The sequence below is a fragment of the Oryza brachyantha genome, chromosome 12 (assembly GCF_000231095.2).
Source record: "Oryza brachyantha chromosome 12, ObraRS2, whole genome shotgun sequence".
Classification (NCBI taxonomy): Eukaryota; Viridiplantae; Streptophyta; class Magnoliopsida; order Poales; family Poaceae; genus Oryza; species Oryza brachyantha.
This window is the reverse complement of record NC_023174.2, coordinates 1,768,503-1,837,825: the sequence shown is the minus strand read 5'-3', so window position 1 is coordinate 1,837,825 and position 69,323 is coordinate 1,768,503. Positions and strand designations below refer to the sequence as shown.

General features: G+C 40.1%; 8 protein-coding genes across 10 annotated transcripts; 3 read left to right on the top strand and 5 right to left on the bottom strand.

The window, feature by feature from the left end:
* Positions 1 to 13,042: 13,042 nt before the first annotated feature.
* Positions 13,043 to 15,927, bottom strand: LOC102703259 (DEAD-box ATP-dependent RNA helicase 52B). Its single transcript, XM_040529193.1, has 6 exons — positions 15,190 to 15,927; positions 15,010 to 15,098; positions 14,806 to 14,905; positions 14,343 to 14,600; positions 13,797 to 13,966; positions 13,043 to 13,566 (listed from the first exon to the last, which is right to left on the bottom strand). Exons 1-6 carry the CDS (start codon positions 15,874 to 15,876, stop codon positions 13,296 to 13,298), a joined length of 1,575 nt encoding a protein of 524 aa, XP_040385127.1. The 5' UTR covers positions 15,877 to 15,927; the 3' UTR covers positions 13,043 to 13,295.
* A 2,468-nt stretch (positions 15,928 to 18,395) lies between these two features.
* On the bottom strand, positions 18,396 to 21,361 carry LOC102700391 (AT-hook motif nuclear-localized protein 7). Its single transcript, XM_040529688.1, has 5 exons — positions 20,872 to 21,361; positions 20,324 to 20,391; positions 20,068 to 20,199; positions 19,369 to 19,527; positions 18,396 to 19,162 (listed from the first exon to the last, which is right to left on the bottom strand). Exons 1-5 carry the CDS (start codon positions 21,287 to 21,289, stop codon positions 18,797 to 18,799), a joined length of 1,143 nt encoding a protein of 380 aa, XP_040385622.1. The 5' UTR covers positions 21,290 to 21,361; the 3' UTR covers positions 18,396 to 18,796.
* A 7,561-nt stretch (positions 21,362 to 28,922) lies between these two features.
* Positions 28,923 to 30,774, top strand: LOC102700107. Its single transcript, XM_006664274.3, has one exon. The coding sequence runs from the start codon at positions 28,923 to 28,925 to the stop codon at positions 30,606 to 30,608; it is 1,686 nt and encodes a 561-aa protein (XP_006664337.3). The 3' UTR covers positions 30,609 to 30,774.
* Positions 30,775 to 41,855: 11,081 nt separating this feature from the next.
* On the top strand, positions 41,856 to 49,064 carry LOC102699830 (leucine-rich repeat receptor-like protein kinase PXC1). Of its 3 annotated transcripts, XM_040529197.1 has the most exons (6): positions 41,856 to 42,148; positions 42,366 to 42,514; positions 43,681 to 43,787; positions 44,457 to 44,708; positions 46,030 to 48,009; positions 48,116 to 49,064. In XM_040529197.1, exons 5-6 carry the CDS (start codon positions 46,338 to 46,340, stop codon positions 48,817 to 48,819), a joined length of 2,376 nt encoding a protein of 791 aa, XP_040385131.1. In that variant the 5' UTR covers positions 41,856 to 42,148; positions 42,366 to 42,514; positions 43,681 to 43,787; positions 44,457 to 44,708; positions 46,030 to 46,337; the 3' UTR covers positions 48,820 to 49,064. The 3 variants fall into 3 exon arrangements, with proteins under 3 accessions (XP_040385131.1, XP_040385132.1, XP_040385133.1); XM_040529198.1 differs by lacking the exons at positions 41,856 to 42,148; positions 42,366 to 42,514; positions 43,681 to 43,787 and having other exon boundaries at positions 44,364 to 44,708; XM_040529199.1 differs by lacking the exons at positions 41,856 to 42,148; positions 42,366 to 42,514; positions 43,681 to 43,787; positions 44,457 to 44,708 and adding an exon at positions 45,915 to 45,949.
* A 1,521-nt stretch (positions 49,065 to 50,585) lies between these two features.
* On the top strand, positions 50,586 to 54,731 carry LOC102702985 (pyruvate kinase 1, cytosolic). The gene is made up of 16 exons (XM_006663753.3): positions 50,586 to 50,774; positions 50,878 to 50,974; positions 51,072 to 51,169; positions 51,259 to 51,414; positions 51,560 to 51,637; positions 51,735 to 51,866; positions 52,028 to 52,108; positions 52,306 to 52,377; positions 52,457 to 52,546; positions 52,774 to 52,918; positions 52,993 to 53,081; positions 53,198 to 53,293; positions 53,434 to 53,501; positions 53,584 to 53,683; positions 53,821 to 53,880; positions 54,286 to 54,731. Exons 1-16 carry the CDS (start codon positions 50,706 to 50,708, stop codon positions 54,436 to 54,438), a joined length of 1,584 nt encoding a protein of 527 aa, XP_006663816.2. The 5' UTR covers positions 50,586 to 50,705; the 3' UTR covers positions 54,439 to 54,731.
* A 440-nt stretch (positions 54,732 to 55,171) lies between these two features.
* On the bottom strand, positions 55,172 to 59,705 carry LOC102702703. The gene is made up of 7 exons (XM_015842956.2): positions 58,868 to 59,705; positions 57,810 to 58,079; positions 57,605 to 57,733; positions 57,047 to 57,208; positions 56,377 to 56,587; positions 55,959 to 56,291; positions 55,172 to 55,858 (listed from the first exon to the last, which is right to left on the bottom strand). The coding sequence occupies exons 1-7, from the start codon at positions 59,570 to 59,572 to the stop codon at positions 55,743 to 55,745; spliced, it is 1,926 nt and encodes a 641-aa protein (XP_015698442.2). The 5' UTR covers positions 59,573 to 59,705; the 3' UTR covers positions 55,172 to 55,742.
* A 1,128-nt stretch (positions 59,706 to 60,833) lies between these two features.
* On the bottom strand, positions 60,834 to 64,232 carry LOC102699553 (peptidyl-prolyl cis-trans isomerase FKBP42). The gene is made up of 7 exons (XM_006664272.3): positions 63,986 to 64,232; positions 62,972 to 63,151; positions 62,762 to 62,851; positions 62,247 to 62,431; positions 61,994 to 62,116; positions 61,764 to 61,916; positions 60,834 to 61,403 (listed from the first exon to the last, which is right to left on the bottom strand). The coding sequence occupies exons 1-7, from the start codon at positions 64,050 to 64,052 to the stop codon at positions 61,077 to 61,079; spliced, it is 1,125 nt and encodes a 374-aa protein (XP_006664335.1). The 5' UTR covers positions 64,053 to 64,232; the 3' UTR covers positions 60,834 to 61,076.
* Positions 64,233 to 64,432: 200 nt separating this feature from the next.
* On the bottom strand, positions 64,433 to 68,311 carry LOC102699272 (protein trichome birefringence-like 11). The gene is made up of 4 exons (XM_015842727.2): positions 67,832 to 68,311; positions 65,785 to 66,180; positions 65,526 to 65,684; positions 64,433 to 65,217 (listed from the first exon to the last, which is right to left on the bottom strand). Exons 1-4 carry the CDS (start codon positions 68,263 to 68,265, stop codon positions 64,839 to 64,841), a joined length of 1,368 nt encoding a protein of 455 aa, XP_015698213.2. The 5' UTR covers positions 68,266 to 68,311; the 3' UTR covers positions 64,433 to 64,838.
* Between the last annotated feature and the right edge of the window lie 1,012 nt (positions 68,312 to 69,323).

Below are 69,323 nucleotides of genomic sequence, written 5' to 3'. Positions count from 1 at the left end.
AGACACTAGATACTAAAGACATTACACATTCATATAGTGTAGTGAAAAATATATGAATGGTTTAAATACCTAGGGTTTTGGTTAGTTAGGCTAGGATAATTTGATATTAGGCCATGACGTACATTTAAACTTGCGGGTATTTATTATCCACGGGTAAACGGGTATGGGGATCATAAGAACGTTTTTATACCCGCGTACCCATCAGGTAAAGATATTTATTCGATTACTTATCCACGTGTAATATATTTAGTTCATACTCGTACTCTGATAAAGTAAATATCTATTAGGTCTCGAGTCACGGCTCCCTGTTGCTGTCTCTAAGCATAAGCAGCAGGTTCAGATAGATGAGATGCAGAAGCTGATGGCGTTGCTGCATCTGTGGAGAGGACATGGAAGCCTGCCTGCCTGCCTGCCTGGGTAGTGCATGGGTGGGGCCCAAGCAGCACCACTGAGTGGGGTCCCACTGCCCACATGCTGTACATCACATACACACATGTGACACGTGTGACGAGGAAGTTGCCAGGTCGTCGCCTCTTCTGCGTTGCATGCGTTAGTGCATTGGGCATTGGCCAAGTCCACTACACTACTACGATCTCTTCTGTAGTGCATGAGCTTCCTCTGCTTCTGTTCTGCCTGTGCCTGCCTGCATCATCCCCACTTAAATCCCTGCATCCTATCATTGGCGCCACCACTAATCTGGGCTCGTATGAGTAGCGGTGACGATGAGTATAACCTTTTTGCCAATAAAATCTTAACATTTAGATTTAAAATACGGTAAAGCTAAAATTATATATATATATATATATATAGTTTTAAGGTAAAACTTTTTAATAAGAATTAAATACAATCGTCGAAAAACCTATGAGACTCTGACCCTTGGCCCGTTACCAGACCTAATTGCAAGTGGTGGTCTCGCTCGTGGAAATCTTTGCATGCATGTGTACGAAGCAGGGGAAACTCTTTTAAATTCTTAAGGGGCCATCCTCTCCTATATTACATGTCACTCAAATAGTAATAAAAAATTCAAAAAAAATTATGAAGATAGATTAATATGTGATATATCACTACACAAACTCGCATGTTTGTGTAGTGATATATCACATAGATTAATCTATCTTCATAAATTTTTTCATATTTTTTTAAAGACTTTCTAGATAGTCTGCAATAGACGAAAAGCCGCTAAAGGGGACGGCCCCTCGAATCCACGTTCGTACAAGTAGTAGTATACGTTGCGTTGCGTGCATGATGGCAACAACGACGGACGGACGATACGGTTGCATATTTGCATGTGAGAGGCTGCCTTGTGCCGATCCGTGGGTGTCGTTGTCGCGCGCTAGAGTGGGTGGGTGCGTGATTGAATGAATGAACGAACGAATGGAGGAGGACTAAAAATTAATGGGCTAGCCAGTGATGATCAATCTCCCGGCCTGGCTGTTCCTCTCGATGGATCGATATGATCGTACCGGTCAACGGCTCCTGCAGCTATAGCAAACTATAAGTAGAGTACTACAGTAGCAGAGTAGCTTATAGCTGTTGCTGCTGTGCTTGAACCGGCATGTGATCGATATACACTGTGTAGCTTTCAGCTCGATCAGTTGCTGCACAGCTAGGCAGCTAGCACGCGCAGGGATGATCGAGCTGAGACGACGTCGACGGCGGCGGCCATGGGTGGTACTATACGTGAGAGATCGAGACGTCTGTATCGCGGCACGCACCCTGAGCTGGCGAGAGAGATCAGTGCAGTGCGGAATTGGAACGAGATATATAGATAGCGGCGGCGCCACCATGCACGCCGACGACGACGGCAACGGCAGGGTCGCCGGGCGCATGCACGGATGATGGCGTATCTTGACCAATCCCTGCAGGCCCAGATCGAGTACTAGTCACAGGCTCACAGTACACACGTCATGACGGATGACATGATCGATTTATCCATAACAAAACTCCTTTAAATACTCAACAGAGCATTCCATTCATTTCTTTCGTGCCATTCACGGAAAAAAAATTGGGTGCGCCCCTAGCGCACGCCCACGCCAGTGCGCCCCTCCGCGGGATGCGTTGGATTTCCAATCATACGGTGACGGCAAAACTCCCTCCCGTGGCTATTTATCTTATTCAAAAAATTACATAATTATTAATTATTTTATATTATTTTATTTATTGTTAAATATATTTTTATGCATATATATAGCTTTACATATTTTTAAATTTTTTTAATAAGAAGAATAGTCAAATATGTATTAAAAAAAGTTAACAACGTTAAATATTCTGGGACAGGGAGAGCATGTTCTTTTGTCTCCATAAATATTAGTATAAAATTGTATTTGTTTTCGATTAACGAATATTATTTTTTTATTTTTCTTAATATGTCCAAAGCCACAATATTAATTGATACAGACCAACACAACGTTTAGGCTACTATAAGCATCCTTGCAGCCGCTACGAGCGGTGGCGTACGAGCCGGACAGGAAGTACGTGCAGCCAAGCCACGTAAATCAGCCGAGGCAAGAAGCCGTACCATACGAAATCCAACGCATCCCGTGGAGGGGCGCACCCAATTTTTTTCCCATTCACGGTGCGGGGATATGGTAAGTCGCTGATTAAGACACGGGAGAGGAGGCATCAGAGGGTCGTCACCTATTAGTGTTGGACGAGAATGATCAAAATATACAATAATTTCTGGATTATTAGGTCCAATGTATAAAAAATTTGGACTTTCCAATAAAATGAAAACATGTAAGCACTAAAATAAAAAAAATATTGAGGGATGATATGAAAAATAAAAGATTCATATGAAAGACACTTGTATATATTGTGGGATAAATTCCTTTTGGACATAGGCCCTTGCCTATATGGCATTTGAGACCACTCGATTGAAGCCACTTTGAATTGTTTTTGCCCTAATGTACTTTTCTTCTGCAATCAAGAGAGAAAACTCCCTAATGTACTTTTCTAGAAAACTCCCTTTTTTAGAAAAATCTATCAAAAGATTTCTCTTAAAAATATATATTTATCAATTCTCAAGTTTGCAATAACTAATACTTAATTTATCATTTTACTATTGAGATACCTCGTTTTATGTGACTTTCTAATTCTTATCTCCTTGTTATTAAATTCACCCTAAATAGTTAGAGAATATAATAAGATATATTACTGAGTGATATATTGTGAAACAAATATTTACGATCATATTTGTTTTGTATAAGATGTAAAAAGAAATATGGCTGTGAATATGTGCTTAGTACTTGGAGCTTAATTTATTATATTAGTTAAAAACTTATATTGTTCAAAATGATTAATAAGACAATTAAGTAGTATTATAATTAGTATTAGAAATAATTATATTTTAAAACAAACCAGTACTCACGCGCATGTCGGCTGGACGGCAACGTACTCCCTCCATATTTTTATATATGACGCCGTTGACTTTTAGGTCCACGTTTGACCATTCGTCTTATTCAAAATTTATATCCAAATATGTAAAATTATAAGGCATACATAAAGTTTATATAATAATAAATCATATTATAACAAAATAAGTAATGATTATATAATTATTTTAAATAAGACGAATGGTCAAACGTAAAGCTAGAAATCAACTGCGTGATATAAAAAAAAATAGGAGGGAGTACGTGATACGACCGACCTTGTTGTTGTTGGTTCATCATCCGCACGTGTGTCGTCACCGGCCAGCTACGTACGCACGTATCTACTGGCGTGCGAGCATCCGCCGTTTTTCCTTATCCAAGTGGGCGCGCGTGCGTGCAAAATACGACTGCCAATAATATTGCAGTGTCTCTGATAGTTAAATCACAATATATCTATCTATACATATATTAATTAGACATTATTTTAGAGGAGCTCCCAACCTATGCTAATTAGACACTTTTTAGAAGATTAGATCTCACGTTAATCAGATAGATCTGGCTGTTGATTAGTTAGATGGTATAATCGTGATCGACCATAGATTAGCTAGACCCAAATTACGTACTAAAATTAAGATTAGAAAGAGTGCTTTATTAGATTGAGTCTTTTATAACACGACTAATCTAATATTAAATATATTTTGTATCCATTGTCTAGCAATTGGCACACGTACGTAAATCCTAATTGATGCATAAGTTTGGTTAATTACTATCATTTCCCTCAATCTTCTCTGTGCAGCTAGTTTTCCCAGATCGACGACTTCCATTGTTGCTATTGCGTTTCTTTGGTAGCTAACCATATCGCTCGGCTCTAGCAGAGGCAGCACCATGCAGTCGACCGATGGTCCCAGAAACGATATGTTGATATACTTCAAACAGATTGGAAAGTAGTGCATATATAATGGATCGATATACTATGGTGCAATTGAATGTCAGCTAAACCATAATGCATAATTATTTTTTATCCTTTGGATCTTACACAAATTCTCAATGAATATACCCGGCTACAATAGCCCTAATTGTGGCTAATTATATATGATCTGATGTTTACCGCACAAGTTGAGGTCATATTCTCACCTATAAAAAAATTACCAATTAAGCAAGTAAATCAGGTCCAGTATCTTCTTTATTCTATAAGGTTAATATTAATCCTCTACGTGTGCAAGATTATAAAATTCACGCATTAGAGTAAGCTCATTCCTTATTTCTATTTTCTAAGCGCATACATATATTTCCCCATTTCTATATCACCCGTTAAACAGTTTTACAAATATATGTACAAATAACATTTTATTTTTACGTTGCTTATATTCACTTCCCCAAACATTCCATGAATTGAAAATGTTATAAATTACTGTGTATGCACTGGTTGCTCAGCTAGTTCTATGGGAAACTGTTTTAAACTAGCCACCCGTGTGCTTGCATGTCATTTCGTGTATTTTTTAAGCACGGCATAACACACATACAATCTTGCTTTGACCAATGAAAAATGTTTTACAACAAAACATACTTTTACTATTTTCAATATCCTAATGCAATGCATGCATAGGCATCTAGCTAGTTATAACAGATGGATAGATATATAAGTGGGTTACAACATATTAAATGTTTTATGATGAATTGATCGATCCATCGTCGACGCTAATATATATTTTTATATCATTTCGTTTATTGTTAAGTATACTTTTATGCGTATATATAGCTTTACATATTTTTTAGAAAAAAATTGAATAAAACGAATGGTCAAACGTATATAAAAAAATCAACGGCGTTAAACATTTAGGGATGGAGGGATATATATATATATATATATATATATATATATATATATATATATATATATATAGAGTTTAGCTACGGTGAGTTGTAACTCACGGGCTACTTCGTGAGTCGGGGTCAAAAACATATCAAATCACCTCTAAAATTTGATTTATATGGCTCATTAGATTCTTCATATTAAAATCTGGTAGCACGCAAAAAATTTTCATTTTTTGAAGTTTTTTAAGCATTTTTTGAGATTTTTAAAAGTGATACATAACACATTGATTATTTTATTAATATAGTACAGTCACTTTTAAAAATCTCAAAAAAAATACTTAAAAAACTCCAAAAATAAAATCTTTTTGCGTGTTTGATATGAAGAATCTAGTGAGCCATATAAATCGAAATTTAGAGGTAATTTGATATGTTTTTGGACCCCGACTCACGGAGAAGCCCGTGAGTTGTAACTCACCGTAGCTAGACTATATATATATATACATACTCCCTCCGTCCCTAAATGTTTAACGCCGTTGACTTTTTTATATACGTTTGACCATTCGTTTTATTCATTTTTTCTAAAAAATATGTAAAGTTATATATACGCATAAAAGTATACTTAACAATAAACGAAATGATATAAAAATAATTAATAATTTTGAAATTTTTTTAATAAGACGAATGATCAAACTTATATAAAAAAGTCAACGGCGTCAAACATTTAGGGACAGAGGTAGGGGTAGTATATTATTTCGATCATTCGTTCATTCTAACTACTAGTTCAGTGGGTATCGGAGGATATACCAGCTTCACTAGCTACGTTGCTAATTGCTGGCGCAAGTGCCAAGCTTGACCCATCATTTTCAGCTAGTGGAGCAAAGGCATAATTGTTCCGGTTATCACGTTCTAATTAAGCACACATGATGCAACTAATTCATTAATTAGATCGAGCACAAAAAGCAGCTACTTATACACACACTATGGCTGCTTGCGATTGATCAGAGATGGCATGCATATATAATCATGGTGACCGAGCTAGCATGACGTGCGCAGTGTACGATCGAGTTAAAAAGGGTTTAATAATTAATTAGTTTTAGCAAGGATATTTGTTTCGCAAGTCACAAGATCACACCATCCTTTTGGCATATAATCGGATGATCCTCTTTGTTCATTCACACGAGGTGTGTGTGTATGGCCACAAATACACCCATTGGCCGACGCACTATAGCTGTATTAATTCCGTTATGTTAATTATGTGGAGGTCACCTTACAGGAAATGTGCATCTTCTATTGAACACTAGGAATAATGCAGACACACACATCAGGATGTTTGTGGAGTGAGATCCCATATTAATACATCCATCGTGTTAAACATTTTAACTTTTTGATATTATTAATGTTACATGTAAAAAACAAGTGCAGGTCCCATCAAGAGATGAAAACACTTTCTTATGCCTCGTCTTTTCGCTTCCACTTATTCTTAACTAAATATTTAAATTTTTAACGTTATTTTTTGATTTTTTATTATAGTTTATTTTTTACATTCACTTTTCGATCGCTAACGTCATGCATATAATAGTTTTATTTATAAATTATTTCCGTTCGCGAATATGTCTAACATCTTTTAGTTTTATGTACTCATCATGCCGATCTCATTGTTCACACGACAATTTTCCTTGTTCACATGCATACTTGGGTTCGTTATATTATTGGTGAATACCAGGTATTTAAGTTGTTTAGCATAGATTGTGTTGTTCTTCAATACGTGAGGAACGGATGGTGGCGCCAGGGTAGGATGGAAAAAAAATGAATTAGTTGATAAAGAATAATTTGGATAGCGCTAAAAATACTTATAACTCATTCAAGGGATTTTCAAGGAATACTATTGAAAGAAAACTTTTCCACCACATATTTTCACTTCTGTTTATAGTTATAAGCCAAAATTTAAATTTCTAAATTGATTTTTATTTTTTATCATAGTTTTTTTTAACATTGGCTTTTAGATCGCTAAGAAGACGATATAAATTTTTATTCACAAATTATTTTTAATTTATAAATATGTTATTTGACTTGTTCTATAAAAAAAAAACCCAAACCATCACCCCCTCCTTTCTCGGATGACTCAAATGGTCATAGGATAAATGAAGGAATATTCCCTTTACGACTGCTTCCATACGAAAATCGAGGAAAAAATAATGTGCTCAAACCTAATGGAAAAGTTCCTGTACACCAAGAAGGAGACCAAGCTTGAACCTATTTCTTTGGTCACTAGCGCTGTGACCCCACCAGTACGAAGTAGTGTTGGAAATATTAGCAATTTATCATAATAAATATACAGCATAAACCGTGATGATGATATAAAACAATAGAAAATAAATTACTCTGAACGGAAGAGATAAAACCAAATAGACAAGCACCACAGAAGAATAGATGAAGCGATGATGTCTATCTCATTTGTGCATAAAAGCAAACTAATCGAAATTTTAAGTGAGAAAACTAAGAAGACATAGGGTGCAGCCACAATACAAATAGAACGGGAACAACCACTATTGCCATTGACATTCTCGTTTCTAAAGCTGCTACTATTTACTTATCTTTTGGCTTCTGTTTATACTTATAAGCCAAATTTAAATTTTTAACCTTAAATTTATATTAGATTTTTGGGTTTTCTCATCATAGTTTATATTTCGGCCTTCATTTTAGATCACTAAGAACACGTATATAAAATTTTTATTTACAAATATACCGTTTGGCCTTTCCCAAATATGCCAAACAATCACCCCATTGTTGTAGTTGCCACACCCATTGTTGTTGTCATGTTATTGTTATCCTCCGCAGCCATGGTGATGAGGATATAGTCAAAGTAGTCGTTGACATGAATTGGTGAGTAGTCACACGATATGCTCCCCTAAAATCTGATTTGTCATGTCCTATCGGTGCAAATCACGAAAGCGGAGGTTTCGAAGACCTGTTCTTGCAGCATGTGTGCACAAAGTCACTGTGATGAGCATGCCAAGTAACCACTAAAGTCGAATGTGTGTTTATTTGTATTCCCTCTCGCACATGAGAGATCAAGTCTTTTTATAGGAGAAAATGAAAAATTGATAGGAAGGGAGTGATAGAATGTACATTATTTATATAATTTAGCTAGAAACTAGTCTTTGGTCACAACTTTTACAAGTACATGACAATTGTTTAAGCATGCATATTATATTCTTTCTTCAATTAGAAGGCTCCTAGGTACCACACGAATATGATACTACATACATACGTATTTGAGTTGGCTTAATCTACTCTCTAGTGTACATTAATCAGCCAAGCTCATCCATGAAAAGTAGGTGTACATCTAGCATGCTTCCAAATACTTGCCAATAGTTTCAAGTATACTATTGCACAATAATATCTATCACGCGGCGACTTCGTGCTTAGTTACTTAAACTAATTAAATCAGTGAGAACTCGTGCGTGCAACTTTCTAGTAAAATTATACTACAAGAAAGGCAATGGGGGGTAATTAAAATGCTTATTCTAGCTCGCGTGCAATCGTGCAGGACTAATTTAAGAGAGACAACCACTTAACCTCCATCATGCTCATATATAGTGGAACTGGGTGTGACGAAAGGTTTAGGGTGTGTTTGGTTCGTGGACTAGGTGAGATGGGTTGATTCTATCCTTGGTTTTTCAGAATGTGTTGGTTCTATTTTTCAGTTTGGTTGGTGGGATGGGTTAGACCATGTTTTTTGTTTGGTTTAAGGGATGGAGGCGGGCTCCTAACCTGCAAACAAATAGTAGGAAAATTCCAAATTTAGAGAAACATATATGTAGTGCATATTGATATTTGGTTATGTGCAAGAAGAAGCACATATGTATTTATATGAAGCATATAACCCACAGCCACGAGACAGACAAAAAAATTACAGCAGGAGGAAGAGACGACGAGCTCTCCCCCGGCGCGGCAGCGAGATCCCCCCATCCCTGGCTGTGGCGGCGAGCCCCCTCCCCCCCCCCCCCCTCCCTGCCGGCGGCTGTGGCGAGCTCCACCCCCTCCCCCAGCGGCTGTGACGAGCTCCCCCCCCCCCCACCCCGGCGGCCAAAGCGAGCTCCCCCCCCCCTCACTCCCTAGCGCGATCCCAGCCCATCCTAGGTTCCCCGTCCCACCCCGTCCGGCCATTTTGGTGGACCCATCCCACCCAACATATTAAGGGAATATTTTCTACTAGGTCCAACCCAACCCACATGGTTCATAAAGCAAACACTACCTAGAATGAAATGGTTCCTTACAACCAAACACACCTTTAGTTCCTCCCTCCTTTATGAATGAGGATATCAAAACATTTCTTTGGAATAATAAATATATCAGGACATGTGCTGGAAGGATAACATAACACGCCGGTTGTATGCAACGAACTGTTTTATCAAAATATTCCCTGTCTGTAAATATTTTACATAGTATAAGATAAAATATGCCCAAACTATTTTAAGATAAAACCATCAGTTCTATTGCTTTAAGCTAAAATATTTAAAAGTAATTTATGGTTGAAATTTTCGAATATTAATTAAACTCGGTTGTAAACATCAAATATTTGTGAGTCAATCGAGCCCGAGAGAGTAAAGCCACACAACAACTCATGTAGTTTCGATCTTTGGAAAAACAATGAACTATTTTTCTTGAGCAATTAATTAAGAGCAAATTTACGGTCGTTGAGAAGATACCATGAGGTACCAAAATTTCAGTGACGACTATAAAATTACTCATTAATTAATTATTCAGCACTATTGTCCTTGCTTGACATATTATATAGTGTAAGCAATTCCCCACGCCTCACACGACTAAAGTTGTAATGGCGATCGATCGATCTCCAAATTGCAGGAAAAGGAGTGGACAGAAATATTTCCATCAGAAACCAAAACAATCGCACACCAATCAATCTAAAGCAATTGATCATGGATAGTTCGTGCAGATTCTCCATGCTTGCTCTTATATTTATTCCCAGTATAGGTTAGTGACACTGATGATAATTAAGCTTGGATGGATTTGGCAGGCTAGCAATGACATATTTTTCTTTCAACAAATGGAATATAACTTACTGTCTTTACACTATTTATAGACATACCAATATTTAAATCTTGGTAAATTGGGTCATACACCACGACTCAACCATCCCATCAATAATATACTAACAGAAGATGTGAGAAATCAATTCTACTTTGTACTTAATACTACTAATCAGATTTAATGTATGGATCTATCTTATATGAAATCACCTTTTCAGAGGGGTATCTCATTAAGCTCGATATATAGGGTTTGTCTGGGAGAGTTTTAGATTCTGAGAAGCAGCTGCTTGGAAGCCAGCTTCTGAGAATCTGAAAAAACTCCTAAACCCAGCTTCTAGATTCTTAGTTTATTTTTCAGAATTTGTAACTATAAATTCTCAGAAGCCATGAACCGTTTGAGGCAGCTTCTGGTAGAAGTAGATTTTTCTAAAAGCTGCAGCCAAAAGAAGCTCCCCAAATAGGCCATAGAGAGGTTGCTGCAAAATTAGAAGGGTGAGGATGTCGTCAGAGATTCAGAGATCGATCGATGCTTCGCCTCTACAGGCTTCAGCTTCAGCCCTTCATGCATGTTCAGATATCCGTTCGTAATTCGTCGTTAACCACGTTGGATCCGATCCACCATTGACTGCACGTATATATGCGATGGAGTGATGTTGTTGCAACTCTGGAGGAATCATCCGAGGAACCAAGATGCAAGCGAAAAAAGAGTGGACAGGGTTCCCTGCAAAAGAAAAATAAAAGCTAAGAGTCTCGTCAGATTACGCTGATATGTCGAGTTCCTTGCTTCTGTGCAGCATGGACATGACAATTGCTGCTCATGCATGGTCCCAACTCACCAACAACCAATAAAACTAATTATAAAACTATAATTAAACTATTTCATATCAGATATTTAAACTATTTCAGCAACTAACTATAAAACTAATTATATATGGTATTAGAAAACCACAAGACGAATTTTTAAGGCAAATTAATCCATCATTAGCACATATGTGTTATATAGTAGTTATGGCTAGTCAGGGACTAATTAGATTTAAAAGATTCATCTCGTAAATTTCTTCCAAACTATGTAATTATTTATTTATTTAACTATATTTAATACTCTATATATACGTGCCTAAAAATTTTTGGGAGCCTAAGATGTTCTTCCTGTGATTGATCAGCATCTAGTCATATATCGATCGAGCTTGCTTCGGTTCAAAAGGAGGCTTCCTTCCTAGTGTGAGTACTAGGACCATGAATGGAGCATTGGACCAATGTATCATCAAGAAAGATGCTCAACAAAAAGCTCCTTTCCTTGTTGGCCACCAACTCAGCAGCATAAGAATCCATTGAGCTGTGAGACATATGCATGCATAGGGTGGGAGAATGAGAGCTACTCCATCCTTTTGTAAACACACTTATCAGCCTTGACTCAGCTCTATTTCAACACTGACGACCATCAAGATGATTTGTTTTTTTAATTGTTCGATTGTGATGAGCATAAGATTTATGGTTATATTTCGCGTGCAGCATAATTTATAATATGGTACGTTTTTAATATTCGTAACTTTCTTAAACCCTTTTGAAATGCAGGACTGATAAAATGCAGTAATAAGAAAAATTCAAAATTTTCACAAGAACATATGAGCAAAACAAAGGATTGATAACACATGAAAGATACATGAACGACCGTTTAAATAGCCTCAAAAGAAAAGTTAGCATGAGGACACCCCGTCTTTTCGCTTTTCTTATGCTTATATGTTAAAATTTAAAATATTAGCCTTAAATTTAAAGTTGATTTTAAGATTTTTTTCATTAAAATTAATTTTTCAGCATTAATTTTTAGATCACTGTAGAATACGTATATAAAACTTATATTAACAAATTATTTTCCGTTTGTAAATATGTCATTCGGTTTTTTCATGAAAAGCTAAACAACCTCATTCTATCTTTTCTATGGAACTCGTATGGAACAAGACATCTTATAGAAATTTCATGTGATTTAATAGAATCTAATTTTCTGTTTCAATCGGTCATATAGGGAAAAAATCATATGGGATTAGAATCCTACAAATTTTCTCTGTTTTTTCTTTAAATCAAAGGGGCCTTACGGAAATAGAAGTAATCAAAGTTTAGGTGTAAACAGTAGCCATGATAAGCAGTGTGAAACAGAGGCACTAAATTGATGAGAGAATGCAAAAGGAGGTGCATTGAAAGAAGTTAGTTCTTTGACATATTGATGCACTTTGAAGGATCTGAGATCTATCACTGCCTGTTCTTTTGCTCCCACTGAAAAGAGAAGAGCAGAGCGGTGCCTGACAGGTTGATAGCTGATTCAGCCTTTACAGTGAATTTTTTTAGAATTAACATTATTTTAATGGAAAATCGTAAAATTAGAGGGCATCCGTGAAAAATCGCAAATTTAGGGTCCTGTCAAACTACCGTAGTTCAATAGAACCCCTATCGAATCACCAGTTATCGACTGAGGAGGAGATCAGACTAGAACACCAGCATTGCAGTTCGACAGGGCCTGTCGAACTATCCCTATTTGACAGGGGCCTGTCTAACTTCCAAAGTTGGACCCCCCCTATCAAACTGCCAAATTTAAACAGGCCCACTTGTCGAGCTGCGACAGGCCCGGCTAGCTTAGCAGTCGACCGGCTGGTGGGTCCTGTCAAACTCCCTCCATTCGATAGGTCCCCCACCATTCGATAGATCTCCTAAATTTACGATTTCCCCAGATACTCTCTACTTTTGCAATTTTTCATTAAAATAATATTAATTCTAAAAAATTCTTTTACAGTAGTATAAAAACCAGTAACTTCAGTGGTCTGCACTTGATTATTGTGGCATGTAATGTTAATGAATGCAAAGGCAATTTGTTTCACAGGCAAGTACTTGCTTGCATCAACAAAATATGATGTTACAAAGCTACATCAAGGCCGAAATGTCCTCATTATACTGCGAGAATTACATGGAAAGGAACAATAAACTGACAAAACTGTTTATAGTGACTTCGAGGACCATGAATACAATTGTGTATACTACGATGATAGTCATGAGAAAAACAATCCTGCTATGAGGATGCCAGTTTTCTGAGAAATTCAGGCACCACCTGACCACAGCTTGTGAGAACCTGTGACAAGGGTTTTGCAAGAGGAGCATCGGCGCTAGAAAAGATGCAATGCACCTCTCCCACAACCACATGACGGCTTGCACCAGTAAGGACATCAGTGTATTCGTCAACTGAAGGAGGCAAGTCCGCAACCAACACAGTGTCAAAGTCCTCAAAATTTGTCGCTGTCATGCTCTCCCAGTCTTTCACAAGGACATTAATCAACCCGACGCTGCAGAAAATCCACAAAAAATGCAAGTTGACAAAGTGAAACAAAAACAGGCAATCCAAGTTGAACGATAATGGCGTGACTAAAATCCCCTGTCAAGTAAACCCAAAGTCTTATTGATCAGCTTTCAGATTAAAGAGTTTAATAAATGGTAGGTACATTGCATGACTCATGGTTTGTCTCCGTATATTCAAAGTTCAGACAAAAGAGCACACTGTAGATGTTTTCTATACCTGCTGCATATGGTAAAAGAGTTGTCATGCGAGTCATCAGTCACGGTACAATTTTGCAATTTCAGGGACGATGATAGATGTTGTGCTTCGTGATTACTTGCAGCTACCAGCAGGACCTTTGCAGTCTTTTTAGCATGATTAGTTAAAATTTGTTCAAGAATTTGCTTCACCTGCAAGTTGGAAAATCACATGAACATACAACAGTAGACAGAAAGGTGTGCTTTAATCACATAAAAGGTTTGCAACAGTTTCTATTCCAAAATCATAACCATGAAATAAGAGCAGGTGGGGTAAAAACCTCAAACAACAAAGAACAAGACCAAGGTACATAGATCAAGGCCTGCCTAGCAAGGTTGACCTAACAGACTAATCTCCAGTAACGAGAAGCAGCTTGCTTGAAGTGATAGTATGAAGACAAGAAGATTGTAAAGAAAACCTATAGTGCTCCCTTCTTACCACAAATAGTAATGATCATGATGCATAAGCACATACAGCAAACAAGTAGCAAATAAGCGATACATTAGTAGTTAAAGGGTCGAAAATTACCTTAGGTGCCTTTTGGTCCTTTCTTGGGCATATGTGTATCTTTTGTGTTACAAATGCACTTCGAGAAGTAACGGAGTCATTTGTACAAAGCCTCCTGATCTTTCTTCCGTGGAGCAGTTTCGTTGCCAGTGCAGCTACACTTCGGTCAGATGGGTCACTGAATATAGTTATTTGAGGACTGCTCAATATGGCATCCCTAATAGAACAAAGCTTGTCACCGGCATTGAGGTCCATGAAACACTTCAAACCATCAATGACCTGTCAAATGAAGTTTCCATCTTTACATCGAGCTTGATTGTAGCATGAGTAGGGTTACTGGGAATACGATTCCAGTCTGTATATAGTAACCAAGGATACGAGAAGTTTGGGCATCTGAATATAGTTTTACCAACAAGATGGTAAATGCAACTAACACATATGATCTGCCTTATCACTAAGCGGTTGAAGAGCCTAATTTACTCACCAACATCGATACGCCTGATATGTCAATCGCCTTTAAAGCCACAAGTTCAAGCAGCCTCTCTGGTGTGGATATAAGAAACTCTGGCTCACAACTCTTTAATCTGAATCAAGTGAACACGACTTTTAACACTAAATGTGCCACACTCTAACTTAATAAGCTTACAAGTAACAACATTGACAATAGAATTACACTGCCAAAACGTACCCAGACATCTGGTGTTCAATGGAAGCGCCAGGATGCAGGCTGACCGAATGAATACCAAGACTCTTCAGAGGCTTGCAAATCGAACGCACCTGCACAAACATCAGCAGATGAATCACTGATTTACAAGGAAAATTCGATCCTTGCACGAAGAAATGGAAGGACTGAAATGGCAGCACTAACTTGTACGGCATTTTCCTGGGAGGGGACAAGGTAGAGTAGGAAGGGGCAAGAGACGACCACCCCGAGCTTCTCCTTCCTGGCGACGATGTCGCAGGCCGTGGAGACGAGCCAAGCTGTCTGCTCCCGGGTAGCGCATAGGCCGCTGGTGTCGAGCACATCCGTAGGCGGCGCCGCCGAGCAGCAATTCCAGAGCTCCACGCCCCAGGAGCCGGTGTCGTGGATGCCGCCGCCGCCGCCGTCCTCGGACGCCGCAGCGTCTCGGATGGCGTTGAGGCAGACCACCAGGAACTTGGACGGCCGGTCGTACTCCGCACCGTCCTTCTCCCTCTCAGTCTCAGGCAACGGCTTGGACTTGCCGTTCGCGGCGGCGTCCCTCGCCGGCTTCTTCTTGGCGATGGAGTCCTTCTTATTCTTCTTCTTGGCGGAGGCATCTCCGGCGGGCCCGTCGACGTCGTCGTCGTCGTCGTCGCCCTTCCGCTTCTTCCCGTGGCGGTCGTTGAAGGGGTCCTCGGGGGTGGGGAGGGAGAAGCACATGCCCTCGCAGCCGCGCCGCTTGCCGGACTTGCGGCGGCGCTTGGAGGCGATGATGCCGGCGACGCGGGCCGACACGGCGTTCTCGCTGCTGCGCATCCGCTTCCGCCGCACCCTGCTGCGCTTCCGCGCCAACGCGTCGTCGCCCTTCGCCATGGCCTCGCGCTCCCCCTTTTCCGCGTCCGCGTTGGCGATGCGAGTGAGAGATCGATTGCCGCCGCCGCGACACGAGCACGAAACACTTTGTGGCAAAACCTAGCAAAGCCACTAGCAACTTGTGGGCCCCATTTGCGTCAGTTGCCGTGGGCCGTGGCCCGTTATGACTTAGCAAGGCCTAGGCGAGCATGAAATATGGCCCAGGAGAGCGCTGGCCCATATGTCAGACCTGGGCTTTCCTTTTAGGAGGGCCCAGCCCATGGGGATTTTTAGTTATACAAATTTGGGACTAAAGGTCTAGCTTCGAGCCTCAAAGATAGTTTTAGAAAATAATATCATTTAAATGAAAAATCATAAAAATAAGGGTTTGATATAAAAATTATAAAAATACGATACTATCGAATTGGGCCAGGTCAACATGGGACCTCCACTTTCAAAAAGGAAACCTATAAAGAGAATTCAACGGAAACCACAAGTTTAAATAGACTATCGAACTAGGGTAGTTCGATAGGACCCATACAAATAAATGTTACTATATATGTCTCAAATTGATCATCATATAAGAGAAAAGGAGAATATCTGAAATGATCATTATATAAGGAAGAAGGATCTATGCAGTCGTTAATATGACTACAATATAAGCAGTCCCACTAGTACTGTTCAATACAAATCCAAGGGTCTAGATTTTATGATGCACTGTTTGCACAGGAAGAGTCACTGTAGCAACAGAACTGTAGCACCGAATCTTAGCTGTTAACTAAAAAAATGGATGGTCATGATTGCACGCAGTCCTTAATGTGCAGTCCTAGTTGTGATTGCACTGGATCCCAATCCAGGGAAGAGAGCCTATTATGCATTAATTGGGATGCGAATAACCTTTCAGTTCATGTGCACATTAAATTCTTACATGTAATCCATCTAATTGGTTTTAATGTGATTTGTAAATTCCGGTTTTGTATGTATACATGCATTTTGTAATTTGTCTCTTTGGTTTTTCAACGTTCATTAAATAGATTTTTAGTCTTTGTAACCAGAACTTATATAATGATCAATTTGGGATAGAGGGATTCACAAAGTTCTCGAGAAAGCCTATATGTGTCGGAGCATTATATCTAGAACTAACTAATAAATTTTATTTACCTGCACAGGTATTATACATTGTCTAATCTAGCCTTACATGTATAGTCTTAAAACATCGTGATCATGCTATTATATGTATTTAAGCGATAGATACACAAATAGAAATATACACAGGTAGAAAGATACGTAAATCGAAAACAAGATATTTAAGCTGTGACATGTGGGCTTGTGGAGTGGGCCCTTGCCACATTGTGTGACGGGCTTGTGGAGTGGGCCCTTGCCACATTGTGTGACGAGGAATTATAGTTGAGCAATTGAGTTTTAGGGTTGGGCACGAGTCTTGCGAAAAACAATATATTTCTGTATTCGTAAACAGTAACTACCGGAATAATATTGTTTTCTAACAAAATGGTCGGTAAATAACAAAACCATTTTCGTTTTTTGTTTCTGGCAAACCATTTATGTTTTCTTTGGTCGGTATTTTCAGAAATGGGACGGTAGATTAGGAATCTCCTTTTCACTCCTATTCTCAATGTTGTAGGTTAAAAGTTAGGCCATTGCCAGCGTGCCATGACCGAGCCGCTTAGCCCCATGTATTGATATGGTAGATAGTGCTAAATACACCCTGAGTTCTAAATATACGATGTTTAGGACAATCAAATTAGTTCAATATATTTAGAGTTTTTTTTACCATCCTTGAAAAAGTATATCAAAGCATCATATTTTTTAGTGTAAAATATATGATACTTTGAGGTACGATGTACTTTGATGTATAAGAGGTTTGTACTAAAATTTTTTAGTACATTAAGGTACTTTTCAAACATAGTTAAAAAGCTATATGCACAGAGAGAGTATATCTTTGAAACTAGGGGCTATTGTATTCTTGTCCATGTTTTTAACTCTAATTGTGATTTTATCCATGCATTTTCAACTTTGGGATTTTACCATTGTTTTTTCAAAATGAACCTCATTTTTTCTTTTATGCCGTTAAGTCCTCCTAAAGATGTTAAATATATGTACGCCATTTGCATAATTGCCCATATTTTTAAGGATTTTGCGAATTTGCCCATGTTTTGACTAAACATTATTTTAGCCCGTGTTTTCTCATAACTTAACTCGTTCATTTTCATGAATACTGTCAAGCATAAACTTAACATAAAATTTGGCCATATTTTGACTTGGTTTTTGACGCCATTAAGGGAACTAAACGGAATATGAGCAAACATAACCTTCAGTTTGAAAAAAACGAGAGAAAACACAAAGTTGAGAAAGTATTGCGGTAAAATGACAGTTAGAGTTGAAAACAGGGGTAAGAAACTAAGAACATAATTATCCCTTGAAACTATTAGATCCACACTAACCACAAACCTAGCAATAATGAGAGATGAGAGGTACCGTAGAACATGCTACAAATTACGAAAGAATGAATCGCATCGAAATGTCCCAGAAGAATGGCATTCTGACAACCAGATGAAGACATAAAACTATCACATTCTGTCAGATTCTGGCTGAACTGTCTTATGTTGGCTAGTTTCTTACAAGAACTAAACAGCAGACCAAGAGATTTGCTTCAGTCCAACAAAAATTATCTCGAGATACCAAATCGTTTCCCTATTGAATCTAACTGAGTAGGATATGCATCGTTAGATCCAATAATCAGAAACGATTTGGTACCACGAGGTACCGATACCTCGAGATACTTTTTGTTACTTTTTGTTAGACTAAGCAAATCTCGCAGACCAAACTGATTATATAAACCCAAACACATGGCATCGGCACGTGACAACCACAACACAACACATGTAGGCATGGAGCGACCAAAACAAAAGTGACAGTGATCCTACTCTTGAGGAGTCAAGCAGACATTGATGTCAGGTGAAGGCCTGTGCCTCATGGACTGCGAGCTTCTAGGCCACCCAGCCATGCTGAAACCTGTACTGGAGCTTGAGATGTTCAGGTTCATGGCACCACTAGCTGCCCAGCTGTGCTCCACACCAGCATGGGACTGTGTAGGCATGGATGAAACCTGTGGCGAATGGCAGCCATTGTTGCCAGGAGCTGCCTGAGAAATGGGCATTGCGGCTGTGAGCACAGCGGGAGGAGCCATAGGTGCTGGCAATGCTGGCGCAGCAGAGGGTTGTTGATGTAGGCCCATTCTTCTCTGATGCTGCTTCAGGCTGTTGGGCAAGAAGCTCCCCACAATCACCTGTCCATGAAAGAGGTTGGTGTTATAGCTACTGAAAAGAGAAAAAAAGGAATGGCTACGAATTTGCCATGCATGAACTACAGAGTTTACAATGACAGCAGAACAACAAAAACTCAATGTTCTCTAACTTGTTAACTGTGAATTCGGTTGGCTTGAATTATGTTGTCGATATCGGTAATTTGGTACAGGTTCAGTAGTTTCTTTACCTGAATAGGGCTGGCAGCACGCAGCATCCCGGCTACTACACCGCCAACGACACGGCCGTCAGGGCCAGCAAGTGAGACACTGAGCCCACCGGTTCTCCTCCGACCACCTTCCTTCGCTATTGTGAAGGAGCCAGTCAGTTGCAGAATCTCAAACTGGCCCTGCCAACCACATATACAAAATGCTGCCATCTTAGAGTTCAGAGAGGAGCACTGTAAACAAAAATGTGTATGCAGGATATTTGACGAATTCGTTTCAATTGTTACAAGGATAGAAACACTGAGAAAAATGATATATGGTTCGGTTATATGGATTGGAGACCCTAGCACAATCTAGTAACAGACTGTTTTCCGGCTTATGTTACTAAGACTGACAGAGTTTCCAGACTTATGCATATATGCTAAAACTACCGAAAATCAAATGGACACAGAACAATCAACCTCGAGCCTTTCTGCCTGTGACTATGTGATTTCCAGTAATGATGCCTTCAAGAGTGACTATCATGGTGGCTAAAACTTAAGCAATTTCTCACAGAACATCATTTTTATTGTGTCTACAAGGTGATGAACTGGTGATGCTAAAACTAAAACATTAGGTGCAGAATTATTCGACTACCAATTCACAATAGCTAGCAACACACCCATCAAAAGATTAGGTGCAGAATCATGCTACTATACAATGAGATACCTTTCATCTCATACCTCGTAGGAGAAGGTGCTACCGGATGATCCAGGTTGGTTCAATGCTACACTTGAGATGGTGCCATTGGCAGAGAGGATGCAAACCGAGCGTGGGCCCTTCTGGGAGAAGGACATTATGCGCGCTGCTACATCCTACCAACGAATTGGACCAAGAAAGGAACAGTAAGCCGTTCATCCTTTCATCACCAGATCACACTATCACAATGCCAACCTGACTGTCAAGGAAAATTCAGCTTGTGATGCCAGTATGGCTTACCTCCCCTGTAGCAACAACGATGACATGAGGCGTGAAGCTCCCTCCAGCTGACACAGCATACCATTCCCCTACACAAGTAATGAGAATACCAATCAGGCAAAGAAATGTGCAATTTCTTGGCAACTAGGCTACAGAATGGTGTCCAACAAAAACCTTAATTTGTAGTTACTCTCGTGGCATTAACGAAATCACCCAAAGGATTAGGTCGATTGGTTAAACCACCTTGGAAAAATCACAATAGAATTCATGCATGCATCACCGAGGGTTGGAATGGTTGGTACGAAGAGAAGGGGAAATTCAAAGAACAGATTCAGTCAGACAGATGAATGCGACAACAAAAGAACAGCACAACTGTCCTAACGGTTAAAGGCAAACCTGCACATCATCCCTACTGGACCCCATGCAAGCAATGAAACATAAATTCATACACACAAACAAAAAATTATAGCAAGAAAATAAACAGCATAAATCAGAAAATGGATTTATTGCAAATAAAATTATTTCTGTAATGAAATCTGCAATTTTAGAAGAGGGAAAAAAATACTGACCTAGAGTGGATAGGATCTGGCGCCTCCCGGACCCTCTTGGCCGTCCACGACGCCGTCCGGAGGAGCTCAAGCTCGCGTGCTCACCGTGGCGGCCTGACACCCGCACGCCGCTGTCCCCTCCAGCCTCGCGCGGCGTCGTCTTCTCGCCGGCGAGACCCCACGCGGCTGCCGTTGCGGCGGCGCCGTCCCCGCGTCCTCCATGGCCAGCTGCGGCTGGACGAGGTGAGGGAGTACTGGGGGACGTCGACGGCGAGGAGGGGGAAGACCGGTGGTACCCTTCCGCCGCTGCTTCTTGTGCTTCAGCCATGGGCGACACGTCTGCTCCGCTGATGAACAGGCCGAAGCCTGCTGCTGCTGCTGCTGCTGCTGCTGCTCCATGGCCGCTGGCCACAGCAATGCCCTCCCTTCTTCCCTCCATGCAGCATGTGAGACAAGGTTTTTCTTGGTTCTCTCTTGCACTAGACCGAGAAGGAAGACAGACAGACAGCAGGTGAAAATAAAGAGTACCAGGCACCAGTAGCAGCTGCTAACAGAGTCTATATATGGCCTTTAGTTGCTAAAAAATTTTTTTTTAACAGGTTCATGTCGAACGTTTAACCGGATGTCGGAAGGATTTTTGGATATGAATAAAAAAAATAAATTCCGAAGTTGCAAGATGAATCTTTTGAGCCTAAGTAATCTATCATTAGTACAAGTGAGTTACTGTAGCACTTATGACTAATCATGGACTAACTAGGCTCAAAAAATTCGTCTCATGATTTCCCCAACAACTATGCAATTAGTTTTTATTTTCATCTATATTTAATATTTCATTTAAGGGTTTAAAAATTCGATGTGATTTTTTTGAAACTAACCGAGGCCTATATACAGGACAAATAATTTAGAGGGGGAAGACATCAATAAAATCATATTCATTTTTAATTACTCTATTTTTTGACGTTATTTTTTATCACCATTCACCTTATTTAAAACTTTTATATAGTTGTTAGTTATTTTTTTGATTTGTTTTATCATCAAATATAATAATTTAAGCATGATTTACAGTTTTAAATTTTTAAATAAGATGAATAATTAAAAGTAGATGCAAAGTAAATGGTCTCATGAGTTATAGTTTAATTTTCTAAATAAGATGAATAGATAAAAAGTTAATAGTCTCAACTTAAAATTTGGATCGGAGAGGCAGTGTATATTACTACGGGCACGTTTTCTAAACTTCTATTTCACATGTAAAAGTTCATAGAATGATATTTCTAAAACAAATTAACTTCATAGTAGTTAGTTCAGTTTTAAATACCGGTAACAAATGACAAATACATGAGCATATATGAATAAAGAATTTGAAGATATGAATATTAAACGAAATTTTTGGGGACAGCAACTGCGCAAGAATGAGTTGATTGTTTGACTTACATAGAGCAGGTACGATATCATACTATAAGCCAACTATAAATATATTTTAAAAAGATAAACAGAGCAAAGAGAAAAGTAACGAACTATAGATTTATAGTCAACTATAGTACAGACTCCAAACACAATTTGTGTATAACATGTAGGATCAAGTATTAATAGTTTGGTATATGTTTTAAAGATAACTACTATATGAATTGGTTATTAGATTAACTATAGATGATTTAGAGCTACTAGTTGGCTATACTGAACTTGCTCTTAGGAAAAAACAACCAGTATATTTGCAAATAAAAATAATTTATGAATAAAATTTTTTATTTAAAGTGTTCTTAGCGATCTAAAAGTCGATGTAAAAAACAAACTATGATTATAGAAACTTCAAAATATAGTTTAAATTTAAGAATAGAAATTTAAATATTGGTCTATTGGGCCTCGTTCAATTCGCAAAAATTTTTGAGAGAGAGATCACATCGACGCGTATGGTCACACATTTGAAGTATTAAACGTAGTCTAATTATAAAGCAAATTTTAGATTCCGCGTGAAAACCACGAGACGAATCTTTAGAGTATAATTAATCCATCATTAGCAAATGTTGGTTAACGTAGCACTTATGGCTAATTATATACTAATTAGGCTCAAAAGATTTATCTCACGATTTCTCTCATAATTATTAGTTTTAATGTTTATGTATATTTAATGTTTTATTTGGGTGTCCAAAGATTCGATGTGATGTTTTTGGAAAGTTTTTGAAAACTAAATAGGGCCTAAATCCAAAAGTTACTAAAAACTTTTAGTAACTAAACAGGCCCTGTTTAGTTCACAAAAACTTTTTTCAAAAACATCACATCAAATTTTTGGACATCTAAATGAAGCATTAAATATACATAACCATTAAAACTAATTACGCGGTTATGGAGGAAATCGTGAGATAGATCTTAAGCCTAATTAGTACATGATTAGCCATAAGTGCTACGATAACCAAAATATGCTAATGGCGGATTTATTAGACTCAAAAGATTCGTCTTGTAGTTTCCAGACAGAATATAGAATTTATTTTATAATTAGATTACGTTTAATACTTCAAGTGGGTGATCGTACATGTCGATGTGACTTGTCTCTCCAAAATTTTTGGGAACTAAACGCAGCCTTATTGTATTTCAGAAACTGGAACATGCACAATCAAAAGAATGAACTCTATGAAATTGGAACCTTATTGCATTTCAGCCTTATTGCATCTCAAAAACTTTTCATTCAAAGAAAATTTATAGGAACTTTAGAGGATTTCATTCCTATAGAAAAGTTTCCTACAAATCCCTTTAAATCAAAAGAATGAACCATATGAAATCCTATAAAATTCCTATGGAATGTCTCTTCTCATATAAGTTTTGTAGGAAATTTAACAAGAGGTAGAATCTCATGAAAAAATCCTTTGAGTGTTTATCTCTCCTCAAATTCCTGTGTTTTTCCTGTGATCCAATCAAACGGTCATTCCTACTGTGTTTTGCAATCGTCTGTTTTACACTTACATTTCTATCGGAATCCGTTGTTTTTTATAATTTTCTATTTTTTTTCATTCATGTTATTTAAAGGGGCACTCAGAATGGAGTACAAGTAGTACAGCATTATTCGGATGAACGGATACTATACCAGATAGTATTTATTTGCCTATTGTTTTCAGTTTTTTCACATCAAAAGCATTCCATTTTCTTTTGGAAATAGGTACCTTGCAAACAAGAAAAATCTCCCCATGTTACCAATATTATTTGTCTTAAACATTGAAATAGTTTTTCCAAATATAATAATCTTGTTAGAAAAAGTTTGTTAAACAAACCAAACTATCAATACACTCATTTCACTATTTTGAGAAGAGGTGCATCGAATGAGAAAAAAATTAATATTTTAATAGTTAATAAGTTGTTTTTGCTAATGCTTAATTCCGTTGAAACAATTAGGCTTGTCTAGATACTAAAACAGATAACAATCGGAAACCTGATATGCTTATGAAGAGCCCATTTTTAGTAGAACCAAAAAGAAAATGAATAAAACAGCAAAAAGACTATCCTGATGGTTGTTTTAGATATTGACAGATGTGGATTAATGGATAGGAGTAGCTCTCTTGGATTGACAAGTACTCACAACTCACAAGGAGCCAAAACTCGTCTTCTAAGGTTTATAATATAATAGGGTCATTACCGATAAGGCTTGACGATTAAATAAGTACTCACGTAAAATTTTTAGTCTTGATTCATATAGATATTAATTAATTTAAACATATATATAAATTATATATTTATCAATTAATGAATTTAGACAAGACTGAAAGTGGGCAGTAGTTTTTTGTCCTAACACAAAGAGGGAGTTCTGATCTCAAAACGTTTTTACAAGCCTCTTGTAGATATAAAAGAGAACAGGAGGAGGGAAGAAGCTAACACACCTCTGTTGTCTACACCTTTTAAATATGCTAAAGAAGTGAAAGCAAAATTAAAGAAACTGCCGGATAATAATTAGAGAGAAAAACAAACAGAGGGTTCAGACCTAGAGTACCTTTTCCTGCTGTAGACTGCAAAATCATACTGTATGATGTTTATTCCCACTTGTCTGTGAACAGTTAAAAGGAAAACCTATAAATTTGATGTTCTTTTAGATCTGAAACAAAATAATTAAACTGAGGTATTGTTTAGTTTCTAAAATTTTTCTCCAAAAACATCACATCGAATTTTTGAACACCTAAATAAAGCATTAAACATAGATGAACCAAAAAACTAATTGCACAGTTATAAAAGAAATCTTGAGACGAATTTTTGAGCCTAATTAGTCAATGATTAGCCATAAGTGCTACAGTAACTAACGTGTGCTAATGATGGATTCATTAGGCTCAAAAATTCGTCTCGCGGTTTCCAGGTTAGCCGTGAAATTCGTTTTTTCATTCGTGTCCGAAAACCTCTTCCGACACCCGATCAAACATTTGACGTGACACTTCTCCCAAAAATTTTCTCAATCTAAACACCACCTGAGCTATATATACTGCAGATCTGGAATGACACAACACGTTTGAAATCACGAGGAGGTAATTCCGCAATACACAACATGTGAGGTAATTTTTTTTTTGCCTCTGTCTAGATTTATCAATTTAATTGGTGAGTATGATACATACGTGGCTAGATTTATTAATATCTACGTAAATTAGAAACGGATAAAGTAACATCTATTGGGAACTGAGATTTCATTCATCGATAAAAAGGAAATCTCTTCCATTCTTCATTTTTTATACGCGTTAATGTCTCAACATATGATATAATCAATAAGATTTATTCTTTTCTCGTACGTAGATTTAGTGACTGAAAGGGAAAACATGTGTTGTCATATCGGTGCATATATGTACATACACTAAGCCTTTATCCTACTATCAGGTATTCCACTATATAGTAGGTATAGGTAATTCCTTCACATCTAAGGTGCAGAAATACATCTATACATATTTCTGCTCATTTTCAACAGAAAATACAAACTCTATATATATAACTGTATCATTCATATGAGATTTAACCGTGTCTATACTTTCTGTTGGGTGGGAGCAGAAACAGGTATGAAAATATTTCTTATCATGAACGTGAAGAGAGTGGCTACACCTGACAGTAGCATCTAATTTATATATTTGAGATCTCTAAAGCATTGTGCTAACACAGTACTCCCTCCGTTTAAAATAAGTTCTAGTTTATTTTATATCTAGATAAATTAATTTTAAAGCGAAGGAAAAATAAAACAAAATGATCAGCATAACACATAATAGGTGCATCCTTCTGATTTAAATTTGAGATATTTTGGGACGAAGTTAATTCGTAGCAGTAGATTACGAGGACTGCATTGCTGCGTCAAAAAAAAAAAAAACAAGACTAGGAATATTTACCAACAACAACAGCTTTTTTTTTCAGACACCATTCATGCGCACTAACCTCGATCGGCCGCCTCCGCCTGTGAATGGTGGCCGTGGGATTGGGCCGATTCTCCTGGCCTACAGGCCTAGTGGGCCGTGGCCCATTCGCCGTCCAACAACGCTGGAGTTACCGCTCCCACGAACAATTCAAGTTTAAAGTTTAAAATTTAAATTTTGACTTATAAGCATAAGCATTGACAAAAAGACAAGTGTGTCAAACTCCAATGCATCGAATGCTCTATAAATAAAGTTTGAAAAGGAAAAAAAGATAAGTTGATTTTTTTTGCTGGCAGCGTTTAACCATTCATCTTATTCAAAAATTTAGTATATTATAAAAAATGACAAGTTATGTTTAAAGTTCTTTTGATAATAACGTAAGTCACAAACAAAATAAATAATATTACCATAATTTTTTAAATAAGACAAATGGTTAAACATTACAAATAGAAAAGTCAAGCATCTTACATTATAAAACAGAGGGAGTACCAAACATGGATGGTTAGGTTTGGATCAGTTAGGAGACATGCATGGCACGTGAGTGTGATAATATTCCCGTTATATTTAAAAAGTATGGAAGTACTTGATGTTGATCCAAAACTTATGCATTACTAGTATGTTTAAGTGGCAGTGACTTGATTTCTAATGAGCTAGTGGTTTTGTGCTTAGCTCACTGATGTTTGACGCTTGCTTACAACATTTACTCATCTTTTGAGTACTAACAAAATGAAGCTTACCAAGCAAATTCCTAATCCCTCTACTTTCGGCAATATGGATCAGTTTTATACCCAACCAATTCACTCCATTCTAAAATGCAGCTATTAAATATAAGATTTAACTTATCCTAGAACTCCTAATCCCTTCCTTGATATAGCCTATTTTAAAATAGGGGGGGGGGGTACTGGCTGCCTTGGCCAGCAGCCCAGCAGCGCACGAAACATGTCATACATTTGGACTCATCACACCACACCATAGGCAGTAGACACGGGCAAACCGGCAAAATCCAACCGCATCGAACCTGTAAAACAAGAACCGCAATCATCCCATGGAGTTCCATAGAGCCAGTCAAAGATGATAGTACAGCAGCAGCAGGGAGCCCGTCAAATAGAAGTGATTGTTTAGTTTTTATATAGAAAAAGTTACGGTATATTTATAAATAAAAAATAATTTATAAATAAACTATTATATAAGTATGGTTAGCGATCCAAATATTAAGAGTGAAGAATAAACTTTAGTTAAAAATATTTAAATCAATTTTAAATATAAAGATAAAGATAAAAATTTGAATTTGCTATTATAAGAGCATCTCCAAGAGACTAGCAAAAATTTACCTATCTAAATTCTAATTTAGCTATTCATGTCAAATAATTTCATAATCAAATTGATGTGCACTCCAACACACTAACCATCTTCACTAGCTAAATCCTAACAGACATGTGGCCACAGTCAGGTTTGGCTATTGATGAGGTGGGAGAGACAAGCCAAATTTGGCTATTGAGGAAAAAAATTTAACCATTTCAACAACCTACCAGGTTAGATCATTCCCAGCAGCTCATCTATCCCATCCTTCATCTTAAAAATAGAGGACGAACGGTAAAAATTGAGCTCCAACAGAACATCCATCCCATCCTCTATTTTTGGATGTTACATATTAAGAGAGAAACACTATATTTGGATGTTTTCTCTTCATCCTCCAAAGATATATAGAAGATGTCATGTATGGATGGTCTGTTGGAGTAATATGAAGAATGAAACCGTTTTAGATGATCATCTAAATGAAGATATAGATAACTAAATTTAGATAAGCTGTTGGGATGCTCTTAAAGCAAGTTCAATAGTATAGCCAACTATTAGCTCCAATTCATGTATAGCCAACCTAATAGTCAATTCATACAATAGTTATACAATAGTTACATACAAAGGCTTAATACATGGTCTCACATGTCATGCACACACTGTGTCTTGTAGTCCGTGCTATAGCTAGCTATAAATTAATAGCCCACTGTCTTCTCTCTCATCTCTTATCCCTTTAAAATATGTTTATAGTTGGTTTATAGTCTGCTATTGTAATTGCTCTTGATAGCTCTTCTCTTAGAGCATCGCAACAACTCATCTAAATTTAGTTATCCATATCTGTATGGTCACCTAAACTAGTTTCATCCTTCATATCTCTTGTACTCCACTAGATCATCCATATATGACATCCTCTATATCTTTTTGGAGGATGAAGAGAGATCATCTAAATACCAAGGTTCTCTCCTAATATGGATGACATCTAAAAATAGATGATATGATAGTCGTTTAATTTGTAGTCTTTATCCTCTATTTTTGGGATAGAAGATGGGATAGATGAGCTCTCTTATATATTATTTTTCTTATACAACAGCTAAAATTTAGGTTAGGTAATTAAATAGGTAGTTTATGGGGAAACATACGGTCACAGCCTCACAGGCAACGTGAGCCACGGAGACGAACAAACCGGCTGTCCGCTTCCACCTATCCATCATTGGAATCCCCGCGCCGGCGAACATCCCAACCCACACACCCAACTTTTTCGCCTGGATGCGCCCCCGCGACACCCGCTCGCTCCGTTTCAACTCCCCACTGCCGCTCTCCGCTTCCTCACTCTCAGACCCACCCGTGACGCCCACCTCCTGTGCCGCGCCAGCTTTTTGACTCCCCCCGCGCCGCGCCGAACCCACCCGCCGCGAGATGCGGAAGCTCAGACTGAGCGCGCCCCGCGGCGGCGGCGAGAGGGCGGTGGGCGCGCTGGCGTTCGAGGTGGCGGCGCTCATGTCGCGGGCGGCCGGGCTGTGGCGCGCGCTCGGGGACGCCCCGGTGGCGCGGCTCCGGGCGGAGGGCATCCGCCTCGAGGGCGTGCGCCTCCTCGTGGCCGACCGCGACGCCGACCTGCTCGACCTCGCGCTCGCCGAGATGGCCGCCGCCTGCGGGGACCTCTCGCGCTCCGTCGCCAGGCTCTCCGGCCGGTGCGCTGACCCGCTGCTCCGGCGGTTCGAGGCGCTGTTTGCTGGCCTCGTCGCCCGCGGCGCCGACCCGTGCGGGCTGCGGTACGCCGCCGCGAGGAAGATGGACCGCAAGGCGCGCAAGATGCAACGGCTCGTCGCGTCCACGGCGCTCCTGTCGCAGGAGCTCGACGTGCTCGCCGAGCTCGAGCAGGCGGGCCGCCTGCGCCGATCGGGCACCGGCCGGAAGGGCGCGGCCGGCGGCAGCGGCGGAGAAGAGGGCGCCCGCCGCGTGGCGCAGCAGAGGCAGGAGGTCGACCGCCTCCGCGCGGCCTCGCTGTGGAACCGGACCTTCGACTACGCCGTGCGCCTGCTCGCCAGGTCGCTCTTCACCATCGTCGCCAGGATCACCCAAGTGTTCGGCTTGGAGCCCAACAACGTCGCCATGGACGACTCCGCCATGATCTCGCTCGCCAGCACCCGTCTCTCATGGAGCAATTCCTTCGTCGGAAGCGTGCACTCCTTGGTCTACCCTTCAGACTTCGCCCCAGACACTCCCCGGAGCTTCCTCCCTGCAAAGTCCGGCAAGGTTTCCAACGGTGGCGAACATGTTCGTCGGTTCCTACTCTCCAGGAGCCACAGCTTGAGGCAGCTCAAATGGCCAATGGCCGGGAAACACCTCATCGGCTGCATGGTCAGTGGGAGCAGGTCTCCGGACAGGGAGAGGTGGCTCCACGGCGGTGATGGCGATCTTCCACTGAGCTTCAGCTACATGTCAGCCAGCAACGGCGATTATTCCAGCATCAATTCCCAATCCCACGACGACCACCACCACCACACCAACGCGAATCTCTCCATGTCCGCGTTCGAGTCGTCATCGCACAGCTGGGTGATGAGCGCGCCCGCCACGACGCTCGGCGCCGCGGCGCTGGCCCTGCACTACGCGAATCTCATCGTCTTCATCGAGAAGCTCACGGTGGCGCCGCACCATATCTGCCAGGACGAGAGAGATGCGCTCTACAACATGCTGACCGGCAGGATACGAGCATCTCTCCGAGCTCGGCTCAAGCCCGTGGCCAAGAACAACATGGCAGCTGCTGCTGCTGCTCGTGATCCGATCATGGCCGCCGAGTGGTCCGACACGGTGCAACGCGTCCTGGGGTGGCTGGCTCCACTGGCTCACAACATGCTGCGGTGGCAGTCGGAGAGGAACTTCGAGCAGAGAAACGTCGCCTCCAGCAGCACGAGCGTGCTGCTTCTGCAGACGCTGCATTTCGCGGACCGGAAGAAGAGCGAGGCCGCCATAGTTGAGCTGCTCGTTGGTCTGGACTACCTGTGGAGAGCTGGAAGAAGAGAGCTTGATGCAAGAGCTAAGAGGTTGGTGCCAGCAGGTGGCGAAAACTACCATGATTTCGCAGATTACAATTTACAGTAGGATGGAATGCGGATAGTAAATATGCAATTGCAGGTGTAAGAACATCCCTAACAGCTCATCCATCCCATCCTCCATCTTAGAAATAGAGGGTGAAGAGTAAAAGTTGAGCTCCAGCAGAACATCTATCTCATCATCATCTATTTTTAGATGTCATCCATATTAGGAGAGAGAAACTCTATATTTAGATGCTCTCTCTCCAATCCTCCAAATAGATATAGAGAATATCATATATAGATGATCTGCTAGAGTACAAGGGGATATGAAGGATCAAAGTGTTTTAGATAATCATCCAAATGAAGATATGGATAGATAAATTTAGACGAGCCTTTAGGATGCTCTAAGCAAACTGAATTGGATAGATGATCAGAGGTAGCATGTGATTTCGCTGCTAATTGGCATTTTTCAATCCCTGCAACTGGCATCACGACATGCGCATCTCTGATCTATCCTGTGACTGATGCTCCTGTATTTGAGCATTTGTTTAGTGCACAAGTGTAGTGCAGCTAGTCACTTCAGTGTAAATTTACATGTAATTATGTACTAATAAGTGATGAAGACATCAAGTTAAATTTTGTCAAATCTGTCTAAGGTCATCTGAACAGAGCTGAAAATAGACTTGCATTGTTATATTTGTGCCTAACCCATTCTGGATGGCATGCGTTTTGTGCATCATCTGCGTTACTATCAGCTGTTTGGATGGCATTCTTGCACTATCTAAGATTGCCATACCATTTTAGCTAACATGTCTAACCTATGGTCAATAAAATTAAAGCCACACTTTTGTTCTAATAGCTAGATCAGTACAAATTTATCACTTTTTATTAGTCAATGATACGTGAGACTCTTATAATGATAAAATAATATTGCTACAAGTGTGGCATAAATCAAAGGAACGTCTAACTCAGTCAAATCTGTCTAACTTGAGTTGTGGTATGGTGAGGTAAATTGTGATGATGAACCAAACAGTGAAACAACCCTGGTCATCTTGAGAAACAAATGATGATAAAACAATCCCAAAATCTGATTCAAATTTAAGGTTGAAAAGTCAATCAAATAGAGTTTTTTTTAGTTTAAGTGAACGTCATGATCACTGGCATACTTCTACCATAAAACTCTCGAATACAGCTTGGATGGCAGAGGGCACAATGATATGATTAACTTTCATCTTTTGAGTTTAAATGTGCACTTGAGTTGGATTTTAGATAAATGTCTAAAATGCAATTGTATATTTTCTGCGGTCAACAATGGCATGGTTTAGTACGACTAGGCATCAGCTCATGACAATTTCCTCTTTTATTTCAAGATACTTTCCTGCTTTTTATTTGGACTACGTTCTTTCCGACACTGATTACTTTAGTATTGTGAAATCGTGTTAGATTTAGCTATAGCGTACTGGGTTCTACTTCATCTGGCTCGTTCATCTGGACCTGACAGATCGCGAAAGCAAATTAGGCCGACACAGAATTGGATTAAAACTAACCACTTTTGCTATTGATCAAACGTTTGAATTTTTGTTCTTCTGTTAAACATACGTGCAATGCATTGGGACTGGGGCATGGGGCTTGTACGAGTTTTTTGACTTGCGTGCGCATCCTTATATTATCATCCAACGACAGTGACCGAATTTGATTGATGGAATTAAAATTTTCAAACATTTGATTACTAGGCGCACTCAAAACTAACCTATATGAGATGAGATCATGAGAAAGAATGGTCCCATTGACTGACTTATGCATGGGCCACTCGAGCCTAGCTAATTCTCCAATAGAAAGAGTGGTCTAAGGCGGTTTGTACGCTAACGGTTGCAGTGACCTGAGTAGTATCCAAGATCTTGGGTTCAAATCTTCATAGTAATATAAATTTTAGGTTGGGTTATTTGAGAGGTTAAGTCTCTTATTGCGCCGAGTTTCCAAATTAAAAAAAAAGAAAATAGCTGCGTATATTCATCCGGATATAAAGGTTGGCTAAAATACATTTCTCTAAAAAATAAAAAAAATAAAAAAAGACGGCTTGTGCCTTTCACACAATACCATCAAAAAAATTCAACATACAACACTCTCATCTTTGTCTTTATCCGTGTATTAAAATGAGATTTTATTATAAATAATTATTAATATGAAAGCTTCTGCTATATCATCTTATTGGATTTCATCAAAGAAAAAGTTATTATTAACATGAAACTTTCTGCATATATTATCTCTTAATTGTTGCATATATATTTTTTTATTAACATATGACCCTATTGGTTCCGTAGATTTTTTTTCTTCTCACAATAAATATAGTGTTACTAAAAATAATTGACATGTAGATCTCACAATTATTTTTCTCTTTCAAAAAATAGGGAGTTGGTGGTGCGATGAGTGACAGATTTATCATGCACCACCACTGCTTGTTATATAGGGAAAATTATAAGGATGTCATTTCTCTTTTATATAAGTAGTGTTGATAAAACAGAGAAGAGATATGCCCCCCGCATTTTATAGAAACCAGCAGACCGAGGAGAACGAAAGAGAGACAAAGAAGAGCATAACAGATAGCACTCCACGTTCAATGTAAACCTCATGTACATGCACATTGTGGGACTATAGGACTAGGACGCATTAGAAAACACAACTACGGTGAAACTGATGTCGATCGATAGCTCCTCATAATATTAATATGATGCCGGCTCCTGATAGTACGGATTATGGTGCAAGTACTCCACTACAGCACCACGGTTAGATGATAGAGTTGGTTACTCTGGCTTGGTCCTGAGGAAGGGCAGTTAGCCCCTAGGCCCCAGGGTAGCCGGGAGCTCTCAGCTAGTTCATCATCCTTCGTTTGGACCGGAGAACTTATTGCTCCTAATCCTAGATCTTACTATATTTCATTGTGCAAATCAGTAACAGATCTAGAAAAAAAATAGAGCCTTGATACATCTTAGTATTATAATAAATGTTTGCTATGAAAATTATGTTTCCAGCTAGAGAAACAATTAAATTCTATTTCGAGTCCATGTGATGAGCCTAGAGAACCGTTCGAAGGTTGTGCAGGATATTGGATCCACATGATCACACATATTTCCAATCACAGAATGTGAACAAAGGCCTAAAAATACACCCCGATCCCAATAAGTGACCACATATTTAAGTTTGTTCTAAAATAAGTGACCACTTTGTATTTAAATTTGTGACCACTTTGCATTTAAATTTGTCCCAAATAAGTGACTAGTTTAGAGGACTATTTCTCCCGCATAACATCCCTTCTTTAATCTTTTCACTATTTTACCTCCAACCACCTTCCGACTTATAAACATCTCTTATTTAATAAGGAGCATATTGATCATTTTTCCTTACAAATTATCCGCCTTGTCCTAAAGTGTTTAGTTATTATGGGACGGAGAAAGCTGCTGCTAACTCCAAAGTCTAAGCAGTTAAGTCATGATTGCTATATAAAGCCTTAGGCAATAAAAGTCTGGCAACTTCCAGCTTGCAAGGCCCCCATTGGTTGGCCAATTATTAGCGATAAAAACAATTTATAGTTAAATATTATATTGGTGGTGTTAGCGACTTAAACGCAAATATATGATAAAAAGAAACTAAAAGTAATTTCAAAATTAAGTTTTAGAATTGAAATTTTACCAATGGCATATGCGATTAGGGCTAAAAGATGGAGCGTCAAGCTTAATTAGGCAATACGATCACAATGCGTGGAAGGCAAGGCCCTCCTCTCAACTGGAAAACTATCGTATTGGTCTCTTGGATGGGGATGTATTTCTCTCTTATATTATCATTATATTTCTTTCTTAATATAAAACTTTTTAACCTTACTTAGATTCATATGGATGTTAATGACTAAATTTAAATATGACTAGAAAGTCTTACGATATAGAGAGAGTACAAGATATCTTTGATACATGATTTTTTCTAATTAACATGTGGCCTTATATTAATGATTAGCTTTGTAGACCATCGAAATATGGCTGATAAGTCTATTTATTATCTCATCATATACTTTTTCTCATGGTATATCACGGAACTAAAAGATAATGACATATTTTGGTTATGTATGCCAAAATCCCTTACACATTATATGACTATGGGACTTAGGTAGTAGAAGTAGAAGAAATTATTTTAGGTACAACTTATAGTTGGGTCCTTTGGTGCCCCATGTTTTTTAAATTATTTTTGTGCTTCATAGATGGTACTCTCTCCGTAAAATGTGCTTTAACTTTTTCTAAAATCATACTCCCTCCATATTTTTTTATATGACGCCGTTGACTTTTAGGTCCACGTTTGACCATTCGTCTTATTCAAAAAAAATATATAATTATTAATTATTTTGTTATAATATGATTTATTATTATAGAAACTTTAATTATGCATTATAATTTTGTATATTTGGATATAAATTTTGAATAAGACGAATGGTCAAATGTGATTCTAAAAGTCAACGGTGTCATACATAAAAAAATATAGAGGGAGTATTTCTTAAAATTTAACCAAATATATAGAAAAGTATAGCAACATCTATAACATTAAATTAGTTTTGTTAAAAATAACATTCAATATATTGTTAGAGTACATTTGTTTTATGTTAATAATATTGCTTATTTTTCTCTATTTTTAATCAAAATTGAAGAAGTTTGATTCTGAAAATTCAAAACATCTTATGATATGAAATAGAGGGGGTAGGGATTTAGTGACTGGTGGTAACAAATTCACTATATACGGCCAATGCCATCACCCTATATTTGTATTCAATGTCATATGTAATTAAATTTTTCTAAAATCAGATTTTTGTGATTATATTTTTGTATGTAATTATTTTTGTGCTTCATAGATGGTACTCTCTCTGTAATATATGCTTTAACTTTTCTAAAATCAGATTTCTTAACATTTAACCAAATTTATAGAAAAGTATAACAACATCTATAACATTAAATTAGTTTTGTTAAATAGAACATTGGATATATTGTTAGAGTATATTTGTTTTATGTTAAAAATATTGCTATATTTTTTCTATATTTTTAATCAAAATTGAAGAAGTTTAATTTTGAAAAGTTAAAACATCTTATAATATAAAATAGATGGGGTAGGGATTTAATGACGGGTGGTAAAAAATTCACTATATACCAATACCATCACCCCTATATCTGTATTCAATGTCAGATGTAATTAAGTCAGATGTAACGAAAGCATACATTTGTATTGGCATAAAGAGCCCTTTATTATCTGTCTTCGCCTAGGACCCTAAATAATAGGATGAGTTAGTTTCGTTGTATCGAGGACAATAGGAACATGTGCTATTACACTGACGATGCTAAGTGCTAAACACGATTGGAGTCAACGGGGAGATCTCTTCCATGAGGGCATTGGAAGGATAAAGTTGGGGCAAATAATACTTGCTTTGAGACCATGCAAACATCGAAGAAGGGATTAAGATATATCTTCATCGGACTAATATCCTGCTTATCAACTCATTAAGCGCATTAGCCCCTCAATCGTTTGTTATGAATCATCCAGAGCTAGATGCACTTTCAGTTATGAATTAACAATTTACTACTCTCATTCCATCCAACCAAACAAAAAAGTCTCGATTAACAATTTACTACTCTCGTTCCATCCAACCAAATAAAAAAATATCTCATCCCACTGACCCAACCAAATAACTAATCGATATGGATCATCACATATATAGCAAAATATAAATAGGCATATCCCATCCAACCTCCCATGTAAACCAAACACACCTTTACTGCACTCAGCAGTACTACAATTTCTCGGTATGCAGTAGTGAGTACATTAATGCCCAACCATGATGGTGCAGCCTTTGTAGTGAGTACAGCTTGAACTACTTCGAGGGAAAAAAACATTACACTTCTTAATTGTGAGAGTACCCAATAGAAAGTCTTCACTGAATGGTAGAAATGGAAGAGGATCTAAATACTTATCGGCAGTGTTCATAGCTTCCTCGAAAGTTACTTGGGGGTTGATCGATTTAGAGCAATGTCAGTACTTGATTAGACTAGTCATATACAAGTGATAACTGTAACAATCACAATCTTGTGCTTCTGTTGCAATGGCAACCAAAACTTTGCAACTATCATATACATGTGATGATTAGATTAGTCATAAGCATTGCAAGGTTAGCTAGGAACAGGGGGCATTGGAAATGCCACAGCCCGGAGATGTTTCGCTCTGCTGCATAGTGGAACAAGAGCTCCTTGTGCAACTTGTAGCCCCAATTTCCTTTTCTCTGGCCGGCTGATGTTGAAAAAAAAAATTCCATGGGGTCAGTAGGACATTCAGTGTTAGTTTTGCATTACATGTACTGATGTACATCAGTTTCTGCAGCATCTTACGTGAGTTATTGATTGAACAGTGGATTATATCAAATTTTGAAACATGCCATGTGTTCAGGGATATGGTTTCATAAATTGGGCAGTGCAGTTACTCTGAACTTTATTCGTGTAGTTATTTTCTTCTTACACCAAGTGCCTAACATGGTCTACATCTTTCACACATGGCTCAAATACCGGATCAAATTCAAGATACCGTCCCTCTCCTCTTTATATATAAGTGAGGCTGAGCAAGAAGAGAAGCGATATTCCCCCATATTTGGTAGATACCAGCTGATTGAGAGGAGCAAATAGAGGACAAAACGATGACCACAACATACATTTGTGGGCATTACTTCCCCTCAAGTTTTATGCTATATATACTATCTGAATCTTATGGCATTTGGCAAGTTGGCACCGTGGCTATGCACATTATGGGACTAGGATTGGGATGTATTATGAAATACAACCATAGTAAATGTGATGCTTCATGTTGTTGCATCATACTTAGGCTGGGTGATTTTTTTGTGCTCCACGTGTAATTGTCGATTCAAAAGCTCAAGAAAGGCATCACCATATATCGGTCAAACAATAACCGTAGATGTGCATCTATGTTAATCTTTCTCTATACAAAACTTAAATTAAAGTTGTGTGTGTCGGACTAAGAGTTTTATATGTCACATAATCCAAAGCTCCAAACCTTAATTTGGCGGTGCACGTTGTGAGAATAGGATCCACGTTAGAAAACACAACAAATGCATGTTGAAAGTGATGTCTACCCACATTGCCTCATAGTCAAGCTAAAGCTCAAGCTAGTTACCTCGTGGCTGACCGACAAGTGATTGTTTGGAGTTTTTTATAAAAAAACCAAGCGGCGTATTTATAAATAAAAAATAATTTATAAATAAAACTTTTATGTATCTATCATTGGCGATCTAAAAGCCAGTGTTAAAAAATAAACATCGGTGAAAAACCTCAAAATTAACTCTAAATCTAAGATTAAAAAGTTTAATTTTTAGCTTATAAACATAAGCAAAAATGAAAAGATGGAAGTGAGCCTCCTGTGCTAGTAGCCAAACAATAGAAAAGACGAGAACATCCCTGCTTATTCTTGTTGGGAAAGTTAGGGAGAAGGGAACACCGAAATGTTCTGACACATTGAAATGACACTCCAAAAATTCTCCAGAAAATCAAGGATGAAGTGGACAAAGTATCCTGGGGAGAGAACTAATATAGTTAGGGGCTAAAATAGGAGAAGTGAACTATATTTTGGTCCTCTGTCATAATTTTGTGGGGAATATTAGAAGTGTGATGTGTGGTTATCACTATATTTTGTACTTTGAGTTCACTAGACTTAATCTCTGGCATACTTCTACCTTCAAGTTCTACAATGCTATGTTAACTTTTTCATATTTCGAATTAACTGTGAGTTTGAGTTAGATGAATGTCCAAAGATCAATGTACTATATGATCTTGCAGTCAATAAATTTACATGGTTTTTAGTAGCTAGGAGTGTCGGAGTAGTCTCTGCTCACGACAAATTCTTTGTGTGTGTGTGTGTGATCTTAACTGACTATACTTTCCTGCTTTCACTAATTTGGACCCAAGTATGGCTATAATGCTCTTTTAGACACTGATAGACATCACTGTTTTCCTTTGTCTACGATACTACTACCTTACCTCCGTTTCATATTGTAAGTCTTTCTAGTATTATCTAAATTCATTCATAGATGAATGCATATAATTTATGTGTTTAGATTCATTAGTATCCATATGAATCTAGGCAATACTATAAAGACTTACGTTGCGAAACAGATGGAGTCCTAGCATAGGGAGAAGTTATTACGTTTTTTTCCTAATGTGACTTTTCTCTTATATTGTACTCCTTCCATCTTCAAAATACTCATCATTAGATGCTATTTATATTTAAATTTTAGTTACATGTCTTTTCCTAAATATATATTAACAAAGCATGTCACATCCCAAATATAGTCGTAAAACCTGTGAACAACATGATCTAATCATTCAATATTGATTCATGGTCAAAGTTAAAAAAAAATGTACTTAGCAAATGGTCACATATATTTAAAATCGTAGCAAGAATTATATAATTCTTTTTGCGACGAAGTATAATTATGTAACTGTGTATGAGTATGACTCCGTGCAGTGCAGCTACTTGCTAATACTAGTATGTGCTAAACCCTAACACAGTAACGGGTATTGGTGTTTCTGTTCACACGCTGCGCTAATTTGATATTATTTAAATTGTTTTGGCAAGCAGATAACCCTCGTCTTTTCTCGCTTCTGGCTATACTTATAAGTCACAATTTATATTTTTAACCTTAAATTTATAGTTAATTTTTGGTTTTCATCCTAGTTCATTTTTTAGCCTTGGCTTTTAGATCGTTAATAATACATATAAAAGTTTTATTCATATATTATTTTTTATTTATAAATATGCCGTCACCTCAATGCATTTAATGATATGGCCTCACCAATTTTGCAGCATGTACAGCTACTTCATGCGTACGTGTTGCAGCTACTATGAAGTCTGAACTCCATTGATGCAGATCTCTTCTCATTACACCAAGTGCCTGCCATGGTATATATACAACTTCCACACATGGCTAAAATACAGAAGAGAAAGGGGTATGCTCCAATATATCATACAAATTAATCAACCAGGTGATTTAGAGGAGGTGAAGAGAAGTAAAGAGATCAGGACATAACTACGAATATCATCATGCGTTTTGCGTGCATAACTTCACCCCAAGTTTTAAATCTTATGACATAACATGCACATTGCGGAACTAGAATTGGGATGTATTGGGAAAGACGACGATGGTGAAAGGGATGTAAGATGTCATCGCTCCATACTTAGCATATTTACCCTGAGTCCAGCAGCCAACTAGAGGCTACCTTTTAGAACAAAGTGGTGTGACGCTGCAATGTTGCTTCTGGTTATTACTGTTGCATGCAAGATTTAGAGAGAGCCAAACAGCGGTGTGTTCCGACGTGTTGAGTAGGCGCTCAAAAAAATTTCAAGGCAAACCGATCAAAACCGTAGATTTTTTGCTCTCACCATAAAAGCAGTGTCGGTTCTCTATTTTCAAGAGCACCATACGAACTCGATGCTATAAGCTCTTTAGGCTAAATAGGCTAAATATTTTTTTTACTTGTAATATATATTCTATAACCATTTTATCCTCTAAAGTGATACAAATAAACATCACTAACATAATAAACTAATTATTAACTCTTAAGAGTTAACTTGCTTGCGATATAATCTCGGTTACAAATTTTAATAAACAATATCAACACTAAATTGAAAACTAAATAAAAAAATGAATGAAAAAACGAACCAAATCAACAAAAATAATATGTGATTAAAACTTTTTTGCCTGTGTTCTTAGCAATTTAAAAGGCAATGCTAAAAAAAACTACAATAAGAACACCTTAAGATCAAAACTAATATTAAGTTTCAAAATCAAATTTTGGCTACGGTAAAGGAGCCAACGAGTAAACGATAGAGCTATTAACCTTACCCAATAAATTATCATCATCTATTAATTTCATAAGTTGATTAATAATCTACTTTTTAGGAAGAATAGATGCAAAAATCATGCATACCACGTGAACATATAAATATAAATTTAGTTGTGCCCCCTTCCGACTAGGGCCCTAGATATTGATAAAACCAAATGGTGTGCATCGTGGTTATCATCATAAGTATCCTTTAAGTAAATTTCAAAGAACCACAACTTTATTAACCAAACTATCAAAGAAATATTACATTAGTGAGCAATTTTAAATAGTTGTAATGTTTGTATGTGAAGTTATCATAGAGTTGCGACATTAGTAATAGCGGATGTTACTGACATGATGGCCCCAAATGTTAAACAAATAGTACTCGGCTGGGGTTAGACAATGCTAACATGTTAGCAATCCATATCATTCGAGGCACTGTAGAACACCACATGCCATACTCCACCTCATCATGCCTAACCAAGAAGACAAGCTAGTTCGATTGGACTAGGTCAATGAGCATATGCATCAGGCAAAAACCTAGTCAAGGAAACCAAGTGTGCACTCCACATTGTTCTGTTTACTTCTTCACGCTAGGATGTGGTGGGCATTTCACGCACACTACTCTCGACTACATTCCCCACTTGACAGTGGAAGGCCAGCGAAAGAAGGTGGTGACCTCGTATGCAAAACAAGATGGTGGGGGGAGGATGGGGCAAAGCTGACGAGAATAAGGAAGATGAGAAAGAGAGTTGTCAGAGGTCAGCTCCTCCAGCGGAGATTGTGGGGACCCGTTTTGGGTTTGACCCCAAGGAACGCAAGAGTAAATGTTGTATCAAATGTGTGTGGGAACTAACAGCTTCAACAGAGATAAAGTCCAACGAGTATACAAGTTTAGACCATACGGATGTGTAAAACACTATTTCTATTATGTTTATAGTTCTTTCATTCTATGCAAATGCTAGTCTTTCTTGACCTCCTCACCGACTTAAAGGGATACGATAGTCTACCGTGTCAAGGAGAGAGCATGGCTATAGAAGTCTAATAAATCTAACTCGAGTCTTTTCGGAAAAAGACTGGTGACACCATTGGTGACGAAGCAAAATGCATAGCTTATGGGCAAACGGAACCGCGGAAGTGACCAGTGAGCAGTAGACTACCAGTTGCGGCGGCCATGTCGGGGCCGCACCCGGAGGCCGGAGGTGGAGGCGAAGCTTAGGAAAGCTCCGGCCACCGGACCGGAGTCCGGTACTCCGGTCAGTCCTCCTCGCTCGTCTAGGCCCACACAAATTTTCCAACTCAGGCCTTACAAGCCACACTTCCCATTAGGCCCATCGAAATTTGGATCACTATCGTTGGTGAAGGCCCCGATCTCTCCGGCCTGCCCATTTCGACGGCGTTCTTCCGCCTGGACGCCGGTAACCCCCGCCGGCCAGCGAGCGAGCGATGTGTTCTACTCGCCTCGCTCAGTCCCCTCCACACCAGCAGCCGATTGCACCCGCCGCTGCTATTTCTTCGCTCCACTGTAGAGTGGTCACCGGAGATGGCCAGCCGACGGCAGGGGCGGCCTTAGCCTGGGCTCGGAGACGAGTAGGCGACGACCACACCCGCATGGTGGTTGATGTGAAGCGGCTGCGCGACGTCCACCGCTGCGCCCCCGCCTGGACTCCCACCGGTACATGGACGGACTTCACCGGTAGGCTGCGGTACATTGTTCATTCACCCTCGCACATGACCTGTTTGTTGAATTGCCGGAGTGGAAACCTTGCACTTACCTGGCTTGCACTATGCGTCTCTTTGAGGGCTAATTGGTTATAAGTCTGATTTGTTCGGACAGATGTGTACTTCTCATCGTAATTAGTTTTGGTTATATTATAACTTGGTAGTATAATGCAAAAGCAAAACTATCACAGGATATTTGCAAATGAGATAAGGTGAATTCATGAAAGAACGAGCTAATAAGCTGGAGAGCTGGATGGAGAAGCTCAAAGCGGGAAGAAGGTAGAAAACAAGGAGGAGCTCTTGCACAAGCACAAGCAGAGTTCTTTGTGGGATGCTGAGGGTAAGCCAGAACAAAACTCTCGAGGCCATCAGACAAGATCCAACTTCCGCAGAAACTGTTTGAACTCATTCTAAAATTTGTCCACCATTCTGCTCTTAATAAACTTTTCTAGCCCAGCAAAAGGAATAATTTTTTTTTCAACCAATCTAAAATCTGGCACCAACATTACCTTACTCTTAATGTGGTGGTAGCAATGCTAGAGGTTTTAGTTACATTGCTTATCGAATATGATTAGAATGAAAGCCTTTCAGCTTATTGAAGGACCAATACTTCACCATTTGTGCAGTAAAATTGCAATATTTTTTTAGGTTTGTATGTCCTGATTGTAACCAACAGCAAAATGCAGTATGCTCTGTAGTACTATATATACAGTCAGCAGCCTTGAGGGTATAGAACATGTTTGCTTTGAAACAATCTTGATCACACGTAAATTAATTTTATCTTTTAAAGTCACTGAGATCCTGAGCTTAGTAAACCATTCATGGCCAGAATAAAGTTGAATTGATTTTAGTGCAGTACATACTAAAGATAAGCCGGCCCTACTGACTATTGCATAGATACACGTTGTTTTTTTTTTTTTTGACAACTTCATTGTTGATGTGTTGCTCTATATTTCTGTCTGCTTCCATCTTCACTTGGGCATAGAACATTGTTGTTTTATCACCTTATTTTTGTACTTTGAATATAGTAAATTTCATGATTTCTGGCATACTTCTACCATCATTTTTCTCCGATACAACTTAGACTGCACTGGGCACAATGCTACAACTGACCTTTTACCTTTGGGATTTAAGTATACAATAAGTGGATGAATGTGCAAAAAGCAACCAGAAGTTTTATGCAGTCAGATTTAGTTGGAAAATGCTAAGCTACGATCTTATTTTCCGATCTTGGTGCAATCAATCGTAATGACGCGGATCAGCGGAGGGCAATAGAGAAACGTAATGGCTCCCATGGACCCTAAAGCCCAATTAGGATAGAAACGTTTCATCGTACCAACATCGTACAAAAATCGTCATGCGTACAGCAGGGCTGGATTCAGTTTTTAGTACACTAATGACAATTGTCTTTCTTGATCTTAACTGCTCAAGATTCTTTTGCCGCCTTCTCAACTTTGACCAAGTTCTTTCAGCTACTGATGGGCATCAATGGTTTTCTTGATGCAGGATACTTGATAATGTAACCTAAAAAGCAGGATGGAGGATGGAACTGAAAGAAGCAAAGTTGTGGTGAGATGAGTCATGAGATAAACTACGAGTTGGCTGATAACAAAGTTGAGTAATTTCTATAGCCTCACATGCTCCTCCTTTCTCTTTTTATCTCTTTATATGTTCTTTTTCCCTTTGCAACTGTACCCTTGCGTCCATCAAGGCTTTGACGACCATTTAATACAATCGTCAAAGAAAAACTGAAATAACCTTATTTACCATTCACTCCTGGAACTAATCACAGCAGTTTAAACAATAATGGCAAACTTTAATAAAAATTAGTGCAACTTTGTGTGCTTTGCAGTTAGACTGGACGAACATCAATCTGAAGTTGTCTTATGGAACTGATTTGCTCGAGACGTGAGAGACTGCTATTAGTTTCTTGCAACTTAAATCATTTTAGCATTAGTTTGAAAAATCTCAAGTGTATATTTATATCCATAATGGTGACAAACTGTTGCCATTATTTTGCATCTTGACCTCCTAATTGCAAACTAATATAAGTGAAATGACATATTAGCAATTAAAAATATAATTTGTGGGTAAACTTTTGTTTAAGTGTTCTTATTGTTCTAAAAGCAAATGTTGTAACATAAATTACAATAAAAATGCAAAATCAACTCAAAAATTAAGCCCTAAAATTTAAATTTTGACTTATCCTTGCACGGTATACTACTGAAACGATGAAGCCCTAACATGTCTTTGCTTTACCATTCGTGCTTTACATTTCCCAGGATCCGCATGCTGGAATTGGGAAGTCTGAACATCATCTATGGAGGTTACTGTAGTAAACTGCGGTAGTACTGCTTTGTCCAAACTCCAAACCGCGCTAACTGCGGGAGGGAAGGGAGGCTAGCGTGAAAAGAAGAGGTAAAGAAAGAGGAAGGCAAAGGCGCGACATGATGCCTCGCTCAAGCTTTTTGTTGTCACGCTGCCAAGAGGACAATGATTTGGTCCTGCTTCTTCTTCTTCCTCTTCTTCTAGTGGTAAGATTAGAGTAAAGTGGTGTTTGGGACAAGAGACTTATTTTTGGGACAAGAGACTTATTTTTGTCACTTGTCCCATCGAATGTTTAGACGCTTATTATAAATAGTAAACGTAGTCTATAAATAAAACCTATACATAATCTTAGACTAATTTGTGAGACGAATCTAATGAGCTTAATTAATCTATGATTAGCATATGTAATGCTACAGTAAACATGCTCTAATTATAGATTAATTAGGCTTAAAAAATTCGTCTCACGGATTAGCACTTATTTATGAAATTAGTTTTTTATTAGTCTATGTTTAATACTTCAAATTAGTGTCCAAACATTCGATGTGACATCATCTATAAGCCCCATCTAAATAACCCCTAAGTTCATAGTATAGTCAACTATTATCTCTAATTCATCTATAATCAATCTAATAGCCAATTTATATCATAGTTGCCTACAAAACATCAATACATATTACCACATGTCATACACACATTTTGTCTTGAAGCACGTATGCAGCTAGCTACAAATTAGAGCAGGTACAATAACAGACTATAAACCAGCTATAAGCATATTTTAAATAGATAAGAGGGAAGAGAGAAGAGAGGTGGGCTACTAATTTGTAGCCAGCTACACACGGGCTCCATGATAAAATGTGTGTATGACATGTGAGGCCATGCATTGATGTTTTGTAGCTTACTATGATATGCATTGACTATTAGATTGGTTATAGATGAATTGGATCTAGTAGTTGGTTATACTATTAAACTTGCTCTTAGTAGCCTATCTCCCTTCTCTCCTCTTATCTTTTTAAATCTTTTTAAAATATGCTTATAGCTGACGTATAGTACTGCTGTTGTACCTGCTCTATACTACGATCACCATCACCGCATCATTTGCCAAACAATGAACCAGCTCACCTTTTTCCCGGTTGCAGCTGCCTGACGCAGTGACTGTAAAGTGCAAACCCCTTCCTGTGCTGCTGGTCCATACTAATCTTATAAATATACTCCTCCGTCCCAAAATAAACTAATTTTGTATTTTTTATCTTTAATTTTTAATTATTTGTCTTATTTAAACAAATTTTGCGATTAATATTTTTATTTTTATTAGATGATAAATTATGAATAGTACTTTACGTGTGACTAATTTTTTTCTAATTTTCTGAAAATTTTTCAAATAAGACGGATGATCAAACATTGGACACGGAAATAGAAGAATTCGTTTTTTTTACGGAGGGAGTACTATGTAAGCTTAATAATTGTACAGTTTTTTCAGCTTCAATTTCATAGTAGTACGATTGGTTTTGAGTCAAGAAGGTTTTGCAGGTGAACTGTTTGGCCTGCATGCTAGGGACCTACTATGAGCAGACAAGAACAGAGCAAAAGTGAAAAGTGGAAGCATCCAGTGCTGTCAATCTGACACTGGTGCCACAGCGCGCGACCACTCCATAGATCACCTTACCTCGCTTACCGAAACAACAATAGAAGCGTTCTCCAGTTCAAGAACCGATCAAATTCAAAAATCAAAAGTGAAGGCAAGGAAAGCACGATGCTTCTCTTCACCCAATGCAAATCGATGGGGTAGCAGCAGCACCGGGCAGTGGCAGAGATCATGGCTGTGATTCGTTTCGTCCATGTCCATGCCAATCTTGTTAGCTGAAGAATCATCTGGTTCTTGTGCTCACAGCTGCAGAGACAGCAGAGTGGTGGTGACGATGGCTATGCTGCTGTTGCGTTCTTTGGGGTTCTTGGCGATCATGGCGGCGGCCTTGAGCTTGGCAATGCCAGCGGCGGTGGTAGCGGCGGCGGTGCCGCAGCCGGAGCCGGAGGTGAAGCCGAGCGACACGGACGCGCTCACCATCTTCCGCAACGGCGCCGACGCGCACGGCATCCTGGCGGCGAACTGGAGCACCTCGAACGCCTGCGCCGGCGGCTGGATCGGCGTCGGCTGCTCCGCCGACGGCCGCCGCGTGACGTCGCTGTCGCTGCCGTCGCTCGACCTGCGGGGGCCACTTGACCCGCTCTCCCACCTCGGCGAGCTCCGGTTGCTCGACCTCCGCGGGAACCGGCTCAACGGCACGCTCGACACGCTCCTCCTCGGCGTCCCCAACCTCAAGCTGCTCTACCTCTCCCACAACGACCTCTCAGGCGCCATCCCGGACGCCATCGCGCGGCTCCTCCGCCTCCTCCGCGTCGACCTCGCCGACAACAGCCTGCGCGGGGCGATCCCGGTGGCCGCGCTCGCCAACCTCACCGGCCTCCTCACGCTCAAGCTCCAGGACAACCTCCTCTCCGGCTTGCTCCCGGACTTCACCACCGTGCTTCCCCGTCTCGGGGAATTCAACGCGTCCAACAACCAGCTCTCCGGCAGGGTGCCCGACGCCATGCGCGCAAAGTTCGGCCTCGCCTCGTTCGCCGGCAATGCCGGCCTCTGCGGGCTGGCGCCGCCGCTGCCGGCGTGTTCTTTCCTGCCGCGTGAACCCGCCCCGACGCCACCGTCTGTCCCTTCCTCGCAGCAGTCCGTGGTGCCATCAAACCCCGCGGCGTCGTCGTCGTCGTCTTCGGTTGCTTCATCTTCCCCGGCGCTGGCCACACCGGAGTCACGCAATGGAGCTGGCAAGGGGGGGCTGAGCACCGGCGCGATTGCCGGCATCGTCGTCGGCAATGCTCTCTTCTTGTTCGCTCTGCTTTCACTGTTAGTGGCGTACTGCTGCTGCAGCACAGGCGACGGCGGTGGCGACGAGCTACCCAAGAAGAGGAAAAGAGGCGGCCGCGTCGGCCTGGAGGATGAAGACGACGGCCTGTTCGGCCACGGTAAGGGCGTGCAGCCGGGTCGGCCGGGCAGCGCCGGCATGCGCAGTGACGACGGCGGAGACAGCGACGGGGCACGCAGCAAGCTGGTGTTCTTCGGAGTGGACGGCGAAGACGACGACGGAGGCAGCGACAGCAGCGCCGCCGGCAGGAAGGAAACTGACGGGTGGACGGCGACGTCGCACCAGCAGCAGGAGAGGAGGAGGAGCAGGTTCGCGCTGGAAGAGCTGCTGCGCGCGTCGGCGGAGATGGTCGGCCGCGGCAGCCTGGGCACCGTGTACCGCGCCGTGCTCAGCGACGGCCGCATGGTCGCCGTGAAGCGCCTGCGCGACGCCAACCCCTGCGCCCGCGACGAGTTCCACCGGTACATGGACCTCATCGGCCGGCTCCGCCACCCAAATCTCGTCCCCCTCCGAGCCTTCTACTACGCCAAGCAGGAGAAGCTCCTCATCTACGACTACCTCCCCAATGGCAACCTCCACGACCGCCTCCACGGTACGCATCCATGTCTCCTAGTATACCTATTAGCAAATGCACAATGGCGATGATCTCCATGAGAGTGACACGACGATGTCGCCATTGTCGTCTTGGTGTTTTTCAGGGCACCGGATGTCGGGCGAGTCGCCGTTGGACTGGACGACGAGGGTGAGGCTTCTCCTCGGCGCGGCGCGCGGGCTGGCATGCATCCACCGCGAGTACCGCACGTCGGCCATCCCCCATGGCAACATCAAGTCCACCAACGTCCTGCTCGACAAGAACGGCGCCGCCTGCGTCGCCGACTTCGGCCTGGCGCTGCTCCTCAGCCCCGCGCACGCCATTGCCCGCCTCGGAGGTTACATGGCGCCGGAGCAGGAGGACAACAAGCGGCTCTCGCAGGAGGCCGACGTCTACAGCTTCGGCATGCTCGTCCTCGAGGCGCTCACCGGCAAGGTGCCGGTGCATTACCCGCAGCCGCTGCCGGCCGCAGACGCCGACGCGCAGAGGAAAGACAAGAGGTGCTCGACGGCGGTCAGCCTCCCGGAGTGGGTGCGGTCGGTGGTGCGGGAGGAGTGGACGGCGGAGGTGTTCGACGTGGAGCTGCTCCGGTACAAGGACATCGAGGAGGAGATGGTGGCGATGCTGCACGTCGCGCTGGCGTGCGTCACGCTGCAGCCGGAGCAGAGACCTTCCATGGCCGACGTGGTGAGGATGATCGAGAGCATACCGGTGGACCAGTCGCCGTTTCCGGAGGAGGACAGGGATATCTCGATGTCGCCGTCGATCGGCATTACCACTGACGATGGAGATGGTCGCCTCAGCTGCTAGCTCATCATCCTCAAATCTTCTTTTCTGAATTCTGAACTCACTGTCTGCTGTTCTGAATGATGCTCTCTTTTGCATTCTCATATCTGAAATTACTGCTCCAGCTGGTACTAATTGAGCATTTGAGCTACTGGAATATCTCTGTGCCTGTGCTTGTAAGAATGTAAGATAATTTGTATTATGGTGATTTTGGTAATAGTACCTCTAGTCATTTTATATGACGTTTCAAACATACAAATTAACTATGTTTTGACTACAATTCTTCATCCTGGTTAGTGATACAAGATGCACTATTGTTTAACACTAATGATCGAAGGAAGTACTTTTTACTACGTATCTTGGTTAGTGATACAAGATGCACTATTGTTTAACACGCCTCAATGTTTGGATCACATCATCTTTTCACTTTTGTTTATAGTTATAAGTCAAATTTTAAATTTTTAATCTTAAATTTGAAATTGGTTTTAAGTTTTTTCACTAAAGTTTATTTTTTTAGCCTTGACTTTTAAATCGCTAAAATGTGTATATAAAAGTTTTATTAACAAATTATTTTTCATTTTCTTTTTAAGAAGCTGATTGCTTATGTTGCACAACATTTTTGTCGGTGTGAATAATGACATGCCCTCGCAAGACAATGACTGAACTTATTTTTGGGGGTTGAACATTAGAATTTGCGTTATTATTCTCCACGAGTTGTAAATCGTTAGATGTTCTCCGAAAGAAAGAAATGGCTAGCTGAAATGTTTGAGCTATCCCAACCTATAAAAAATGAAAAGAAGATTGAGCTACCCCAAGATATTCTAGAACAACATTGGTTTATCAAAACTAGTACTAGCAAAATTGGTCATCTTTTCTGTCTTAAAATAAGAAAACAATCACATCTAAGTTTGCAACTGCCAAGTCAAATTCCACATTTTGTTCTAGAAGTACTATTAGAAACTGAACAATCTCCTTTTCAAATTAGAAACAGAACAACCTGGTCAATTAGAAGCATCTTGCCGAAAAAATGCTGTTCCTGGACGAATGAAAACCGACAACCACGTTGACATTTTTAGCTCTACGTAAACGACCTCTCTCTTTCTTTCCAGCTAGTAACCAAAGACATTGTTTTTTTTCCTCTGCAGATTCCAAAATTTTCATTAATACGTTTACCAAACGCATCAATGTGCTTTGAAAAAAATTATATATAAACTTTATTTTTTGTAAAATAAAATTTTCGTTCAGTCATTTATACTCACAATTTGTTATAACAAAACTGCCTTAAATTGCAGCAACAAAAATCGGATAATTCAAAAAGGTAATACTGAAAAATAATTTTGATGAGAAAATTTTAGAATTAACTATAAATTAAAATTTTAAATTATAAAAACATAAAGATAAGTGAAAAGAGCGGCGAGTATGAGTACGGGTGGAAACAATTTTGACCACCGGGGAAGAAGACGACGATGGCACGCCGCCACACTGCCACACTGGCAGTGGCAGCAGCCGCAGCCTGCCAGCTTCCCGGGCTTACGGTTTTGGGCCAGACCAGACCAGCCTTGGGCATCTCGGCCCATCCTGTCGCATCCTACGGCCAGGAGTTAACCAGCGGCGGGTCCAAACCAGCGTGCGCCGCCGTCATCTCGTCAGCATCCACCGTTTATTTCTTTTTCTTTTTCTTAAAATACAATAATATTAACCCTTTCTTCGAGACTTCCTTTTCTTGGGGGGCGCCACGTCAGAGGAATTGAGAGAGAAGAGGGTTTTTTTTTTTTCCTTCTTCCAATCTCATTTAAGAGAGGGGAAGGAGGAGAAGCTCTGCTGCTCTCCGTCGATTCCTTGGAGAAGAAGAAGAAGAAGAGGAGGAGAGCCGCCACCGACGCCTTCGCCTGCTTCGATCTGAGAGCGAGATGCATTCGACGAATCTGCTCCTGGAGGAGCCCATCAGGATGGCCTCCATCCTCGAGCCGTCCAAGCCCGTAAGCCCCCTCCCCTCCTCAGATTTTCGTTGCTTTCGTGCGTGCCCCGCCCCGGATTGATCCTCGCTTGATTTCGTGGCTTGGTTGGTCCGTGTGCGAGCAGAGCTTCTTCCCGGCGATGACCAAGATCGTGGGGACGCTGGGGCCCAAGTCGCGCTCCGTCGACACCATCTCCTCCTGCCTCAAGGCCGGCATGTCGGGTAAACGGACTGCCGTCGCTGGTTCCCTCCTCTACCTCTAGCCCTTGCTTGAGCTGTTCTGATCCAAAGCTATTGTGTGGTGTGGTGGAAATTGCAGTGGCCCGGTTCGATTTCTCGTGGGGGGACGCCGAGTACCACCAGGAGACCCTCGAGAACCTCAAGCTCGCCATCAAGTCCACCAAGAAGCTCTGCGCTGTGAGCCCCCCTCCTCAACATCACACACACTGCAATTGATTCATGGTCTCGATGCATACTTACACTTGAGTGCTCTGCTCCCTGGGCAGGTCATGCTTGACACAGTCGGCCCAGAGCTGCAGGTGGTCAACAAGAGCGAAGCCTCAATCTCTCTTGAGGAGAACGGCACTGTTATCCTCACCCCTGACCAGGGCCAGGAGGCCTCCTCAGACTTGCTGCCCATTAACTTCTCTGGGCTTGCTAAGGTAATACTACCTTTTATTTACTTTCTGTATGAATTGTTGCAAACAGATCGGTCCCTAGCTATCTATCATAGAACTATTGTATGTTATTATTGTGTCACTGCAATTGTCAGCATTTGCTATATTTGAAAAATAAATGACTTTGCAGGCTGTGAAACCAGGTGCCACAATATTTGTTGGGCAATACTTGTTCACGGGCAGTGAGACTACTTCAGTTTGGTTGGAGGTATAAATCTTTGGCATGTTACACATAGCATTGTGCATTTCTGATTTGTTTTCTGTCAACATTTTCTGATACCAAAACTCTGATCTTCTTTGTATAGGTTTCTCAAATTAAGGGGGATGATGTGGTATGTGTTATAAAAAACACGGCAACCCTGGCTGGGTCTCTGTTCACATTACATTGCTCGCAAATTCACATTGACTTACCTACACTGTCTGATGAGGACAAGGAGGTAAGGAACTCATCCCCGAATTTGTGATCTGTTTACATTATATCTTTGATGAGGACAAGGAGGTAGTAGAAGTTAAAAGTTGTTATTTTACCTTTTAAGTGGGAGCCCGGTGCTTGAATTCGTATGAAATCTTTATGCTTACGAGCATGCACCGCTTTCAGGTTATCAAAAAATGGGGTACCCCAAACAAGATTGACTTTCTCTCTCTGTCTTATACAAGACATGCGGAAGATGTGCGACAGGTTAGCAGCTGTTGACATTGACAATATGGATACAATATAATTTGTCTCAAACTACCTTTTGCATCTACATCTCCTGAACAGTAGCATTCATTGTAAACACTGCATTTCTATGTTCAAATATATAGTCTTCTGTATGTTTTCATTTGTTAATTGGAAAGAAAGTTCTAAACAATTTTGGCATTTGTGTTTCAATACAGGCACGTGAGTTCCTCTCAAAGTTAGGCGACCTTAGCCAAACTCAGATTTTTGCCAAAATTGAGAATGTGGAGGTACTTGCAACATAAACTCGAACATTTCTGAGCCAATTTCTATTTGTTGGCCCACCTGTCAGCTCCTTATTATTTGCAGGGATTGAATCATTTTGATGAAATCCTGAAAGAAGCTGATGGCATCATTCTGTCAAGAGGAAACCTGGGGATTGATCTTCCACCTGAAAAGGTTTGTACATGAACTTTCTTTTTGTGGCTAGAATTTATTGCTTAATTGATTTGTCTGCTGTTTTTTTTTCTAGGAAGCTTTTAGTGACAGAGCCTTAGTATTTGAACGAGAATTGCTGTCTATTCAACTTAAGACATTCTTTCACTTGTTAGACTTCATTTGTTTTGTTGTTTGATCGTTGCCTGCCCATATGTTTTGTTGTTTGATCTTTGCCTGCCCATATGTAGGTGTTTCTATTTCAAAAATCTGCTCTGCACAAGTGCAACATGGCTGGAAAGCCTGCTGTTGTTACTCGTGTCGTGGACAGTATGACTGACAACCTTAGGCCTACTCGTGCAGAGGCTACGGATGTGGCAAATGCAGTACTTGATGGTGAGTTGTTTGAGCAGTTGATGACATTGTCTTCTGATAATTTAATCCTAAACTGCTATTGTTTACTTTTTTAGGGAGTGATGCTATTCTCCTTGGTGCTGAGACTCTGCGTGGTTTATATCCAGTTGAGACTATATCAATAGTGGGTAAAATTTGTGCAGAGGTGAGTTTTCTTTCTACTTATAGATATTTTTCCTCTACAATGCTGAACAAGTATAATGCTTCTTTTTTTTTTTCATTTGCATTAGTTAGTGATATGTGTCATCCATTGGTTTGCAGGCTGAGAAGGTCTTCAACCAAGATTTATACTTCAAGAGGACTGTGAAACATGTGGGAGAACCCATGACCCACTTGGAGTCTATTGCTTCCTCTGCTGTATGTTCTTTGTTTCTTCTCATGTTCCAAACTTTTTTCTCTCACATGGGAAAAGTTTCGAGTATTCCGTTGGTTCAATATCACAAAATCTTATGAAACAAATATTTTTTAGTCTTACATAGTTTCCACTTGTTTTCTAGGTGCGAGCTGCTATTAAAGTTAAAGCATCTGTCATCATCTGCTTCACATCATCTGGACGTGCTGCAAGGTAGAAAGACTGAATATAAACTAAGTTTGTAGTTTAATGGAAACTAGTATTGTCTCTCATCTGGCATCTGTTCTATCTGCAGATTAATCGCCAAGTATAGGCCAACCATGCCTGTTCTATCTGTTGTCATTCCTCGTCTAAAAACTAACCAACTGAGGTGGAGTTTCACAGGCGCATTTGAAGTAAGTGATCGGTTTTTTTTCCCTTTCCTTCTATGTCAAACAGTTGTTTCTGTAGATATGTTTAGCTGTCTTATCTGGTTAACTCCTAGCTATTGTAGGCTGTTGCTCATATGTCTTGTTCTATCGTTGTTTTGCAGGCAAGGCAATCACTCATAGTTAGAGGCCTCTTTCCAATGCTTGCTGATCCAAGGCATCCAGTAAGTTAACTACCTTTTTATATTCACTACATAAATTGCAAAAAGATATTTGTACAAAACATACTTTGAGGAAGGAATGGTCTATTTCAGATTTCCAATACATATCAAAGTATAGTGGATGGAAGCATTAAATTAAAATTAACATGTTAGCATTCTTTCTCGCATCTTGTTCCACAATTATTAACAATTCATTTATGGCAAACAGCAGTAAAATGCAGTTCAGATTCACACAATTTCTGTCTCGTGCTTGGTTAACTGAAATATACCATCAATTTATTGATAAAATGGTCTGTTGTGTCCATCTAAGCAGAATAAGCCAGTTTATTAAGAGTTATTCTCGGCTAGACCAATAGAGTATTACTTTTGTTGGGTGACTTTGTAGTGATCTTTTACCATGTCCTGCAGGCTGAATCAACCAGCGCGACAAATGAGTCAGTTTTAAAGGTTGCTCTTGACCACGGTAAAGCTTCTGGTGTGATAAAATCGCATGACCGTGTTGTTGTGTGCCAGAAAGTGGGGGACTCCTCGGTTGTGAAGATCCTTGAGCTGGACGATTAGACAACCAACATGTGCTTGTTTATGATTCCATGGCATGGCTTGCCAGATTTTGACTAGGCCTAAAACTATGCTTCTTGGCTATGTATAATCCTATAGCTTCAGATGAGCAGTTTTTCCTATGGTGTATTCATAGGATTTGTCTTACAGTTTGAAACAACTACGTTCTAGTTATGGAAATTAAATTTGCTCGTAATTTACTGTTTCGTATCACTTAGATGGGCAAATGGAATAATGAAATCGGTTTGTACCCTTTCAAAGGTCGATGCGACCTATTTGTTCATGGATTTTTCGTATGCCACTTCACGTCCATCGAAGTGTTCATCTGACTCTGATCGTGTAAAATCTTGATCCCCATGGACACCATAAATAGTTTATTTGTAAGAATGTCAAAAGCGTTTGAAGGAATATGAAGTGTTATCTACCCGTCGAGTAATGTTTAAAAGTTAGTGAATTCCCTCAAAAAGATTATATTAATGTGAAGGTTTCCTGGCTTAGCTTTTGGAAACAGCTTCTAACTTATCAAGTATTTTGTCCATTTTTTTTTTGCCATCCTGATCCTGGAGTGCTAACTTTAGAGTACAATCCTCCCAAGATTCCACACGCAATTTTGCAAATTTATTTTATGGTTTACGGTGCCCTCATTTGAATTCACAGTGTTTTGCAAAAAAAAAAATATGTAAATTCAATTCCCGTAGTATAGGAGGAATAGGAGCATGTTGAAGAGTGTCCAGCAACTAGTCGACTCAAGGCAATTACATGCTCCACGGCAATTGCTAAAAGGGCAATTCCATTCGAGAAAACAAGAACACCTGACATGGATGAACATGTAACGGTAAAATCTGCTGAAGACAGCATCATCTCTCTCGTCTATATATAAACCTTTGACTGAAGTTGCCCAACTAGTACAAGGCTATATACTATTCACCAATCGGATCTTGCAGGTTTTACACATGTGCTGTACTGGACTGCAGTCTAAACAGAATGCTATACACAGTGACAGTTAAAATAGGGCAGAAAAAACATTTTGGCTCACTATACTCGTGCTCTTGACATTTGCCAAGAACCACGGAAAAAAATGATGAAAAGTACTAGTACAAAAGAATGATCATCGACCAATACTAATCACAACGGATCTGACCTTCCAGAAACAGTTGTGCAGGAGAACTTGGTGAATAAGTCTTACCCGATGTCTTCTGAAACTTCTATCAGAACAAACTTTCAAGTTTCCTCTTAAGAATGGCAACCCGAGACATTGACAGGTTAATTAACAAGAGGGACAATTGTTGATTGCGTCACTTATTTAATTAACAAGTGGTACGAATGACGGAAAACTGGGGAGGGTCAGAAGATATCCGGTTAGCCCACAGATTTGCGACTTTAACAAAATAGTGATCACCATCCCAAATGATCACTTCCATTCCTACATGAAGTAAACAGAGTAATTAATTGGTTGGTAGAACCATCTGATAGCCAAAAAGTATCTAAATCCAGGAAGACCCAATGTAGGAAAGAACTATTACCTGGTACCAGATTAGTCGGCAGGAGGGTAAGCCTACATGTCATCTTGCTGTTGGGAAGGAATCGAAGACTGGCCACTTCAATTTTGTTAATATTAATGATAGATTCAAGAACAACTTTAGCAACAGGTGCATCTAAGTTATTGCTGTCAACAACCATTCTGAGAGCCGTTCCTAGACAATTAGTCCATGCATTCATGCAGCCGTCCCAACAAACCATCATTTTACTCAACATTCCAGGAGTAGCAAGAACCCAAGGCTTGAAGGACTGCAAAGATAAATTTAAGATCTGTGCAACTCTATAAATCTCCCCAAGAGCAATAAAGAAACGGCCACCTGTGAAACCAACAGAAACTAGGTTATAGTCGATCTTCTTTTAAATGATTACTGAGAAAGGACTCATTTTTCTCAAGTTTTGCACCTTGTGAAATTACTACGTCACAGACATTTGATTCACAAGATTCTTGCCAAAGCACCACACCGTGTTGCAATTCTTGAGCACAGAACATAAGCATACTGTACCAAGTATGGATGTAATCACATTGCTCCTCTTTCGATGATTGTTCCAAGGTATATAATATTGACATCCTGTGCTTGTAGAGTTCAACGGCTGAACTCATGTCTTCCAGTGCCTATATTTGAGTATCAGATCAAGGAATTAGAATATTTTAATAACTCAAGAAAGATCGCAACATAACCCACAAAAACAACAAGCAGCAGGTAGAATAGTAGGCTGCACATGTTGTATACTGAAATCAGTAGTCGCATGCTGTCTACAGATCAACTTTGTTTGGTATAATCTACAAGCTAGGAGGCAAGTCTAATGCAGCTTATGAATAAGATTAATCCAATCATTTTCACACATAATTATGTTTATCATTATAGAAACTGTGCCTGTGATTACTACGGACTATCCACCAAAGGAAACAAGTGCCTTGATCTCGAGTAAATTGAGAATAAATAGCAATATTTGACCATATAATGAAATAAAATTTTCTTTTGTCTAGCTTAAGGAGGTATAAATCCCTAGAAACTAATAAGATGTATGGGCAGTGCACAGAAAATCTTATTTCCCAGAGGAGAATGCATACCATTGCTATTCTTTCTGTTAAATGATATTCTTCCTCAAAATCCTTCAAATAAACTTCTTTGGCATGATCAAGCAGTTCAGAAATGCATGCATCCTTTGCAGTATGTTCCTCTACATAAAAGCCTTCAGGACGTGAAGAATCTTGTAGTTTCTCACAGATTTCCTGGATATTATGGAAAATGATTAAGTGACACACTATGTTGAATTCAATTATTTTTGTGCCAAATAATAATTTCAAGTGCTTGAGGCCTTAAGCTGATGATCCTGTCAATGAACTTAATGCCTAATTCCTAGAAATAATTTGGTGGGACTCAAAAGTGTGTCGCATACACAAGCAAGGTATGAACATGCAAGCTTTACTAAACTAGACTCAAGAAGCTGGTTTATAGCAAAACATAAACGGGCAATACCTGGATGTCGCTTTCAATTGCTGAAACTTCTCTGTTTTCATTAGAAAGCATAGAACTATTCTGGACTTCCCGTTACCAAAGGAATTGCAAAATTATGAACGGGAAAATAATAATGATTTATCAACTGAATGTAATCAGTAGTTACTGACCTTAAAACTCTTCCTATACTGGAATATTACTGTCAAGGATTCCTCCCTCAGCTTACGGTAGAAATCAATCAAAGTCCAATTGCTTGTAGATTTAATTGAATGATTTTCATCTGTTTCACATGAAGAGTTCTGATCACTGATCATTAGTGTACATCATGAAAAAAATAGGGGATGTCAGTGAACTCAAAATAGCAAAAATACTTACCATTTCATTGTTTGAGAACATATCAGAATAGTCCTGCACACTTTCTGAAGAATTTTGTGTCATGTGGACAACATCAACCAGCTTAGTTTCTTTGTACAGATCAAGTATGGCTGCATTATTAGGTGAAGACCAACTAAAGACCTTCACACTTTGTTCTGTGGCCTCATGAGTTTCAATGTGATTTGTAGTTTGAACATGATTCAAATTTTCATCGACACTAGTAAACAATGACCAGTCTTCCTGGTCACTACCCATTGACTTGCGTACATCCTGAAATGATGAAAATATTCAGATTAATCAATGGAGAAGGCCATAGCCATATTAAGACTCTCAAAGATGATACAAAAAGGTTTAAAAGTAAGCAATGATAGGATCTTCAATGCTAGAGTTTCACAGTAGTTCTATTTTATTGAAAAGTATACAACAAATCATGGAAGCATGAACTACAAACCAAAAAGGTTTTTGTGAGTAAAGAAAAATCTAAAATTGATCTAATCTACAACACCTATAACAACGCCCGAATACAGTTAAGTTGCTAGGGCAGAGCTTCACACTCTATGTACACAGATTGTAAGAGGCAAAAAGTATAACCTGAGATTGTTTGATTAATAATCATTCCATTTGAGAATAATAAATTAATTAATTATGGCTTATTACATCAGTTTAGTGAGACAGATCACAATGTTGATTTCATCAAAGGTCACTCCCAAAATTTTTTGTAGTGGCCTAGCTTCGGTTATCTAGACAAAATCGTTCCCACCAGTTAGCTCAGCAGACTATCTGAGACTCCCCCTGCTTGAATTTGGTAAAGTGTATCATTATAACAGTATTATGGCAATGCCATTGGATGAATGGCTTGGTGCTGAAAACAAGTTGGATTTATCAGGTTTGTTGTGAGTGCAACATCATAATGGGGCACTTGAAATGTTGTTTTCAGATTGTGATGATGGCACTACACTGTCGGTCGGCCAATCGGCCTAACATTCTACAATCCCATCGAATTCTTGACAAAGACAGTTAAGGTGACATGATGAACACCAACAGTAATACAGGCTCACCTCAACTCCATCCCCATGCGCTTGTCTGCTTCCAATCTCTGCACCGTCTGACGAAGGAGCGGCCTTGAATTCCCAGCCATCATCCCCGAATCCGTCGTCATCCACCGCCACCATCTCCTGTGCGCCCGCCTCTGCTGCGCCGGGGGAAGAGAGCGGCTGGGATCCATAGAGGCCGGCGATGAGGTCCTTCAGATCCGCGGGGCTCGATCCATTGGAGATGGCGCGGGGCTCCCGCTGGTGAGCCGCCGCCGCCGCCGTTGGCGGCTCGGCCGGCCCCTCGTTTGCCACCACCACCTCCTCCTCCTCGTCGTCGTCGTCGTCGTCGCCGGCGCCGAACAAGGAGAGGGGGAGCGGGCCCCGCGGCTTCTCCCAGGTGGAGGGCTTGGCCGTGGCCGTCGTCGTCGTCGGCCCGTCCGGGTCGGAATCGAGGGCGCTCGTCGCGACGAAGTCGCCCCAGTCGTCGTCAAAGGCCGGCCGCGGCGGGTGGGGCTCAGCGAAGGCGAAGTCGCCGAAATCGAGGTCGTCGTCGAGGAAGGGGGCGGGCGGCGGCGGGAACGCGACGGCGTCCATCGGCGGCGGCGGGGTTGGCGCGAAAGCAAGGGAGCGTGGCGGTGCTCGGCGGTCGCAATTACACAAATAAAAAGGGAAAGCAACCCAAAATTCCACGTATACACCGAGATTTAAATAAACACAACATATTATCATTATAATTTAATAACACCTCTCCGAAAACTAGAGAGAGAGAAATTTTGACCAATGTTTTACGCTCGATACACGGTAAGGAATAAATAAAATAAAATTACGATTGATAATATATCCTACTACTACGAAACGAACGTACGTTGTAATGGAAGAGAAAGGGAGTATATATGTTATATAGTTTAATATCAATTATATAATAGTCTCTCTGTTTTCTAATGTAAGATGTTTGACTTTTTGGTTATAATGTTTGATCATTTGTCTTATTTAAAATTATGAAAATATCATTTATTTTGCTTGTGACTTACTTTATTATCAAAATAACTTTAAGCACAACTGGTTTATAAATTATTTATAATTTTTATTTATTTTGGTTATAATTTTTATTTATAAATTATTATTTCTTAAATATACTGTTAACCATCACCCCCTGTATGCCTAGTCAGTTTAGCAACATACATAATTTTTGTTCCTTCTCCAATCCATGTTAACTCCTCCCATCAATGTTGTACACTTGTTTAGAAGGAATGGAATTATTTTTATCCTTCTTCCAGCAACGCGGGCAATGGATCCTTGACGTTGGGTGAAGGAATACATTGCATTCACATTCAAATATACTATTTCAAACTTCATCTTGAGGTAATTTGCAAAAGATGAAAAACTTCAAGGTATCCCGATGGGTTAAAGTGGTACTCCTAGTAATAACTTCTTGACGATTGAAACAAGATTTGATTAAAAATTATAAACTACGATCATCAATATTTTTTTAAATACTCTGCTCATTCCAAAATATAAACATTTAGGATTTAAATACTATCTCATAATATAAATAATTTTGATACTACTAAGTATTAACAATACTATTTGTTTCATCAATCACATATTAATTAAAATTTCTTTTATTTGATCTCCACCAACCCTTTCATCCTCATCCGCTCCTCATTTATTAAAAGCAACCCTCTCATCCTCTCTCCGCTCCTCATTTATTAAAAGGCATCATAGTCTTTTCTTCCCAACATTAATCTCTATTAAAAAATATAGAAGTATTTATATCTTGAAAACATCGATAACAATTAGTTTTATCAAAAATTAGCACATTGGATTTACTTTTAAAAGTACAATAATAGCATCATAAAATTATTAAATTTCATATAATTATTCTAATATAAAAGTATTCCGAATCTTATCCTAAATATTAGATATTGAGTGTGACTTGGGTAGTAAACAGTAAGCACCAATGCAAAACTCAAGGGCTTGATGCCTTGAGTAGATACTGTACGACCATGTCATATATTGTTAAAAAACAGTATAGTCATAGGCAAAAGGTCAGTACGAGCTACAGCTCCAATGATCAAAAAATTTCGGGAGTAGTTTCTAACAGCAATATTTGACATCGATCGCGTGTGGCTCGACTCACAGTTTCCAGCCTGCAATACAAGATGGACTAACTTGACAAGGCAATGTAAAGCATTAAATACTGCATACTTTTTCGGTAAAACATGTACCATTCCTACTCATTCTTGCGTTTGAACAGTTTAACAAGATAACCAATCAAGGACACGAGCCACCGCCAGAAGAGAACAAGGAAATTTGACGCCTTCGGTTTGGGTTCAGGCCTTGGTCCGAACAGACCTTTGTATAGCTCCTTTTGTTTCTGGTACAGAGCTTTGTCCTGCTCCGCGAGCGACCGAAGCTCACGCTGGATCTCCTTGTCTTCTGGAGAATACTTCTTGGCTTTCAGGAAGTCCTCCCTTGCTGATTCTGTTTGACCAAGTTCAGCTCTAGCTTTTCCCCGTCTAAATAATGCTTTCACGTTGTTTTCATCCTCTGACAGCACCTGAGGAGTAGGATTATGCAATTTGGCCATCACTAGAAAATTTTTTGGTATTATTCAAATGATCAGTCATCAGGTCAATGGTTCACTATCAAACCAAAATCATTGTTGTTTTACACAAATCAGTTGGAAATAATTACGCAAGTGCGCTAAGATCAGAAGTGTCTTTCATGCAGAACTACAGAAAAGTATTTTCTCCCCTTTTAGCCATATGATTCTGCTTTCCATATTTTGTTTTTATTGTCTGAATGGAAAATCAAACTCAAATTGTCTGAATTTATACACAGGCTAACACGATGCAATACATGCAAGGTAAAGCATGAGTGTATGAGAGAGTTTTATGCTATGTAGGAGAATACGTACAATTGTACACTGTGCAATAGCTTCGTCGAATCTCTTTAGTTTGATCAGGCATGCGGCCATGTTGAGATGGCAGGGATTTTTCACAGCTAAGGCCATGTCTCTGTACTTCCCAAACAATTGAAACATGAAATCATCTCCCATATAGGCAATTGCCTGTCAAGACAAACAGCTAGAGTATTATGATTCAGCATCTCTCGATAGCTGAAGAATAACAGAAGTACATTACTGACCATTTCATATTGCTTCATAGCCTCCTCAAACTTCTTTTCCTTGAAATATTCATTGCCCTCGATCTTCCTCCTGTCTGCTGCCTCAATCCTTTCTTCTACTGTCATATCACTTCGGGCTTTTCCCTGTAGTTTTACATTATCTGTAAGCTTCCTCAGAACATTAATAAAAAAAGGCAAACCAAGTAACAATGATTGTCAGAGATAATAAGAATAAAAGTATTTGTGTTGAGTGGTAGAGGGACATTTGCCCTACCTCTTTGACATCATCAAACCCAATAAGTTCGACTTCATATACAAGGTCTGCCATTGGAGGAACATTTGGGAATGAAAAGCTTCCTTCTTTCCCATAGCCAAGCTCCCAGTTAACATGCAACAATGCACGCTCCCCACTTCTCATGTTGCTGACACCAACACCTAAACCAGCCATTTCCTTTTTTTCTGTTGATGAGAATAAAAAATCTTTAAAACTTATGTGTAATTTAAGTAGCTATCCTGTCCTGTAGATTTATTGAAGCGTGAAAAGAAGGGGTAAAAGTACCACTAATGGAAATGTCGCACTTTGGTCATTAGGCTTTGCAAAGTGGGGGGCAAGTATGAAAGTTACTGATGGAAAAAGGTATTTTTTTCAAGATCTTCATTTTGATCACTGTTATGGAACTGAAAAAAAATATATGTAACGCAAAGCAATTCGAGTTTATGGAATTTACTAATGACATGCATGTGCAGAGGAAAACTGAGGATAAAATGAATAAATTAACTTATGGTTACCTTTGCCAAGTACTAGTTCAATTGGATGTTGTTCTTGCCAAGTATCCTCGAATTTGTGTGAAGAACCTTGAACCCATGCTCTATAGTGAACTGGATGACCAGGATCAGAAACAGACATTAATTTGCAAATTCAGGTAGAACATATTAGCTTCATTGTAGAAATCACCATCCTAAGTAAATGGAATCATTAACTACTTTTGGCGCACTTACCAAAGCATGTGGCAAACCTTGAAGGTTTCTTGCCATGGCCTTCCTTGATGACTTGCTTTTTGACTCTATCATTAAGGACTTCCATATCAGAGGTAACCACAGGTGGAGCAGTGCCATCTTGAGGAGGCTCAGTATGCACAAAAGAAGTTTCTTCCACTGTTATCTCACTATCACTAGCACCTAAAACAGCCAAAAAACACATGTTCGGACAAAGTGCTGCATTATTAAACAAGACAATTCACTGTTCTATAGTGCGGCCATTTTACAAAGAGATTAATAGTTTTTAAGTGAACTACATCCAAAATCAAGCATCCAATGTGGGTCTAACCAAACACAGAAGTTATATTTACAGTTACCTAGATGTGTACCTATGGATAAAGGAGTATACAATTGTTTTGCTTAGAAACACCCTAGGGCCAAATGTACCAGTGCTACATCATCTGCCTGTCAACTGATGTGGTGTAAGTAGCATACCGTAACCCTGTAAAGCATGAATCACGTGCCAAGAACAGCTATGTGATCCATAAGGTTACTGTTTAGCTGGTACGTTACATGATTGCACTACCCTTGTATAGAAATTTGGAATTTGCAGCAAATCCAGATATTGTGTAGATTTAATGAAACTAATTTGAATACAATCGTCAAATCAGCAGGAGAGAGATGCTGCCATCCCAAATAATCCGCTTCACTGCTTACAAACTACTATTGAGTTTACACATAGTATTTGATTCGAGCATTTGGGGTTCTTTCGGCGAGGTGCAAACTGCAAAATGGTTTGAGGTTGAGTTGAGTTCTGTGTCATTATACTGAATCTAGTTTAAACTCAAACGAAACAAGTAACCAAGATGCCTAATTTTGTGAACCCCAGCGAAGAGCATATGCTGCGATTCCGCACCGAAGTTCAAAATAGCTTCAGAGCCGAGTCAACTGACCCTAACCCTACTCAATTCAAGGCACAGCGCAACCCCCAGCGATGACCGGGGAGAGGGACTGCCAGAGAGAGCGGAGACTCACCGGAGTTAGCATCGGAAGCGGCGGCGGCGGCGGCGGCAGGAGCCGGATCTTCGTCCAACACGGCCATCGCTGGACGCGGGACGGCCGGCGGGCAGCTGGTCGGGAGTTGGGAGGCGGATTGCTCGAGGAGACGACGAGGGCCAGGGCCTAGCAGCTAGCTCGCCGCCGTCGCTTCGCCGGCAGATCGCGCGGTGGGTGGCAGTCCAGGACGGCAGCCAAGAGTCTTGGCAGCTGAGAAGACGAGACGAGCCCGTGTCTTCGTGGGCCTCAAACTTCAACTCGCGCCCAGCCCAAGCCCAACTCCTCTAGTAATTGAGCTAAAACATTTCATCTTTTTTCTATTTAATTAATAATATATCATCTTATTACAGTGGTAAAATAATTCTACCAGTAGGACCGTAAAAACGCTCTTTCTATTGTCCATGTGGTACCAATGCTTGGTCAGCAACAACGCCGTGGTACGATTGTACTACCAGACAAAAAACAAACTTGCCAGTCTCCACATGTGCGTTGACAAGTCAGAAATCAAAAGGCATATGCTCAGTCAGCAAACAAAGCCCTTTAATTACACACACTAATCATAGTTATCTACAGCTGAAACACGCTGCCCATTTCGCAGCTGCTATGTAGCAGTATATATTTACAGCATCCAGTCTGTAACAAACATACATACATATCGCCATCACAAATACAGGGTAATCAAGCTATTATCACCTCAGCAATTGAATGAAAATCACAGCAGAGTGGTGCAACGCAGCTTCCTGCATGCCAACCAACTCTACTAATGCTCCAAAAATGTCTAGGCAACCTAACCATGAACCAGAGTACTGCTTCTTCAGTTCTTTGGCTTTCATCAGCCAGTGTTCAGAGATTTGGCTCCCAAACCTGAAACATTGTGGTGTGCCACCATTTGTCTTTTCAAGAAGAGGGCATAGAGGAGCTCATTCCATGCATCAGGAACTCCAGGCAAACACCAGTGGCTGCAGTCCTGCCTGTGCTGAGAGGCAGGGCCTGAAGGACTTAGGTACACTGAGAGGTGCCCGTCTTTACGCAGAGCTGTCATCTGCGTTACATTCAGTATGTCCAGCCCGACAAGCTTTGTTGTGATGCTGTTGCCCAGGACATGATTTATGGGTTCAAGCAGGTCAGCCCACAGTTCCATCGATTTAATTGGAGTTACATCTGGTAGAGTTTCCAGGTGACAAGTCCCTCCACTCCTCCAGTCACCACCTCTGAACAAAATATAGATTTACTCTAGTTGAAGATAGAGTTTGATTGATAATTTGGAGGAAAGGATGCTGTTTGTTCACAAGTCCAACAATAAATACCATCAAGATTAAGTTAATGCTGTTTCTTCTGCCTTTTTTAGCACTTCTGTCATTAACATGAATACATAATGCTTCCTATATATGAGCCAACCATATACCATTGGGTAGAACATGAATGATCAATCATGCAAGGCTGTCAAATAATGCTTGAGCAAAGAATTAGATAAGGGGAACACTCACGGTTGAGTAACTTGAGTTGTTGATTTACAGACCTGAAATGCACAGGAGCATATGTACGGAAGATGATCTGGGTCTTGTTTGTGTTAACTTCATTGCGAAGCCAATGAAACAATGTCTGCATGGATCTTTCGTAAGCATCTCTTACAGTCATCTTCATTTTAACCCTGTTGCCTTCTTGGAAATAGGCACCACTGATACAACACATAACAGTAAGAGCAGCATGATCTCTCAGTCATTAGATATGAAGTAGAGAATGTACTCAGCTAATATAGTTCAAACATTTATGCTTACCTTCTGATTGTTTTCTCATAGTTCCACCAGTGTCCAGTGTTGAAGATCAACAGATCAGCATCCCTCCACTTACCCTGGCCAGACATCCAATCCATGGCATCTACCCTAATTGTATACTTAACAACTGCAGGGGCTTCAGCTGGTGCGCGACCTTGAAGGACTATAAAAGGAGACCTGTAATACTCCACGGTGCAATTGTACTCTCTAAACTTGAAAATCAAGAAACCCATGTGTTTTGTGATGGGATTCCCATTAACTTCAAAGATGGAGCCCTTGTCAGGAACAGCAGTAGAGAGCATGCAAAGCAGAGATTCCCATTGGTTTCTTGCGATCGAATCCCCAACAAATACTACTCTTCTGTTTCTTAGCTTCTCTAGCATATTTCTTGCATTGAATCTGATAAATAGAAAAAAAACATGGCAAAATTAGAATGACAATATGACTTACCAGTATTGCTAATGTGGACATTTGAATTTATTCATAATGGCACTTCACAATCGACAGGTATCACACAAGCATTCACTGAGAAATAAAAAAGGCATGTAATACATAAAATACAAATAGATTATGCTTCTCATAAAAACAATACGTGCCATTCTACCACAGTTTGTAATGCATCCCTAATGTTGTACTATTCCACCTTTGCAGAATTTCCTACCATTAGCAATTATGAAGGATAACAGACTTCCTCTCCAACTCCACGTATAAGCTACTGACATACATTCATGGTGACAAGAATCAAGATTAAATTTTCCAATCCATGAAGGTAAAAATCTGATCTTAGAATCACTTAAGTTTTCCAAATCGAATTAAGCAACAACTACTATATAACAAGTGCAGCTTAACAGAGCAATAGAACATTGCGCTCAACAATTAACAGGACAAAGCCACATTTCCATCAAAGGTAAAGATGGCAATAGCATGGCAGTCAGAGACCAAGTAAACAATTTTAATTTAATAAAATATCTTCTCAAGGACTGACCATAGGGTCAGTGTGCTTAGGCCAGTCTCAATGTATAATTTCATGGCATAGTTACCAAGACTATAAACTAGATAACCGAGCCAGATGAGTTTCATGGGGATGAAACTCCTCTCTTATCTCATGACTCCGTCCGATTAGCAATTTTGCTGATGTGACATCCTATTTAATGTACATGACACCCCCATAAGAGCAGGCTATAAGCTAGCTATAAACATATTTTAAAGAGATAAGAGGGAAGAGAGAAGGGACGTGGGCTACTAATTTGTAGCCAGCTGCACACGAACTTCAAGACACAGTGTGTGTGTATAACATGTGGGATCATGTACTAAAGTTTTGTAGGTAACTATTATATGAATTGACTATTAGATTGATTATAGATGAATTGGAGCTAGTAGTTAGCTATATTGTTAAACTTGCTCTAAAACATACATTGAGACTGGCCTTAATACTGTTTTGTAATCCAGTGGCAAGAAAGGCAGCGAGTTTCCAATCGTGGTGCACAGTCCCAAAGTGGGGTTGGTCGTTGATAGCATCATGCCATGTTCCAATAATCTACTTTTAACCAGGGGCCAAGATTGTATAATGCACGTCCACTGATCTAATCTCAGCATGTATCCCACTGGAAGATTGAAGTCAGAAGTACTAATGCAAACTTAATCCTCGCTATGCCAGCAAAGCAGCATGTCTGATTGCTACCAAGTTTATTTAATCTCGTCTTAAGTTAGTCAAGTTGTAGAACATTCCAGCTGACAAAATTAAGTAGCACAGTCTCCAATCCACATCGCCTCAATTAATTGAAGTTTTCAAAGTACACATGAAATTTATAATAATTCGCCATCTGAAGCACAGTTTTGGATGCTTGGATTGCAGAGAGGGGTTTCATTAATGATGTTTCTGCATTGATCTTTCTTAAGCTCGTGGAAGATGATCATTTCGAATCGATTTGTATCTAAATTTCCTTCCAAACTCGCCACCCCAATTAATCAAGAAAGCAATTAAATGGAAGCGTAATAGTACTAGTGCCAAAGATGAGATGAGAACTCAATCCAAGAAGACGAAGCAAACCTGGGGAGATCGCAGCGCGACGGCCGCCACCGCCACTTGGTGTAGGAGTCGTCGGGGCGGCCGTTCTCCGAGCACCGGAAGCCGGCGTCCATGAAGGGGCAGTCCTTGGAGTGGTAGAGCGGGTAGCCGTCGTCCCACACCCACTCCCCGTCGAACAGGTCGCATTCGCCGTCGTCCCTCCCGCCGCCGCCGCCGCCGCCGCCCCGCGTCGTCCCCGCCGCCGCCGCCGCCACGATGGAGACGCCGCCGCTCAGGAGCTTCTTGGGCGCCGCCAGCGCAGACCCCACGGCCGCCGAGCATCGGAGCGAGGCAGCGCACACGAGCAGCACCAGCGCCGCCGCCGCCGCGGCCACCGCCATCGCGGCCACCCACGGCGGCCTCTTGATGGCCATGGCCCCCCTCGCCAGCCGCTTCGCCGACGACGACCCTACCATCGATCGATATACCCCCTCCCTCCTCTCGCCGCGCCTCGCTTACTTATTATTGCCCCTCCGCCGACGAAGCACCCAGCACCAGGCTAGAGTAGGCCACCACTAGTACGTCGTCGGGGCCCCGGAGCCCAAGCGTGGGTGGCATGCGGGCGGGCGAGGCGGAGACGGAGACGAGCTCGCGAGGAAGACGAGACGAGGTGGCAGTATTTATGAGGAGGTGATTTGAAAGGGAAATGCACAGAGCTTGGGTGCTGAAAGCGATGCGTACTTTTTGACCCGCTCAATTTTTTTTCTCCGTCTTTTGCCCGCTTCCAAAAATATTAAATGGTACTGTTTCCATTTAATAATAAATTAATTTATAGAATTTAAACTTGTGAATATATAAATTACTATTCATTACATCAATCACCATATATTCAAATTTCAATCTATTTTACACCTACGTACCTTTTACTCTATACCATCTCATTATTTAGTCATTTTTTCTGCCAGAAATACACTTATACAGTATTAGACAGGGCATTTAACTTTGCCACTCTTACAGATGTTCATAACAGATTTGCTACGGAACCTACCTGTCATAGACTCATAAGGACCCACATGTCATAGACAACGAGTGACAAATCTATTTTGGCCGTTCGTAAGAGTGGCAAAAAGGTAAATTTTTTGCACTAGGATGATGTTTTTCTTAAAAATTATAGAATTATCATCATGTATTTCTAAAATATTTTTAACTTTTTAGTAGTGATTAATTACATCATTTATATTAAAAAATTACATAATCTTTTTTTATTGTTCATATTTTATCGAGAAAGAAGAACTCATCGTAATCCGGAGTGGGTGGGTTAGTGGTGGCGGTTTTGCGCGTGCGTGTAGCGAGGGAAAGGAAGAAGTGGAGGGGAGGGGGAGCGTTGAGAGGCCTATAAATTCGGGCGTGTTTGGAGGGCTAAGCATCAGTCAATCTCAAGTACCCCTTTCTCATCAAGTGATATGTAGCTATCTCTATTCTTAAAATTGAATAGTAGATGCTGTCATCAAATACATGTAGTTAACCTGAATGT

What these genes read in the sequence shown, in the direction of transcription:
- LOC102703259 (XM_040529193.1), bottom strand. Translation starts at nt 15,876, where the DNA reads ATGGCGAAGGGCGACGACGCGTTGGCGCGGAAGCGCAGCAGGGTGCGG. An exon ending in CCCAGGAAAATGCCGTACAA is followed by an intron (nt 15,099 to 15,189) that starts GTTAGTGCTGCC and finishes ATGTTTGTGCAG; the next exon opens with GTGCGTTCGATTTGCAAGCC. An exon ending in AGGACCAAAAGGCACCTAAG is followed by an intron (nt 13,967 to 14,342) that starts GTAATTTTCGAC and finishes TCCAACTTGCAG; the next exon opens with GTGAAGCAAATTCTTGAACA.
- LOC102700391 (XM_040529688.1), bottom strand. Translation starts at nt 21,289, where the DNA reads ATGGAGGGAAGAAGGGAGGGCATTGCTGTGGCCAGCGGCCATGGAGCA. An exon ending in CCAGATCCTATCCACTCTAG is followed by an intron (nt 20,392 to 20,871) that starts GTCAGTATTTTT and finishes TTACTTGTGTAG; the next exon opens with GGGAATGGTATGCTGTGTCA. An exon ending in TCGTTGTTGCTACAGGGGAG is followed by an intron (nt 20,200 to 20,323) that starts GTAAGCCATACT and finishes ATTCGTTGGTAG; the next exon opens with GATGTAGCAGCGCGCATAAT.
- LOC102700107 (XM_006664274.3), top strand. Translation starts at nt 28,923, where the DNA reads ATGCGGAAGCTCAGACTGAGCGCGCCCCGCGGCGGCGGCGAGAGGGCG.
- LOC102699830 (XM_040529197.1), top strand. Translation starts at nt 46,338, where the DNA reads ATGTCCATGCCAATCTTGTTAGCTGAAGAATCATCTGGTTCTTGTGCT. An exon ending in CCTCCACGACCGCCTCCACG is followed by an intron (nt 48,010 to 48,115) that starts GTACGCATCCAT and finishes GGTGTTTTTCAG; the next exon opens with GGCACCGGATGTCGGGCGAG.
- LOC102702985 (XM_006663753.3), top strand. Translation starts at nt 50,706, where the DNA reads ATGCATTCGACGAATCTGCTCCTGGAGGAGCCCATCAGGATGGCCTCC. An exon ending in TCCTCGAGCCGTCCAAGCCC is followed by an intron (nt 50,775 to 50,877) that starts GTAAGCCCCCTC and finishes GTGTGCGAGCAG; the next exon opens with AGCTTCTTCCCGGCGATGAC. An exon ending in CCACCAAGAAGCTCTGCGCT is followed by an intron (nt 51,170 to 51,258) that starts GTGAGCCCCCCT and finishes CTCCCTGGGCAG; the next exon opens with GTCATGCTTGACACAGTCGG.
- LOC102702703 (XM_015842956.2), bottom strand. Translation starts at nt 59,572, where the DNA reads ATGATAATATGTTGTGTTTATTTAAATCTCGGTGTATACGTGGAATTT. An exon ending in CGCATGGGGATGGAGTTGAG is followed by an intron (nt 58,080 to 58,867) that starts GTGAGCCTGTAT and finishes TCATCATTTCAG; the next exon opens with GATGTACGCAAGTCAATGGG. An exon ending in AGTATAGGAAGAGTTTTAAG is followed by an intron (nt 57,209 to 57,604) that starts GTCAGTAACTAC and finishes CATAATATCCAG; the next exon opens with GAAATCTGTGAGAAACTACA.
- LOC102699553 (XM_006664272.3), bottom strand. Translation starts at nt 64,052, where the DNA reads ATGGCCGTGTTGGACGAAGATCCGGCTCCTGCCGCCGCCGCCGCCGCC. An exon ending in CGCTTCCGATGCTAACTCCG is followed by an intron (nt 63,152 to 63,985) that starts GTGAGTCTCCGC and finishes TGGCTGTTTTAG; the next exon opens with GTGCTAGTGATAGTGAGATA. An exon ending in TGAACTAGTACTTGGCAAAG is followed by an intron (nt 62,432 to 62,761) that starts GTAACCATAAGT and finishes TCTCATCAACAG; the next exon opens with AAAAAAAGGAAATGGCTGGT.
- LOC102699272 (XM_015842727.2), bottom strand. Translation starts at nt 68,265, where the DNA reads ATGGTAGGGTCGTCGTCGGCGAAGCGGCTGGCGAGGGGGGCCATGGCC. An exon ending in TCGCGCTGCGATCTCCCCAG is followed by an intron (nt 66,181 to 67,831) that starts GTTTGCTTCGTC and finishes TCTATTTATCAG; the next exon opens with ATTCAATGCAAGAAATATGC. An exon ending in TATGCTCCTGTGCATTTCAG is followed by an intron (nt 65,218 to 65,525) that starts GTCTGTAAATCA and finishes TATTTTGTTCAG; the next exon opens with AGGTGGTGACTGGAGGAGTG.